The 72,089-nt window shown below is 38.1% G+C and overlaps 2 protein-coding genes across 4 annotated transcripts; one reads left to right on the top strand and one right to left on the bottom strand.

The window, feature by feature from the left end:
* Positions 1 to 15,545: 15,545 nt before the first annotated feature.
* On the bottom strand, positions 15,546 to 42,836 carry Plscr1 (phospholipid scramblase 1). Of its 3 annotated transcripts, none has more exons than XM_076867404.1 (9): positions 42,469 to 42,836; positions 37,097 to 37,122; positions 34,287 to 34,367; positions 30,850 to 31,082; positions 29,469 to 29,511; positions 26,094 to 26,314; positions 25,816 to 25,977; positions 19,846 to 20,007; positions 15,546 to 15,632 (listed from the first exon to the last, which is right to left on the bottom strand). In XM_076867404.1, exons 2-9 carry the CDS (start codon positions 37,107 to 37,109, stop codon positions 15,612 to 15,614), a joined length of 936 nt encoding a protein of 311 aa, XP_076723519.1. In that variant the 5' UTR covers positions 37,110 to 37,122; positions 42,469 to 42,836; the 3' UTR covers positions 15,546 to 15,611. The 3 variants fall into 3 exon arrangements, with proteins under 3 accessions (XP_076723519.1, XP_076723518.1, XP_076723520.1); XM_076867403.2 differs by lacking the exon at positions 15,546 to 15,632 and adding an exon at positions 16,669 to 16,968; XM_076867405.2 differs by lacking the exons at positions 15,546 to 15,632; positions 34,287 to 34,367; positions 37,097 to 37,122; positions 42,469 to 42,836 and adding exons at positions 16,669 to 16,968; positions 31,789 to 32,758.
* Positions 42,837 to 54,188: 11,352 nt separating this feature from the next.
* Positions 54,189 to 54,533, top strand: LOC143408898 (large ribosomal subunit protein P1-like). The gene is made up of 2 exons (XM_076868820.1): positions 54,189 to 54,254; positions 54,336 to 54,533. The coding sequence occupies exons 1-2, from the start codon at positions 54,189 to 54,191 to the stop codon at positions 54,531 to 54,533; spliced, it is 264 nt and encodes an 87-aa protein (XP_076724935.1).
* The last annotated feature ends 17,556 nt before the right edge of the window (positions 54,534 to 72,089 follow it).

Genomic DNA, 72,089 nt, shown 5'->3' with positions numbered 1-72,089 from the left:
ACACTAGCTATCACTTCAGAATCTGCTATTTCTAGATTTTTTCCATATTGGCTCACAAGTCCCTTCACCCAGATCTGCCTGTTTAACTTCCTTCTCTTTCAATCACTGAGAAGAATACACCACGTTTCCTGCTTTCCCAGAATCATGAAGTTATAATGAAATCTCAAAACCAGAATTGTTAGGAAATTATTGCAATACCATGATGTTTATCATTAATTAACTTAGTAACATTAAAGACTCAGTTTTCCAATCTAGAAATTAAATTTTTATTTCTCTAGCTATAAGATCATGTGGTTGTAGATACACTCTCAAATACTATTTTTGGACGCTAAAGGAAATGTCAGTCGTATTTTGATCTATAGATGTTAAGCTGAATTCAAACTATGACTTCACAACTCAGGGCAAAGCCTCAAGAAAATGAAAACCTGGCAAGCTAAATTGGAAAATAAAACAGTAATGTGTGCATCATGAAGTCAATAAGTAAATATATACACAAGCATATGATTACTATTATAATGTGCATGACATTTTAAAAATCTGAAATTAAATCATAAATATATACCAATAGTAAAGGATGGCACTAACTTCTCCAGTGAAAAATATGCTAGATTAGATCTAAAACCAAGAATGAATAAACTATTGTTCTTAAAAATAAACAAAACCCTTCAGTTAGCACATTATCTGCATCATCAGAAATTCATGAAAAAAAAATATTTCTAGTGTAATGTCATCTTGGTGGAGTTGAGAATCAGCAGTGCATTAATAATAAGAATAGAAATGGTGCTAGGCTTGATGGCACGTGCCTGTAATCCCAGCAGCTAGGGAGACTGAGACAAGAGGATCATGAGTCCAAAGCCAGCCTCAACAATTTAGGGAGGCCCTAAATAACTCAACGAGAACCTGTCTCTAAATAAAATATTTGAAGAAGGGCTGAAGATGTGGCTCTGTGATTAAACATCCTTGGGTTCAAGCTCTAATACCTCCCCCCCCCAAAAAAAAATAGAATAGTATAAAGGGATCACTTTATCCTAAAAAATACCCTACAGAGAGGGAATTGTTATCATATATTTTTTTGTTTGGTTGGTTTCTGTTTTATTACAGGGGATTGAACCCAGAGACTCTTTCCCACTGAGGTACATCTTCAGTCCTGATTTTTTATTTTAAGACAGGGTCTCACTAAGTTGAAAATTGCTGAGGCTGACCTCAAACTTGCGATCTTCCTGCCTCAGCCTCCTGAGACACTGGAATTACAGGCATGTACTACCATGCCTGATGGTTATCCTAATTTTAAAGGTAAGAAAACCAGAGTTTCAAAAGGCTTCAGTGAGGCTTTTGTTCATATTCACAATGAAATTACAATGTGCCAGCAATCAAATCCCATCCATATTTAGATTTCAGAAACAAAAATGATGTTTATCTGTTTTATTTGATATGATTGAACTTAGCTATTCAAAACTTACTTTTAATTCCCTATGGATGAATGAAATCAAACCATTAATGGAGAGTTTTTAGGCTAATAATCTGTTTAGAGGCATGAAGTTGCACTTGATATTTGTTTCTTTAGTCTTCAAAAGGTTGGATCAGTTATAGACTTCACGTGGGGAGGTATGTACCTAGGCAATGAACTGGGATAGTGCCCTAAATTAAGAAGGAACAAAAAATGGTCACCCTTAAGATAAACAGGGCTTAACAGCTCCATATTCCTTTGAACCTTGGGCCTTGTGGTTGTGAGTGGTGTCATCTGACCTGGGAAAACTGATCATTTGGGAAAAGTTTGGAAGATTTCTCCTTCAATTTGGCCACATAATATTTATGTTACTTAATGTTCAGGGATATTATGCACATGAACAAAGACTGATAAGAGTCAATTTTAAGGGTATGATTGCTTAAGTAATATACACCTATATCTTCAATAGATAAAAAAAAATGTAATAAAATCAGTACACGTTTGTTTAAATGTGATTTCATTTCTTGACACACCCAGATTTCCAAACTTCAGACATTCATAAAAGCAATGATAAACACTGATCACAAAAAGACCATGTATGGTAAAACTAGAGCATCAGTCCTTAGATAGGAGTACCCCCCTAACAGTTTTAAAACAGAGGCAAGGTCAGAAGCATCTCCTAGGATAACCCTGCATTTTACCTTATGTGCAGATTTATATAAGGAAAGCTCAATGACTATGTAGAAATTAATGGTGTTTTCTTTGCCCTTCAGCTGCCTCAAGTTGCCTACTGCTACTGTACCAACAATACTTCTAAAAATGTAATGCCTTTACAATTATATTTTCCTAAAGGGTATACCCCTCTTTAAAAGAAATCTCACCTACAGGAAAATCATGTATCAGGAAAGCTTACGGTATTTACTAACTTGTTAATTATTCATTTTTATTTTACCAGAGCCTTACCAAAGCACTGGGGTGGTGGGTAATGGGCTTAAATGTGCATATTCAGGGAGCATGCCTGCCCTGAATGAGCAGCACTTATATAGAGCCTTCAGAGAAGGACAAGCCTGTCAGTCAGTAGTTTTGAGAAATTAAAAAAAAAAAAAAATCGCATGTTTATAAGCAAAATATAGCAATTTAGATTGAAATGTGGTGTGAACGTTAAGCATCCTAAATAACTGTGTTATAGATTCTTGATTTAATAAGCCTTAACTTCTACTGTATAGTAAATGTTGTTAATTTTTATAATCTGTTTAATTATATGTTTATGTGGATATATGTATGAATATATATGGAAGAAATAAATTTACTATTTGCATTTTCAATCTACTTTCCCCAATGAACACTGCAGTACATTTTCTAAGACAGTGGTTTTGTAACCAGGTCCCCAGATCAGCAGCAGTGATATTGCATTGCAGAGTGTCAGGGTGCATGTTCAGAGGCAGCACCTTGATCTACTGAGTCAGAAACTGTGCTGAGGCCAGCACTCTGAATTCTACCACACCCTCCAGGTAATTCACATATAAGCTCAAGTTTGAGTATGACCACTGAGCTAGAAGATCCTCCACTGAGGGGCTAACTGCCACAGTCTGGCTGGGCACAAAATCACGAGCCACTCACAGCCTTGTAGATTCAAACAGCAATTCTTTATTCCCAATCTCACACTGGCACTCTACAGTCACATTCTGGGGAAATCCACGTTCTGGGGGAAAATCCCAAATACTCTCTGAATCCCGGGAGAACTCAACGGGAACTCCAGGAGCAGGCACGCCTGAGGCAGCAGGATACGCCCTATTCCCAGCAGGGTACACCTTAAACCTGAAACCGCCCTAAACCCAAGGAGAGCCCTAAACCCTGATCCGCCCTAAACCCGGATCCACCCTGGTCCTTGAGCAAGGTCACCTTACATACAGTGTCACTGCAAATGACCTGGGCAAGTCCATTTCCACGAGTCCTTCCTCTAAGCAACATGGGGTACGCTGGCAAGGAAATTGTCATACCTACTTGGCTAATGGCTCTCAGCAGCTAACCATAGTAGATATATTTCATCTAAAATTATACTAGAAATTAATAAGATTTTAAAAACATTTTAAAGAGAAAGTACTTAAATAATTTCAGAAAAATGGAACCGTGCAAGCATGATCTACTCAGATATTAAGTAAAAATAACCCTCACTTTTAGCAGGTATTATGCTCGAATTCGGGACCCCCAAAAGACCAACAGAGACCAAGATCTCTGTAAGCAGCAAAGAGGCTTTTATTGCGAGCTAGCTCCATCCTCTGCACGCACACAGCAACTGGTGAGGCTAAGAGGCCCGGAGCCCAGGGTTTAGAGCAGTTTTATACACTCTTTGGGGAAGGCAGGGACTTCACAGCATCTCTTAGCAAATCATCACACACCGCAGGAAAATCATAAAACATGATTAGCATATTCACTGGTGGGGACAAGTTGGGGAGGGGTGATTGGTTAGTACAAGAGAGGGATTCATTTGAACGGATTGGTTTAAGCCATGAGGGGAGTACTTGCTGAACTACGTGGTTTCCCAACATGTTATCAACCACCATAAACTACTAGGAGGGTCATCTGGCATCCCAGGTATTTTCCCTGTCTCATGCTGATTGGTGGTTGCTAGGGGGTTGCTATGGGTCCTTACCTAGCTTGACTGAGTCAGGGACACCTGGTGCAGCAGATATCTCCTGTTATTTGTAGATAAACAACTCAGCAGGGTGGGTATGTGCCTAGGAGTGCTCTGTGGGTCTTTCCAAGGACAAGGCTTTGCTCTGAGGTAGAGGCTGGTTTTTCACAGGAAAAGTCCCCAAATCCTAATTGGGTGCTCATACCATTGTGGTGCTCACTCAGCACACTAGCAACTTTGTCTTATTCGATATATCTCATTTAATTATCCTAATAACCCTCTGAGCTGTACTGAAACTAGAAGTGTGGTCACTGGCAGAGTAAGTATCCTCTATTGTCAAGCGTATTTTCAGATGGGGACAGTGAATTATAGAAAGGTCATGTGGCCTGCACAAAGCACAAGTTGCTAAGAGGAAACTGAAGCATGAGGCTACAATGTGGCATAACTAATTAGATAGCGCCATAGTGTCACCCAGGCGGAGCCAGTACCAGCTCGGGAAAGAGGCTGGGCTCCTGTGGTCCCTGCTCAGATACATTCAGAATCAAGTTGGAAAGAAAACAGATTTTATTCAAAGCCAGCTTTGAAGGAAGGGCGAAGAAACATTGTTTTAAAGGTTGTGCCTTCCAAATCTATAAAGGGGCTGGGGTTATGGCTCAATGGTAGAGTGTTTGCCTAGTATGTGTGAAGCACTGGGTTCGATTCTCAGCATCACATATAAATAAATAAATGAATAAAAATCCATCAATAACTAATAAAAATTTTTGAGAAAAAAATATCAGCAAAGCTTTGAAAGAAGACTAGATGCCAATTGAGACAGAAAGCAGACAATGTATGTGAGTGGATTCAGATAGCCTGGGGACAGGCTGGGCTCATCTCCTCAGCTTCCTTGGCACCTGTCAGGCCATGGGGTGGGGACAGCCCTTTAGCTTCCCTTCTTAGCTTGAAGAAGTTGTTCCTAATTTCAGACAAGGGCCTCACATTCAGTATGCTTCAGTGATCTCCATTTTAAGTCAGGAGGAGATGCTGAGGCTTCTAAGAAATTATTTTAAGCAAGCACAGTACTGAAGTTGTATTTATGAACCAAAGATGGGCACTTCATTAGTATATAGGTCTGACAACACTTGGTTGGGTGAGTGGAAATGGCAACCTTTGCACCCAATCAGGACAGAGGAGGATTTTGCCAGCCAAGCGATTTGCTTGTTTTAATGAGTGACGTGAGCATGAGCTGCCCTCTGGGCTCCCCACCTCCCCCATCCCCCAAGTCTTAAGCACATGCAGCACTCTTCTGCATTGACCTCACCTGCGTGGCCCAAGCGGGCAGCTGAGCAGGCTCAGAGTTAGCAGATCCAGTTCCCTAGGCAGTGTGAGGCCCAGAACAAAACCCTTAAGGCCCAACAAACTGTTACCGAAAGCTCCGTCCTTGTCCCCAATGCCAATTCATGCCAATTTAATAATGAGGACACGCTTTTAAGAAAAAGGGGGAAAAAGTTTATTGCTTTTAGTCCAGGGGGGGCTGTGATTCCACCCATCAGGGAAAACAGAGGGCTTTTAAAGTTTTAAAGTTGCAGTCCAGATGTGCTCTGGTAGGTGGTCCCAGGGTGCCCTAATGATGTGTTAGGATTCACTTGTTAATTTGATAGAAATTCGCTTCTTTGAGCCTTCCCGCAGACACCTCCTTTCGGTGGTGGGTGTGTTCTAGGACAATTAAGATAACACTGCCTCCCGGATCTTGTTAAGGAGGGGGAGAGGGGAAAAGAGGGAATGAAACAGTGCTTTAAAAAATAAGCCTCAGAGCAGTGAAGGCTGTATTCAAAAGCTGAAGTGGATCATTGTTACAAAGCCACAGATAAAGTGGCTCCTTCTGCTGGACTTGGGATCACTCTGCTGGGCTCTGGCTCCTTCTGCCCACATGAGGAGCTTCTCTTTGGAAACTTCATGTCTTTCCTCCAGGTAGGCAGAGTGTGATTTGGCATGAGGTGCCCTCAAACAAACAGGAGTCCGCAGGAGTGGCTTGAAAATCCAGGTCCCTAGGGTACATTCTTTCTTTTTGAGTCACTTACTGGCTGATGCAAATCTTGTGCAAGGTTTATTTTTATACTGATCTGATTTACATGAACTGAGGCTCCCTGTTCTCCACTTACCCAATCCACAGTAACCTCAAGCTTCTAGTAAATAGGAAGGATTTGAACAGCAATCTAATTAAAGGCTATTATGACTGCTCATATTGAAGGCCAATTAACACATGTCATTAGGAAATAAACTTGCACCAGTCCAGCGGAACAGGCAAGACCATGTGACTTACTAGCCACACCAATTCTGGTGGGTCAGTAGGACAAACAAGAGTCCAGAGAGACTTAGAAACTCTAGTGACTGTTACTATCTAGGGATGCTGGGTTCACTGTCTCCATTCAGCAACGAATTTAAGACCAGGACGCGGAGACAGCAAGCAAGAAGTAGGTTTATTGCAAAAGCGACAATGAGAGACTTCTCCAGAGGAGAGAAGAGGTCTCAGAGCTGGGAATCTGATGGGGGAGTTTGGGCCTGTTCTTTTTATGGTCTCTGGAATTTCCTCCTTTTCTTATCTCCTGCCCTGTCCATGAGCTCTTCACTATTATTGATTATTGATTGGTGGCCCCTCTGTCTATGTGTCTGTTTAGTTTTTCTATTGGATCTTTGGAACTGTCTGTCTGATTGGGTTCCCTGCTTGAATTCAGGAGCGCTTTCATCAAGCAGGAAGTTGACCTTATCAGAAGGCTAGCTCCAAGTTCCTTTGTTCTGGCCCTGTCCCCACCCTCCTCCCTTGCCATCTTGCCCGGTCTGCCTGTGGCCCTTCCACATCTTCCTCAGTGACCATGCCGGTGCAGTTACTTGACATAGCTCAGCTTTTTTGTTCTCTTTCCTTTCATTTTTGGCACAAATTTCACCTGAAACTTCCCCCAGTGGTAAGCCAAAGCCTCCACGTGTGGCCCTACATCTAAATACCCTTGACGTCAGTGCACAAGAAGTCTCCTTATTGTAATGCCAGCAGCATGTGGGGGTTGCCCCCTCTGCAGTGCCGGCAGGAGTGTAATGGTAACTACCCCAAGCCTGGATGCAAAGTCAACACCCTCCTGACTCTTAGTGCCTGGGAAAGGGAGAATTCTCCTCCCTTTCTAATCAGCTCATCTTCAGGGAACTTGATTAGCTCCCTTTTGGATTGTAAACAAGATCCCCTAGGATGTAACTACTTTCCTTTGAAGTATAAATGCCCTGTGCAGGCTCTGGTTTAAGGTTAGAGATTTATGGTAGGCCTAGTTGGAGGAGCCAGTTTTTCCCCTCTGCTTCTGTAAACAAGCTTTCTGCTTTGAAACCCCAAGCACAAGAAGAATAGAAAATTTGTGACACCAGATAGCCTATAAATGTTGTGAAAAACTGGAAATGGGCGCTCCGAATTTGGAGTCTGATCTCCTCTGAACCCACCAGTGTAAAACAAAGTTTGAGTTCTCTCTAATGGAAGAAATGGAATATAGACACAGACTCACAAATCCGAAAAGTTGACACCGGGGAAAAATTTCAACCAGCAGCCAAAATGAACATTCATATTAGTGAAATTAGCTATTATATAAATAATATAATATATAATAAAATTAAACACTTACTTGCATTGTATGTAAAGTAAATTCCAATGACCTACCTAGAAAAATAAACCTGCAAAATAAAAGCAGGCAAATGAGGAATACAAACTGTGAAAAAAAGGAATTGGAAAATGATGATCATTTAACGTTTCTTCACAAAAGAACATCACAAATGAAATAAAATAAAAGCCATATATTAGCAAATTTATATAATTAAAGTTTTGGTAACCTAAAAAAAACAAACAAAACAAAAATCCAATAACTTCTGCAAATCAGAAAAAAATTGCAAATCATTAGAAAAATAATTTATATAAAATGGCAATTTTTAATTAAGCACAAATGAACATTCAACTAAGAAATAAAAACATGTTCAACCACATTAGAAATCTCAAAAAAGGAAAGAAAAACAAGAACAAGATTTATTATTAAAATATCTGTTGACAGAAACTGAGACTAGCAAGATGTGAGGGAGAGGGAAAGCAGGAGGGTTGTTGAGGTGGAGTGTACATTTAACTTGCAAGAAGGACTGAGCAGTGGGGAAAACTGGGGCTCAGCATTGCTAGAATGTTTATTTCCCCCCACAAGTCTGTAGGCTGAATCCCTGACTTCCAATGTGATGGGCTTTAGGAGCAAATTCTTTGGGGTGAGAGGGGTAGTTAGCCTTATAATGATGGGGTCTTATGATGAAATGAATGCTCTCATAAGAAAAGAGTCCCAAAGTTGGTACAGTGGCACCTACCTATTTGTAATCCCAGCAGCTCAGAAGGCTGAGGCAGGAGGATCATGAGTTCAGACAGCCTCTGCAAAAAGCGAGGTGCTAAGCAACTCAGTGAGACCCTGTCTCTAAATAAAATACAAAAATAGGTCTGGGGATGTGGTTCAGTGGTCATGTACCCCTGGGTTAAAAAAAAAAAAAAAAACAAAGAAAGGAAGATTGAGACCCAAGTTGTTTTTCCCTGCAGTGTGAAGACACAGTGATAACATGGTCCTGTAGGAGACAGGACGAGAGCCCTTACACGGAATCAAATATGCTGTCATAGTTGTCTTGCGCTTCCCAGCCTCCCAAATGTGATAAAGGCATGTTGTAGCCAGCCTCCAGTATTCCACTATAGCAGCCCAAGCTGATTCTGAGATGACTATTTGACAAAATAGAATGTCAAGGACTCTGGTGGTCCTCAAAAAAAGTATGGAGCATGGTAAGAAAATAGGTATGATCTGAGAGAACATCCCCATTATTGTGAAGAGATTGACAGCAGAAACGTGGCGTTCAAGGCATTGCAGGTGAGGGCTCAGATGAATGGGAAGGACAGGACAAGCTATGGAAACTAGAGGGAAAGGGATCTCTGTCATGTAATGGCAGGTAACTCAGCTGAATTTTTTTTCCTGCAGGAACTGTAAAGTTACTATTTTACTCTCTCTAAATCAATATCTCAAAGGGCAATATGAACCTATTCTTAGTCTCAAATTTTTAACCATTTATTTTTGCAGTTATTAATGCTTCCTTCCTGAAAATCTATGATGATAATTAACTATGGGTGCTGTTCTAATTCCATCATTTCTTCTATAACTTTCACTGGGCTTCTTCTGAAAAAAAATAATTCTTCCTTCCTTCCTTTCTTCTTTTCAAAAAGTGTTTTATCAAAAGGTTTCTCATTATTTCTAGATTATGGATAGATTGTTCTCTTTATTAGAGAGAATAATCATTCACAGAAAGTCAAGATAGACTCTTACCTGATTTTCAGCTATCTGACTCACCAAGTTCACATTCCCTGTTCTCTCTGTAAAACCTATTCATAATGCCTCCCCAAAGGCTGAATATGTGTGACCACTACATTGAGAGGTTACCTACTGATTCCAGTTTCTAGGGTACATCAGCTCTCACAAGTTCTACATCAGCTAGTGATAAAGTTTATCCTTAATTTATTTTAAAATATATATATTTTAAAATATATATATTATATGGGTTGGGGATGTGGCTCAAGCAGTAGCGTGCTCGCCTGGCATGTGTGCAGCCAGGGTTCGATCCTCAGCACCACATACAAAAAAAGATGTTGTGTCCGCTAAAAACTAAAAAAAATAAATATTAAAAAATTCTCTCTCTCTCTCTCTCTCTCTCCCCCTCTCTCTCTTAAAAAAAAAAAAAAAAAAAAAAAAAGAGTCAAGGGGTGAGCTCCCTTACCATCAAATAATGTGCAGAGCCTCCATCCTGATATGGAAAACATCTGGCAGGTCCTATTTTCTTCCCCTTCTAAAACCCTTTCACTGTTGGACTTCTTCATGTGGTCAACAGGGCCATGTGAACTGACTCTCCTCTAATTGACCCACCATTTTCTGTCCTTCACCACAAATGTGCACAGGAACTCAGCACTGTGGCTCAGCCTGGTTTGTGACACCTGATGTGATTACCTGTGGCCTTTGCTCTGCCTGAAGCAATCTCCCCATATACCTTTTGCACAGCAAACTTCCTTAGTTTATAAGTAACTTCTCTTAAAAATGAAAAAAACAATTCTGATTCTATAAAACTGTTAATGTTTCAACTACTTACTTCCCATAGTAAATAGTATCTTCAACTATAAAATAAAACATTCTTCTTCATGTATGGTGGCCTTCAGCACTTTGTGGGAAAAAGAATTTTCATTTCTTATTGCAAATGACATACCATATATATACCAGGAACTACATCTGCCAGAACTTTGATCTTCTTCTAATTACATAATTATATATATAATTATGTAATTATTTTATATATATATAATATATAATTATGTAATTATTTTACATATATATATATATATATATATATATTTTATATATATAATTTTGAAAGAAGAGTCAAGGGGTGGGCTGGGGATGTGGCTCAAGCGGTAGCGCGCTCACCTGGCATGTGTGCGGCCTGGGTTCGATATATAAATCTGTGGCCTGATATAAAAGCTTTGTATATATTTATTAAATGGCTAAACGTGGTTGTGACCCCTTTAAGCAAATTAATTTTATCTTTTAATTTGTCTTTCCTTTGGTTCTAATGAATGGAATACCAGAAATACATTTATCTGAATCATTTTTTTTAACATTTTCTTTTTTCCCTTCTCTTTATTTTTTTTAAATTTTTTAATATTTATTTTTTAGTTCTCGGCAGACACAACATCTTTGTTTGTATGTGGTGCTAAGGATCGAACCCGGGCCTCACGCATGCCAGGTGAGCGCGCTACCACTTGAGCCACATCCCCAGCCCTATTTGAATTATTTGAGTGAATCTATTTTCTTTTTAAATCACAAAACTGGTTTGCAAAACAAAAAAAATTTTTGTAAGTAAGTCCTCTTCTGTTGGTGAATAGCAAAACTGGAAAATTCTAGCTGTTTTATTTAACAGAAATGTGTTTAGTAGGTACTATGGTTGGAACATCTGCATTCTACCAGATTTGTATGCTGGAATCTAACACATGATGTGAGATTTTTTAAAGAAGTGGTTCCTATAGGAGGTAATGAAGCCACAAGAGCCTGCCTTTAGGGATGGGACCCCATTGATCCTGCCATGTGAGGCCTGACGTTTTTTCCTTTGGCTCTTCTACCCTCCACCATGTGAGGGTGTGCTTTGCAGTGCCACCAGGGAAGCAGAAAGCTGATCCTCTGCACCTGCCAGAGTATTGGTCTTCCATCTTCCTCAAATTCCATAATTCTCTGTAACTATGAGTGACAAATGGATACTCTTTATAAATCACTTGATCAGTTGTATTTGGTTATAACTGCACAAGTCAAATGAAGACAGAGATGGATATGGAGAACTAGATGCTCTGCTGCTGTAACAAATATTTTAAAAATATGGAAAGAGCTTTGGCCGTCTGGTGAGGATGCAGAGGGAGAGGAGGCTGTAGGCAAAGATCAGATTTTCTTAAGAGATTATTTAAGTGGCTTGTGGTTACTGTTTTGTGGAAGTACAGATGGCAAACACGATTCTGATGAGATCTCAGACAAAAATGAAGAATTAGGCTATGAAAATGGTTACAAATGAAAAACAAAACAAAAGACAAAAATTGTCTGGTTACCTTGATACAAAGTGACAAAGAAATTGGTTGGATCCTGTTTGTGTCCTAACACATTGGGGCAGGCAGAATTTAAGATTGAAGAACTAGGATATGTAGTAGAAAAAAATACCTCAGCAAGGCACTGGGGGGTGCAGCTCGGCTCCTCTTGACTGCTTATAGTAAAACAACGTGTAGAAAGAAATCAAGATGGATTTTATCATGAAAAGGGAGGCAGAACTTAAAGGGTTAGGAGGATTCTTAGCTTAAAAGAATGCACATGTGTGTAACTGGATTGAACACCAAGGTACAACCTACAGACTGATAAGAACAGTGCTCTGGAAGGAAGCCACAGGTCCTTCACCAAAATGATGGGAGAGGGACCCTGAAGTCATTTCAGAGGTCTTGGAGGCTGCTGCTTCTATGCAGGCCCAGGGTGCCAGGTCTTTGAGGGCAGAACAATTTCAGGAATGGGTCCCATGGGAACTTGGGGCCTGCTGTTATGACCTCAAGTCTTGGTTCCCCAATCGTTGTGCTGTGCTCCTTTGGCCGTCCCATTGGTGGTTCAGACGTGCCCAAGGGTGGCTTGGGCGTCCAAGGCACAGACATAACTGGCTACATTCCTGTGGTGCTGACTCTTTGGGGGTGCACACTGCATAGCTCTCTGCATTTCGATTTCACACGATGCCTTGGAGATCCCCAGGGCCCAGGCAGACAGCAGAAACAGGGCAGGGCCACCAGAGAGAGCCCCCATTAGGCAACTTCTTGTGGAGTCATGGGGACAGGCCGCCCACCTGGGCAATGCCCTGTGGAGCTGTAGGGTTGAGACTACCATGGAGATGTGGAACCCTGAGAAATAAGCTTCGCCAAAGACCCCAGAAGGATGGAGCTCCCACTGGTGAGAGCCCTAGGCACAAAGACTGAAATCTGTGCTGGCTGCAGCATGGGATTCTTCCAGCAGATCTGTGAGGACAGTGTTGCCTTCGAGGCCCAGTCCCCTGCCCCAGGGTGTCCAGGGTAGCACATGAAGACAAAGAAGTTTATCTCAAGCCTCCATATTGAAAGCTTGCCTTGTTGGGTTTTGGACTTCCTGGGGAGCTGTTATTCCTCTCTTTTATTTTCTCTCCCTTTTAGAATGGGAATGTCTTCCTATGCTTGCTCCTGGATCATGTTTTTGAAGCATGTAACTTTTTTCACTTTACAGCCTCTCAGCTGGATTTTGTCCCAGCATGAGTCACACCTTCAGGCTTACCCATGTCTGATTCAGATGATAGTTAAAGTTTGCACTTAGATTTTTAAATTGATGCTGGAATGACTTAGGACTCTGGGGATAATAGGCATGGAATAAATATATTTTGTATGTGAGAAAGACATGAATTTTGGGAAGCCATGGACTCCTTGCAAATGTTTAAAGGAATATGCCCCCCTGCCCAGCAATTCCTGTGTTGAAGTCCTAAACCCATCACGATGGACATAGGAGGTAAATTTCAAGGTCTCCACTATCCTTAATGGGATTAGTGCACTCATACAAGTATTCTAGGGAACTAGTTAGGCCCCTTTTGCCCTTCCATCCACTCCACCTTTAGAGGACATAGCAACAGGTGCCATCCTGATGGCACTGAGACTGTTGGTGACTTGACCTTGGACTTCAGCTTTCAAAATCATAACAAATAAATTTCTGTTTTTACAAATTACCCAGTCAAAGGTGTTTTGTTAGAGGAATAGGAACCAAGAAATAAGGTACCTGGTTGACTAAGATCCTGCTTGGTCTATAAAGCTTATGCAACAAGGGATCTGGATTTCTTCTAGATGATTGCTTTATATGAGCAATGCTTGATTAAGGCTGAAATGTTTCCTAGCAACCTGTCCTCAGAAGAAGCTTCTATCATAGAGAGAAATGGGGCCGTTATTTGTCCTTATCCCTGGCAGACAGAATAACCTCATTATGTTGATGATAAAAAACCAGAACCCACAGGCAAAGACAAACTGCCATTAGGGGTCAGGCAGACTCTAAGCATCAGTTTTTCAAATCTAATCAGCTTCCATCTTGGATAAACTTCAAACTACCTTTTAGCACGAACAGTCTATTTTCAACCATATAACATTAAAAGTAGATTAAAGATTTACTTGAATGGGTCATGTGAGGGAGGCAAGTCAGGGCGCTCTGACCAGTTACCTCTGGATTACCACCCTGTGGGTCCCTACTTACAGATCCGGAGAATTGAGTTCAAGCTCCGTAGAGTCCATTTTTATTCAGTCTTGTCTCATGATTCAGATCTTTGATCCCCACCTTCCGTGGTTTGTCACATTTGAGGTTTTGAGGCTGAGAAAGGAAAGTCTATGTCATTCTGTCCAGAAGGCATTCCACCCTTTGGTGAGGCGAGACTCATCTCCCAGTGTGTCATCTTTAGGGAAGACATCCCCTCTTTGCAGAGCTGAGTACTCATTACTCATCTTTAAATCCACAGTGAATTTTAATCCCATTCAAGCACAATATAGGAATCCAACTTAGCCAAAATTATTATTTGCTTGAAACACTTCTCTGTGTTTTTAAAAAATATTAAGCATTATCACACACATTCTTTTAAATTTTTCTGTTATAGTTCAGCTGCAGAAAACTGGTCATATTTCTGGGCCTGCAATTAGGTCACTGAATAAACAACCTCTGGAGGTTGATGTTAGACTAGTGACATCAAGGTAATGAAGACACTGGAAGGACAGAGAAAAGAGGGTCAGGCGCAGAAACATTCTCCTATGAAAGCCAGAAGGCCACATCAGGGTGGGTAGGGACAGGGCAGGAGTTGGATAGGGTATGTAGAGAAGCATAGTTCCATACACTCTGGAACTTTGCAGCACCAAGAATACTTAAATTTGCCCTGAATTACAATGTTTCATTTATAATTTTTACCCAAACTCAGTTAAAGTCTTAATACCTGGGATGCAGAGAATAAGTTAACTAATAGAATGCCAGAAACCAGACAACGATTTTCTGCATGATTTACTTGCCTGTCCCTGGTGTATTTCTCCTTTCCAGCCTTTCCTTTCCTTGCAGAGGTGCTAAACCCAGGCAGGGGCACCCTTTGTTCTTCCCCTCTCCCTCCATCTCCACTCTTACTCCATACCCACTGACCTCCTGCAGAGTTCCCTTCTCAGGACTGAAAACACAGCTTCCATCCACAGCAGTCATAATTGCTCATCCCTCACTCTGGGCCACCTCACCTGTACTGCTCCCACCCCTCAGTAGAAACAAACCTGCAACAAGCCTCAAATCGCATTGAGATTTACAAGCTAAAGCATTTGTCTCAATTCTTGGTGTTTTTCCTTTATTGAATTGTTAATACTTCATGTTTGATGATTTTTCTCTGTGAACATTAAATGAGAATATATATGCCTAGAACATGAACTTAATGGGGTCTGATGATGGTGTGTGGGTTTGTGAAATCTTCCTTATAGAGACGAAGCAAGGGTTAACTGTGTTGTCAATCAGTTGTGGTTTTCCTCCGATTAATCAGAGATCCAGAATCCCACACAGAGAGAGGGGAAGAAATAAGATAGTTGACACCAAAATGTCGGTCCTTTAAGCTTCGTTGTAGGTTGATTTTGGCGCCAGACTGCTGCCTTGGGATGCCTCCCTTCTCCAACTGGCATGACCAATAACCCAGGGACCCCACTCTGCAGACAACCCCCTTCCTTCACTTGGCAGGCTGCCTTCCCAGCACAAGCTGGAATGAGTGTCATGGTGACAGCTCATCCCTGGAGCTTGGCCTCTGGTGAGCTGCAGAGGCTTTGGGAGCTCACCTGGACATTGCTTCTTCTGTACTGTCCCTGTCCTGCTGTTGTCCTCCTCATTTCCAGTGGAGCTACTGGGGTTGCTGGAGCGCTGCTGGAGCTCATGCTCAGGACGGAGGACAGTAGCTCTGCTGAGGACAAAAGGGGGTCTCCTGGAGTTCATTTCCTGAGCCCTTTGTCTTGTGCATGAGGCAAATCCTTCCCAAGGCAAGCTCCCCACCCAGCAGATGGCAGCCCTCTTTGCCTTTCTGCCAGGCAGAAGGCCCAGCTTGTGCCCTGGTACAAGTCCTACCAAAAGGCATCACATGCCCTGGCTCTTGAGAAGGGAGAGTTTGAAGAGGAAGTGGAGTGAGGGGGACTCGTCTACTGGGTTAGATGAGCTCAGAATGCCACCTGAGTCCAGGGACCACATTTTGTTTAAAAAAGTAAAATCATAACGCAAAAATACAACAATGAGTTTCTATGTCATATGTTTGATTGTTTTTAAAGACAATATGATTGACTATTGTTGCAGTCCATTAACCTGTGAACAAGAGTTTTTGTTCTGTTTAATTACCAGCTGATTAATCTCATTCTTACCACGTTTTGGAATTGTTAGAATATAGGAGCTAAACATTTCATGTATACATAATCACTTCTAAAATTATACCAATAGCAAAGTTTTAGAGTGGGTGAATAAAAAATTAATCTTTCTCTGGCACAGAATTATGTCCTAATTTTCTCATTGAAAACATTTAAAATTGGTAATTTATTGTCTTGTCAGTGTGAAAATTATTCTTTTAACAGAAGTAGGGTTAGCAGGAACATTTAAATATACTGCGATTCCCTAGAGAACAAAATCCTCATCTATGCTTCCTAAATAATATCCATATTGAGTTGTATTTGACTGTAGTGGCAAAGAAAGCAGAAACTTTTTTTAACTTAAAAAAAATTTATTGGTGCATTATAATTATACATAAAACAATTTGAATAGATAGTATTTGCAAAATAACATTAGGTGTTTTATGAAATAAATTGTGACTAAATGTAATAGAATAATCTATAATTTTATATTAAAGTTACTTTAAGGCTTTAATTTTGTTACAAAACAAAAAGCAAATGAGAGATTATAACTCAAAGCAGTTTTCAATATGAAGTTTCATTTCAAAATATAAAATATGCTATGTACTTTTTCTGAAATTCACAATGAATATTAAAAAATATATAAAAATATACATATGTAAGCCAATGATTCAGAAAACCATTTCTTTAAGAAGCAAAACCATACAACTGAACTTGTAGGCATCACAGTTTTATTCATACACATGTGAGCACTTTTAATAATGAAAAAAAAAAAAAAAACCACTGAGTTTTCCTTTTAGTAGTCTCAATCAATATGCAGTCCCCCAATTTTCTGAGGACACTTTCATTAGTACACCAAACTTCTCATTTTCATTCCTGATTTCTTTCAAAAAACATGAAGTCCTGTAAAGGAGCAAAATATGGAAATGAATTTTCAGCAATAAAGCTGAGATAAGTTTTCAGATACGAAAAGCTCAAGATGTGACCCCACACAGTAACACATCTGTCAAACAAGAAAAACTAAGTGTCATAAGTGAATCAGGGAAAAGTCTGCAACTGTGTAAGATCCACTTTCACCTTTCCATTCCCATAGCAATCAAACTACATTTATTTACTTGTTTGTTTGTTGCAGATAGAACACAATACCTTCATTTATTTATTTATTCATTCATTTATTTTTTATGTGGTGCTGAGAATCAAACCCAGTGCCTCACACATGCTAGGCAAGTGCTCTACCACTGAGCTACAGCCTCAGAGTCTTGTTTATTAATACCTATACGGACTTAACCTGCAAATTCTCTAATTTCTACTTCTGTCATCCCCTTTGAAATCTTTATCTTTTAATCTGTCTTCCTCAGATTTTCGTACTCCTTCTCTAGTAATATAACTTCCGTACAGACATGCAACCTGTCAGATTTGGGGGGCATAATGAGAACCACCTTAGAATGTACTAAAGATGGAAGTTGGTTTCCCAGGTTAATCAAACTTGTGTCCCCCAGCTTATTTCATTCCGAGAAACAAGGATTTCTAACTAAACCCTTTCTTCTTCAACTTCAAATTCTATGGATTTCATTTCTCAAGTACCTATTCTTTTCCTTTATCCTGGAAGAGGTGATTATTAACCATTCCTACAAATCATTGGCTTTATAATATTGCAATTTTACCTCCTTTCAATCCCTTTTCCATATGGGCACCAGCATTTATCTTTCTAAAGGTTGAATTTATAACTATTTTATTATGCCTCATTTTAAAACAAACATTAATTACATAATTTTCAATGAATCAATCTGTATCTATGAAAAGTTGCCCAATCTTTAAAAGTTCTTTATAAAAAAATTTAAATGGACACATAAAAACTACATTTATGGGTTCCACTTTTCAAGAGACCTATACATGGGGTCATGTCAGGTTAAACATAGCTACTTCCTCAAACAATGAGCATTTTTTTTTGTGTGTGTGTGTGTGGTAAAAACATTCTAAATCCCTTTTTCTAGCTTTCTTGAAATATGCTATGTATAGTCATTTTAGTGTTTAGTGATACACTAGGACTTATTCATTTTTAACTATATCTTAAGTTTCTTTAGAAATAGACCACAGAAATTTCCTAATAATCCTCTACCATACCACTTCCAGCCCCGTTTCCCATCAATTTAAACAGTCTCAAATTTATTTCTTGCCCTGAACACCATACCTTTCATATCCTCTGCTTGGGTTAAACAGTTTCCTTAAGGTTAAGGTTAAAAGTACATTTTAGGGAGAAAGAACACTTACTGAAGAACCCACAACTTTTTTTTCACTTATTGAACATACAATTTTCACCTAACCTTTATTATAAGAAGTAGTAAATACTTTAGAAATAATAACAAAAAGCCCCAGCAACTGCTAATCCAGCTTCAACAATGATTAATATGACCAATTTTACTTCGTCTATTACTCTGTCCTCTAAATTCTTTTGTCCTCACACCTGTTATTTCAAAACAAATTCATGATATCAAACATTTCATGATGGAACACTTCATTATTCCTCTCTAAAATATATGAATCTGCTTTTATATATTATCATCATCATATCTAAAACACCTTGATAATTCCTTCCTATCATCAAGTAGCCAGCCAATGTTCAAATTTCCATGATGTCTTACCAATGCCTTTTTGTATAGGCTTGTTTGGATTGATAGCTAAACATGCTCTATAAACTATACTAGGTTGGTGGCTCTTAAGCCATCTGCTTTATTTTATCTTTTTTACTTACTTCAATGCCTATTTATCGAAGGAATTGAGGTCCTTTGTTTTGCTGTTGTTTGGGAATAGGAGTTGAACCCAAGGGCACTGAACTACCGAAACACATTCCCAGCCACTTCGGTATTTTATTTAGAGACGGGGTCTTACTAAGTTGCTTAGGACCTGGATAAATTGCTGAGGCTGGCCATCTTCCTGCCTCAGCCATCCAAGACACTACGATTATAGGTGTGCACCACCATGCAAGGCTTGGAAATGGGTCCCTTTTGCTGTACATTTTCTTACTTTTTCTGAAAGATTTCATCCCCAGGTCAATGTTTAAGATAAGCATATAGTGTTTCAAACTTTGGCCACAAAGTAATCATCTCAGAGCTGTAAATAGATTAAAGAGATTTCAGTTCAAATGGGTTTAGGAGGAATATGAACATGGGGAGTTTGAAAGATACCTAGGTATTTCTAGTGTACAGCTGAGGTGAAGAATAAAATTCCTCTGTCTCCATAATCCTTAACTTGGGTCATTTTGAAATCATCTACACACATTTTTGATTCCGCACATTTGACTTGGTTAAATTGAGGTATGGCCTAGTACTTGGATTTCAAAAGGTTTAGAAGCACTGCTCTATTCCATGTATTTCTAATAAACTGGTAGTTGGATCCAGAAGCTACATTGTAGTGTTTACTCTTGTTGCTGTTTATACTCCTATTTTATGATTTAATTTACAAATGACTCAAGATAAAGTTTCCCTGTTCAACATAGATTTTTCCCCCCTTAAATGTTAACATCTTCCCCAAAGCACTAATTGTGTTTTGAAACAAAAAACTCCAAATCAAAGACCTCAGCACGATACATAAAAGTCTTTTCTTGGCTTCTGAAAATGCACAGACCCTTCAGACAGAAACAAGTCCCCTGTGTAGAATTTTGAACCTTGGGTGAAATGGGAATCTTTGTAGAAGGTCATTTTGGAATACATAGTTTACTGAACCTTTCAAAATGGTACTAGAGAGACCCTCTGTAACCAGGATCAGTAGGAAGACACTCACAATGAGGAAACAGGCTCCAAGCATCACAGCCTTCATTTTCACATCGAGGTCTAGAGGGAACTGAATCCCAAAATTATCAGCGTCAGTAAATGCCTCTCTCAAAAACCCAGTCCAGTGCTTAGAAATCTTGCCAACTAGAGATTCTTCATCAAGAGATTTAATCTGCATTGAAAAAAAAAATAAAGTCTTAGTGATTTTTAGAAAATTTACAGAAAAGCTATAAAATGACACAAGTAGTGTATTAAAATTCTGCCCATATGTAACTATGAATGTGCAGCCCTCATTAGATACATGCAGGCTCCTGTGTCTATTTATGGATATGTGAAAAAAAATGTTTTACTGCACAGAAAAAAATTAATAAATGTAGTTTACTGAAATATCTAACATTCCTATTTTGCATTAATACAGATCATAAAAAGTTATTTGAGTTGATCCAAAACAAAATTTAAGCAGAAAGGTATTAAAAATGTGATAAAATTTCTATAAGCCATGAAGAAGATAATTTAAAAGAAAAAAAACCCCTCTTATTAGATTTCTGCTTTAATAAATATGACAGATGACTCATTACCAAGCATGGTGAGTAGAGAAACAGGACATGCCTAAAAAAGACTGGCTGTTTGAGTGAAGGAACTGACCAATGTGCAACTTTTTATGGGCTGTCCCAGGGTGGGATAAAGGGACGACTTGGGGGATGTAAACAGTAACGTCTAAAGCATCTGCTTTTGCAGCTCCATCAGAGGACAGCCCAGGGCAATCACAGAGTTGAGCAGACTGTGCCCGGATTAATGCCACTCAGGTCGACAGGTGGGGACTGAATACCAAAGACACTTGTCTGGCCATGTACACCTAGGATTCTGTTAAACAAAGAGGAGGCGAGTCCTTCTCAAATGTGCACAAGGTACCACAAGTGCTAGCAACATACCCTGAGGCCCCTGTTGCAGGCTGGGACCTACTAAACAAATCTGGGGAGAATACAAAGTGTTGGCCCATTTCATTTGGGTGGAGGTAGATGGCATCTTAAAAAATTTGGAGTACACTTCTGATATGAAATTGCAATAGCCTGGATTATTTTTCCTTGAATATTCATTTCATTTTACTTCCTGTGTAGGCCCAGGATTCTTCCTGTGCATGACTGATCAGGAGTGGGTGGCTATGTGACTGCTTGACCAAAGTGTGTTTGCAGGTGACATGAATAGTGTTCTTCAACATGGCTACCTGGTCTGACCTGGCTCTTGCTCTGTAGTGGAAACCTATTAGAAAACCTCATCCCACTTGCTGCTGTGGTTACAGCCCTACAACACACAAATATGAACAGAATCTAGACCAATTTGCAAATTAAGTCTGAACTGTCCATCTGAACCTAGCTATATCTATTGAAGTACACCTGACCTCCAGACATAGGTATAAGAAAAAATGCTTCTAGTTTTAAGCCACTGAATTTTAGTAGTTATATGAGATGAGACAATGTCATGATAAACAAAGCCAATACAAATCCTGGCTTATACCTGTTAGTATTTTATTTGCAATACTGCCATTTAAGCATTTGAAAACTTTATTCTATCTTTCAATTTTGAAATATTTTTTAAAATGAAAAATGAAGATGATAACTTGGCAGTCATCATAATCTCAACGTTACATTCATAAAGAAATTACCACTTACCATTTTTGATTACTATAGCAAAAATTACAAATTAAACAGAATTTATGTCAGAAGTAGAAAATGTCCATTTTGGTTTGGCATGGATTGGAAATGTGAATAACAATCTCTAACTAAAGAGTTTTCAGGACTTGGGGGACGGGGTTATAGCTCAGTTGGTAGAGTGCTTGCCCTGAATGCACAAGGCCCTGGGTTCAATCCCCAGCACCACCAAAAAAAAAGAGTTTTCAGAACTAGAAAAAATTTGTAGCAAATTTTAGATAACATATAATAAAATTTTAACCTCTGGAAATAAATTAATACTATGTTATTATAAAAATTTTAAATGCATAAATTGAATACAAATAATTGGTGAATAATATTATAAAAGGGAAACCTTAGACTTACCTCAAATATAATTAATAAAATCTGAATTGTAATATAGCATAGAGTATCTGAGTATGTATCAAGGGTGTAAAATGTAATAAATTATGACATATAACTGTATAAATGATTGCTGATAAGATTTACAAATGAAGAATTTATATAACTTCTGGGATATCCTTGATATGAAGACATAACAATTATTAAGCAATTTCACCCTCATTAACAACAATATTATGAATTCAGACTTCAAACAAACAAGACTGGAGTGGGATGCGTTTCATGTGAGCATATTTTTCCCCTACCAAGAATCTTGGAAGGAGTAACACTCTCATCTACATGGACAGATGGTCCACTTGGCTCTCCTAACTCACCCTTGGGATAATAGTCTCTCAGACTCAACTACCATCTGCATGGTGAAAACTCCCAACTCTTTCCCTCTACATAACCAAGATCCAACATGACCTAAATATAAAAGATTAGCTTCCAACAAATCAACTGTCTACCCCCAACTACATGATTTTTAACTTGGTCAATGGTATCATTATTCATTAGACTTCTCAAACATCTGACATCAGAATGATAACATCAGAATCATCTCTAAATTTTCTTTCACCCTTCATGGACATCAAAGGCATGAAATTAGCCACCCTCAGTGCACCTGGGAAATTTATCTTGAATCAGTCTTTAAAGTGACTCTTACTCCTGCTGTTGATCAGGCTATTCATAACCTCTTTCACTCAAAGGGGCTGGGTTGTGGTTCAGTGATAGAGCACTTGCTAGTATGTGAGGCACTGATTCGATTCTCAGCATAAATAAATAAATTCTCATCTACATAAATAAAATAAAGGTCCACTGACAACTCAATAAAGGTCCATTGACGACTAAAAAATACATTAAAAAAAAAAGTTTCCATGACTATTCCTCATACGTATAATTCCTGGTTTAAAATATCAACCTTCACATTATAAACCCTCTAGACAATGAATCAAGTGAATGCTTCTCAATTCTGCCAGAAATGGTACCTAGATATTATTCTAGATGCGTAGGGAAGAAGTCAATTCATTACAAATAATGGTTGCTATCTCTAGCAGTTAGAGAAATGCAAATCAAAACCACCCTAAGATACCATCTCACTCCAGTAAGATTGGCAGCCATTAGGAAGTCAAACAACAACAAGTGCTGGCGAGGATGTGGGGAAAAGGGTACTCTTGTACATTGCTGGTGGGACTGCAAATTGGTTCGGCCAATATGGAAAGCAGTATGGAGATTCCTGGGAAAGCTGGGAATGGAACCACCATTTGACCCAGCTATTGCCCTTCTCGGACTATTCCCTGAAGACCTTAAAAGAGCGTACTACAGGGATACTGCCACATCGATGTTCATAACAGCACAATTCACAATAGCTAGACTGTGGAACCAACCCCGATGCCCCTCAATAGATGAATGGATAAAAAAAATGTGGCATTTATACAAAATGGAGTACTACGCAGCACTAAGAAATGACAAAATCATGGAATTTGCAGGGAAATGGATGGCATTAGAGCAGATTATGCTAAGTGAAGCTAGCCAATCCCTAAAAAACAAATGCCAAATGTCTTCTTTGATATAATGAGAGCAACTAAGAACAGAGCAGGGTGGAAGAGCAGGAGGAAAAGATTAACATTTAACAGAGTCATGAGGTGGGAGGGAAAGGGAGAGAAAAGGGAAATTGCATGGTAATGGAAGGAGACCCTCATTGTTATACAAAATTACATATAAGAGATTGTGAGGGGAATGGGAGAAAAATAAGGAGAGAAATGAATTACAGTAGATGGGGTAGAGAGAGAAGATGGGAGGGGAGGGGAGGGGGGATAGTAGAGGATAGGAAAGGTAGCAGAATACAACAGTTACTAATATGGTATTATGTAAAAATGTGGATGTGTAACCGATGTAATTCTGCAATATTTGTAATGTTTTGAATAACCAATAATAAATAAATTAATTAATTAATTTAAAAAAAAACAAAAACAAATAATGGTTGCTTTAAGAAATCCCCAGAAAATGGATGCTGGATGTAGTCTCAATTCCTTAGCATTCAATATAAGAATTTAAAAATGCTTCTCCAGTGTTTACACTTATATCCCAAAATAAAATATATGCCAACTAAATTTGTTCATATCACTCCTTAAGGAGCAATTATCGTTTTTCTTCTCTCACTCTGTGATAGACATGTCATCTCCTGCATGCAGAATGATGACTGTCCATACACAAACACACACACTACACACTATACAAATTCCTTTACAACTTCCTTTTAAAAGTTTCTACATCACATGTATTTTCTTAAGAGTTCACCATCTGCGTTGTTAGACTGTAAAGTCTATGAGAGAACGGATTTACCACATATAACCAGATTCTAACAGAGGAATTGAAATCCATATGGATAGAGAAGGAAAACAGATAACAGAATAAAGCTGGATGGTGAGAAACCTTAGGAAGATGTGGGGAGAATACCAGATTTCCCACATGACATTGTGAGTAGCTCTATTCAGCTTTAGGATAGTTTAGCCCATTCTCTGGAAAGGTAGGATCCAGTTTATCATACTTTCTGATTTTCTAGAAGAAACAAGAAATCGAGGATAAATTATAAAATGTCCCCATATTTAAGCATTTTGCAACCAAAAGAACTATAATATGTTGAGGTCATCTACTGGAGAACTGTCGTAAGGAAATTCTCCCATGTAGTAAATACTTGAACATATTATAGTTCCAAAGCCCTAGTTTATACAGGGATAAATCAGAGATCCCAGAACAGCACAATTTGGGCAGTATGTATTATACAGTAATCCCTCCTGGTCTGTGAGTCTTCTTGCATGCCAGGACCCCCAACAGAGCCTGAAACCACAGAGAGTAATGCATGCTATGTATACTATGTTTTTTCTTATAAAATGCCATACCTATGATAAACTTTAATTTGTAAATTGGGCACAGTTAAGAGATTAGTAACAATTACTAATAATAAAATAGAAAAAATATAGCTATATGGTATAATGAAAATTATGTGAATATGATTTCCCTCTTTCTCACTCAAAATATCATATTATCCTGTTCTGATCTGTCTTGTAGTGACACAAGATGAGACAATGTCTGTGTGACCAGATGAAGTTCCCTAAGTGACGGAGGCACCATGACATACAATTAGTGTACTATGCAAGGGTTACGTGAACTCAAGCTGTGGGAGTAGATGCCCTAGTAACCAACTAATGGGTCAGGTACTAGTGGCACTCTTATCCAGTGAGAGTGCCCTGGAAGAGGGTGTCTCATGTCCAGCTGGATGGAGGATTGTGGCTTGAGATTTCATCACACTACTCCAAATGGCACGCAAGTAAAAATTTAGAAACTGCATATTTCTGGAAAGTTTAATTTAATATTGTCAGGCCACAATTCACTGTGGAAAACTGAAACTACAGAAATTGAAACTAGAAAAAAGGAATCATTGGTAGCAACTTTATTAAAACTATCTCTATGTAACTCTTTCTAAGAACTCAAAGACATCAACATGGCCTTGTCAACATGACCTAGACATTCATGGCCTATAACACAGACGTGGAGGGCTCTGGGATGTCAGGCAATCAGACCTAGATGATAAGGCTTAGCATTCTGTTTAAAGCAGATAACACACGGCGTCATTATTCAGAAACTATCATGTTTAAGTGCTACACATTTTGCTTGTTTTTATTTGAATACACATCTCTGCTGCTGCTTCTTTTTTTTTTTTTGCCCTATAGAGTATGATCGATACTGACCTCTAGAGTAGTGACCATCACTTTGACTGAAGTTAGATACGTGAGCACATTACCTCTCTTTTGAGGTATCAGAGCACAATACTTATTCCATGTGGTTATGATAATAAAATTATCTTCTTATGTTAGGAAAGCAAGTCTTACAAACATTATGACTATTCTTACCTCAAAATCAACATCTGAACAACAACTGCACACAACACAGGGACCGGCAATTTTTAGTACATCTTCTCTCTTCTCGTTTTGAATTGTAAACTTGGGCAGACACGGGTGCCAGTTCTGAATAACGTAACCTATGGGTATCCCAGGAGGAGCTTGTACTTCTATCTACAAAAGCAAAAGAATATATAAAATGTGATAACCATCTTAATGTCCAGGTTGAATGAAAGGGTGAAAATGCTTGCTGAACTCTTCACAGACTGCCCTGGCTATGGCACACGGACCTCCTGAAGGCAGCAGGGGCAACAGCAGTTGCTACATGCCAGTGGTCTGTGCAGGGTTATGACTTCTTGGCCCAAATTGTCAAGAACCTTCAAGGTGAAAGGTCTAGCAGGTCCAAAGCAATTTCGGGTACAGCAGTCATTTTCTTCTACTGCAAAGTACACCCTCTGTCCAAGACTGTTCTTGATTTCATACTTGTTATTAGTTTCAAAGCCTGTTAAGACTGAAAACACAAAGGAGGAAATCATAATCATCATTATGTTAAGAATGTGGACTCTACCTAAGATGTTATCATATCTAACAGAGCAGTTTGGTAAGATATCCCAGGTAGTTCAGGAAAGAGGGAAAAGATGTTTAGCAATGAACCAGATCAATAAAAGAAAACAAGGCAAAAGAAGGAAGAGGGAAGTATCTTAAATAAGAAAAAACAAATCTTTAGGAGAGATGGGGTAAAGGAAAGAAGTGGTATTATCAAATGCCATAGGTTCTGTCCTAATGGGAGGCTCTGCTGCTCAGGGTGGGTGCAGTGCTGGAGGTGGGCACAGGGGGGCTCAGTGTCAAGATAAGATGCCTGCTTATCTGGCACAGTACTCAAGTATTATGGAGAGGTTATAGGATGTTTGCTGTGTTTGTATTCTATGAACTACTTTATTGGGTTAAGATTTTGTGTTGTAAATGATACTTATGTCTTAGCTTTTACACTTTGAGCAAAAGGAATGAGAGGGGTGATCTTGACACAATCATGTACAAAAGAACAGAGTGGGAATGGCATGTGAATCAGAACATCACACGGGACCAGTGCACCTTGGTTAGCTCAGCAGTTGGTATTCAGCACGTAAAGCTGGGTATTGACAAGCGGGGAGGGACCTGGTAACCAGGGCTCAAACTCATAGACTCTCTAAACCGTGGGCATCCAAAGTGAGCTCTACACCTTTCTTCATGAGGAAAACAGAGGGATATAGCATCTCACCAATGCCCCCCTCATATTGATCCACACACTGGAAACCTCTGTTTTTACAGAGCCGAGAAGGAACAGTTAATGTTCCCTTATCCACAGCCCTAGAATAGTTGGGTCACAGTATGTCAGAAGACAGACCCAAACCAAAAGTGATTAAAAGAAATACATGGAGACCTAAATAACTCTCTCAGGTCTGCGTGGAAGGACTTCATGAGGATAGAGAGACATCAGTCAAAAGTCCTATCAACACGAACTTCCTCAAGTGTCTTTGGTGGGATTCAGAGTCCTGCACTCATTATTTATTAGACCCCATCTGCCGCAGCCAAATATTTAGAGAGGAAAAAGTTAAAGTGGCTTTGAGAGGATGTTTATTTTTCACTAATTGCTTCATTAATATACCTTAATCTCAGAAATCTTCAACTTCTTTATTTGTTGAATAGCATGGGTTTATGTAATCTATGATTTTCCTTGAAAATATGAAAATAAAACAAAATAATTTCATGTTTTTGTGTTTCCTTTCTGATAAGTTTTAAATTGAGGAAAAATGTGAGTGCCTAATATACTGACAGAAACTGAGAAATCATGTTATTCACACAATTCATAATATGAAAAAAATATTATTGACTTTACACATTGGGCAAAAAAAAAAAAAGAGAAAAAAATTAAGGACTACCTTTTTAAAAATTTTTTTTGGGGGGACTGAGGATTGAACCCAGGGGTGCTTAACCACTAGCCAGCTCTTTTTATTTTATTTTTTGAGATCATTTTGCTAAGTTGCTTTGTCCCTGCTAGTGCTGACACTGGCCTAAACTGAAGAATTAAAAACTAGTAAATTTAAAAATTACATTTCAAGATGAAACTACATAACATATTCTCAAATATTTAAAATGCTTATAAATCTAAAAAGAGATAAGTTTATATGCTATGGAATATATAGTGTCTGGCTATGAGGATTTTATAACTTAAATGACATATACCACAGAATAAAATATTTTCAAAATTTAAAACAATAAAGGACTCCCTTTTAGGGGCCTGGCATGGTGGCACATGCCTGTAATCCCAGTGGCTCAGGAGGCTGAGGCAGGAGGATTGTAAGTTCCAAGCCAGTCTCAGCAAAAACTGAGGTACTAAGCAACTCAGTGAGATCTTATCTCTAAATAAAATACAAAATAGGCCTAGGATATGGCTTTGTGGTTAAGTGCCACTGAGTTCAATCCCTGGTGCAAGAGAGAAAAAAAAGAACTCCCTTTTAGAGTAATGTTAAAAGAAACTAATCAAAATGATGAATAATACAAACATCTAATAATTGACATTATTAATACCTTAAATGTCATAGGTGACAATTGTGTAATTTCATAAAATCCATTACCCTGCTTACACAGTTTATATTCACCCTTGGAAAGGAACTTTGCAAAAGATGGGGTATAACAGATGTATTCTATAAACATGCCGAGTTTCTATTATTCTCTGGTATCTGGAATAATGGTTCCTATATCTCCCTGAGTGTCATTCCCTAGTAGCTTCCCTGAAGGATCTAGTGACTTCCCAAGTTTATTACTGCATCTGGAAGCCCTGGACCTTTGGAAGCATCTGGAGGCCCACTCTGGAGCAGCAATACTCTTGCAGAAGAGGCCTCCAGACCAGCAGTGCCCCAGTGGCCCTGCACCCCAGGAGATTACACGCAGCTCATGGAATGCACATTCCACAGGGTTCGTCTGATTTCCCAAGAGAAACCGTGGGCATGAATGATAATTTTCTAAAACATCCCCATCTTGCTGAGTGTGGTGGCACATACTTGTAATCTCAGCAATTTGGGAGACTGAGGCAGGAGGATCTCAAATTTGAGGCCAACTTCAACAACTTAGTGAGAATCTCAGCAATTTGGTGAGACCCTGTCTCAAAATAAAGAAAAAAAAAATCCGTAGCAGGGAGAATGGAGATATAGTTCAGAGGTAAAATGCACCTTAATATGCAGTAGCAAAATCATCCGCCTCTGAATCCAGAGATCACTTGCTTTGGAGATATACTAAGGCAGCTGAATGTGACTCTGTCCCTTCTCAAGGTGATCTCAAGTTGGGAGAAAAGTGCTCAAGTGGTAAAAGTCCAGTAAAATGCTAAAAAACTTTTAGTGATTTGAAAAGAGAGAGGAGTAAAAGAAAGTCTTGATAGTTTCCTTGCAATATTCGTATCTAACATCTAAATCATAAGGATATATACCCACTATACTCATATTTACCATTTGACTAATTTTCAGAAATGAATTACTGATAACGTACATGATGAATTATGATAAAACTTCAAACAGACATTTAAAAATAACCTGTTTAACTGTTTCACGTGAGAGTATTACCTTTGCAGTGACTGATAATGTTTTTATCTGCATAAATCTAGAAATATGATGGATACAATGAATACACACCTTCCAGAAGCTCAACTTGCTGATGAACCAGAATCTGATCTATCTGTTATAGGAAAAAAAAAAAAAAAATTCACATAGTCAATTGTCAAAATTTAATGTTATCAATGTTTAATAGTTTGTTTACATTACTGGTTAGTATAAAACTAAAGTTAATATTTTTTATTGGTGAAAATATTGGTTGAAAATTTTCACCATTAATCTGGGAAACTTTAGACCAAATAAAACTATCTTACACTGAAATTAAAAACAACAACAAAAAAATATACATAGTTTTTTGAGGAAAAGGCTCAAGAGAGGTATGGATAACTTTTTAATCATTTAAAAGGGTTCTTTATCTGCCAAGTTTCAAAAATTGTAAGTGTAATATCATCAGTTGTAGTCACTAATAATTTCATCTATTTATTTTATGAGATCCTGATTTTTAAAATATGTGTTTCAGAATTTTTTGAAAAAATATGACAATGACCAAACAATTCCTATGGTATGTGCTGCTTGAAAACATTATGAAAAATTAAATTATTAGTGTGAGTCTGAGGGACCCCTGACTTCCTGAGCAGTGGCTAGACATGGTAAGAATACTGGTTCTCAAGAGTACAGACACTGAACACTCAGCCCTTCATGTTCCTATTTCACCCAGCTGATGTCTCACATTAAACTATGTTCAACTTCATATTGCTGAAATTCATATCATGTAGGACAGTAAAATCCTGGCCTTTTTTTTTTTTTTTTCCTCTTCCTTATTGGTGGCATTTATAAAACTGGACCTTCCAAAGAACAAAAGCAGCATCATAAATATGTAGTTTTATTGGATATAAAAAGATGAGTCATATACAAAATTTTAACTCTTTGTTTGGTGCCATTTATTGAAACTTGGCAATATATTTTAAGTTTTTCTTTTCTTCTCTTTTAATTCCAAAGAAACTATGTAGTGTTGAAAGAAAAGCACTGTGTTCAGTTCCAAAGTCCAGGTTAAACAGCCAATCTCACAGCCATGGGGGTTTGACCTTTGGCAACCTTGTGTGACTCTTATCTCACTCTCCTCTCCTGAAAAAAATGCTGTTTAATTATATAATGTTATAGATTCTCTATAAAGAGTAAGATAACACATGTATTATGCTTAGGATGAATACTAGAAAATAGTGCTTAAAAATATTTGCTATTGGCTCATATCACAGGTTTAATTCAAGGTCACAAAAAACACAATTACCCAGACCTTTGTGCTTTGATTAAAAAGTGAACTTCAATGAGAGGAATCAGTCATCTGTCAGCAGAAAATGTTTTACCATTTTCGAATCTGGCGAAATATTCATTTGTTGCCCTAGTTATGTAAGTTGGAAGCACAGGTTTTTCTTTCACAAGTATTTTATGTATCTGAAATTACCTGAGTTAAATATTCCAATCCAGGTGGGCAGTCTAGTGGAGGGGGCGGTGCAGGCATCCATGGTGTCCCTACAGGTCCACCGGGTTGGTTTTGGACAGGGAAGCCGACTGGGCCAGCACCTGTATAGTTGGGTGGTGGGATTGGGTAGCCAGCCTGGGGACCTAGATAGGCACCCTGGGGTGGTCCTGGGTAACCAGGCTGCATTCCTGGGTAGCCACTGTGTCCCGGAGGTCCTGAAACAAGAGTCATCAAAATAATATGTATCTGCACAGGAAACTGGAACCATCAACCCACTTACAATTACCCCAGCTATCTATGATCTGACCTCTAAATTCAGAAATCTAGTATCAATGAGGTTTAAATTTTTCTTTTAATTTTTCAGGTTTTTCATTGTAATATCTGTGGTTTCAGATCTACTCTCTTTTGAGGGTAGTGAAGCGGCTGCCCTGCTTTCAGCATTCAAAACTTAGATGGAAAGAAAAAAAACTTGAACACGTGAGAAAGTGAAAGAAAATAAACTATGACCTAGAGCCAACGACACAAACATCCTGGCAGGCCTTCAAGGACAGGAGAAAAGGCATTGCAGAAGATCTAAACTAAAGTCTTGGGCATTTCAAGCACCAAAGCACCTACAGAACAAATCAACTCTGGAATTCTAACAAAGGATAACTCCTGTGACTACAGACCTGGAGTGTAATTTTTTTTCTCTCTCTCTCTTTCTCTTTCCCTGAGGGATGTTTGGGAAGATTTGGAGATTTTTTTTTTTTTTTTTTTGTCACAAGCATGATACTGGTGACCGGTGGGTAGAAGGCAGGGCTGCTGCTCAATATCCTAAAGTACCCAGAACAGTCTCCTGGAAACCAAGAATTTTCCAGCCCAAAATATTTCCAGGTATAGAGGTAAAGGTATGCATCCTTCTAGCACATTCCAGATACTTACCTGGATTAACAGTGTGCTTAGAGTTTTAGTCCACACTGTATTCATCAATAAAGTCTCCATTCATTTAAAAAAAAAAATCAATAAACCCCATTATGATATTTAGTTTAGAAATTTAAATTTCACATTATAACAACCAATGTGCTCTCTGGAAATAAGGAAGGCAAACATTGTGAGAGGCAAAATTCTTTGGAGTAGTAAATAAACAGTAGAAAAAGACATTTAGTAGGCATATACTCTATATTCTCTGAATGTGTGATTACCATGAAGCTTTATAAGCTTATTTACAGAGCAGGAATTTCAAAGATTACGATATACTTTCTAAAGACTATATTCCACTATGTTTTATCATTAAAAGTCCTATAAAATTGAATACTCAGAACAGGCCATTATTCTGACAAAATTTACATACCAAAAAATTAAGGCTAATGGGCTGGGGGTGTGGATCAGTGGTAGAGCACTTGTCTAGCAGGCACGAGGCCCTGGGTTCAGTTCTAACACCAGAAAAATAAATGAATAAATAAAATTACTGAATCAACTTAAAAATGGAAGCTAACAACTGACTGAACTTCATAATAGTGTTTTTAAATTAAGATTTTATAAACTATTCCTTCTACAGTGAAGAGATACTCAAAGGTAATAAATTTGTCACAAACTCTGTTATAGAATTGAGGGATTTGGCTACCCATGGGGGAACCATCTCTTTTGGGGGTCAACTTCTGGGAGATTAAAAAAACAAAAAGATTTCCTATTGGTGTCATGGAGAAAATATGGGGGAGATGGCAGCAGAGGAAGCTACTTTAGATAGATCTAATTTATTTTGGAATCTAAAGAGAACAAGGGAAAAGTTTTATATTAAGATCTGGTAAGAAATCACCCAAGAGGAAGGAAAAGCAAAGATAAACCCAGACTTTGGGAATGAATATGTCATGCTTGTGAACAGAAGGCCCTTAGAGAGGATGAACAGCAATGGCCCTCAGTGGAACAATAGGAAACAGTTCATCTGCAGACAAGGTGGGGAGGCGTGGTCAGGAGCTGCTATTTTCTTCCCCCTGTGATCAGCAGGCATTGGAGGATTCTGAGGAGAAAAGTGAGTTCCATGATGTCATTTGTATCTTACAACATTTTTCAAAAGTGTTGAGCCCTAGGATTCACAATGGGAAACACAGAGGCAATCCTTGTGCCCCTTGCCTAATGGGAGATAAAATTTTATATGTACCCTATTCTAGAGTGCTCTAGTACCAGTAGGACTTTCTAGCTGGAATTGGAAACAAATGCTTTGAAGTAAGGGGCCAGGGTTTAGGACTCTATATGCAGAAGGTAGTTATTGAGATGGGAAATGGAAGGTGTAGGTGGAGTGTCCCTGAGGGATCCCCTTTCAGCTAAGATCTGAAAGATTCACAGCAGTTGAATAGGTCAAAGGCACAGAACATTCCAGAGTATAGTCCCTGCATAGTAACACACATAGGCCTTTAAAAATCTGAAAGATGTCCAGTCTAGCTGACCAGTAGAGAGCCCGCTTAAGAAGCATTCAAAGTGAAAGAGGGTAAAGGCTCCTATGACCCACTCTGGGCGCTTATCCTAAGAGTAATGAGAATTCAGTGAAGGAGAGCTGAACACACATCTGTGATAGAAAGAGATTAATGTTTTTAAAGATCACAGGCCTCAGGGCAAAGTCCTCAGGAGAGAAGTCAACAGGGATGTGGAGGTTTGAGCTAATTGGATATATTATTGACATGATTATAATCTTCTGGTTGATTATTCCTCAAATCAAAGGATTAAGCATAGAGGATTACCTAAAATATGGATAACTGTCTCATTTACATAAATCCAAATTGATTTGACATAATATTAATGCATAAACGACCAACACTTATCATTTATTATTTGCATTGTGCTCATAGTTTTCTTTGTACTTGCATTTAACCTCCAAAGCAACCTGAATTAGAGAAAACATTATCCCCAATTATAGATAATAAAAGTGAGGCTTTGAGGTATGGCAGCTTGTTCAGGACCATCACACAACTGTTAATCCAGAATGTAGAACTTGAAACCTGATATTGTCCAATATTGTCTGTGGCCTCAGATTTTCCATATGCATTAAGGGGGATAATCAATAGTACAGTGGTCCTTCATTCAGTATCCAGGGGGATTGGTCCTAGGATCCCCCTGGGATATCAAAGCCAAAGATGCTCAAGTCTTTTATATATAACATGGTACAGTATTTGCATATAACCTATGAAAATCCCTGCATACATTTTAAGTCATCTCTAGACTATTTATAATGCCTCACACAATATAAATCCTACATAAGTAGTTGTTACACTATATTGTAACGATGAGGAAGAAGTCAGTAAAAAAGCAATTACTTTAGTGTAATTTCAAGAAAAAAAAAAAAAAAAACAACTAAAATAAAGAAACTTTCCCCCTCACTCCACTTCTGTCCCTAGGGTATATCAACTGTTTAATGTTACTCTTTCTTTTTTAATCAAATATTTTACCTTGGAATGCTGTTGGTGGATATGGAGGGGAATATCCAGCATCAAAACTCGTTCCTGGTTGGGGAGCATCAACTGGCATGTCTGCAATTCAAACAGAGGTAAATGTATGTTTGTTTAAATAAAATATATATTAGAAAGCAAAAATCATTGTCCTTAGATAATATTCACTATGTGGTTTTAAGCTATATTGAAACAAAATAAATTCATTTACCCTAAGTTGTGTCTGTTATGAGAGCTAATTTTTTTCAAATATGTTAATGTATGCTCAGTTCTAGGTTTTGATTTTGTGATAAAAAGATAATTTTAAAACCACCTGCAATTCATGAAGAAAGCAGTAAATAAAACTAATTGGATGTGGCAATGGTCACAGGATTGTGAATGATTTTTAAAGTATCTGTAATCACTGCTACCCAGGGGGGTATCACAATTAGCTTTAAAAAAAATTGTAAATAAAACTTGTACTTCGGTGTCTATTTTATGCTTATTCTGAAACTACACTGATAAGGTTGAAACATAAAATTTCCAAAATAAAACTCATTCTGACCTACAAAATCCATGTTTAATTATAATATACTAACATTTAACTGTTATCTGCCAATTATCTGCTTGAATAGTCCAACTTCCTAGTTCTTCATATTCTTTTCTCCCTAGTGATTCATTTATCTACCCAACCCATCAATAAATATTTACTCAATAGCTCCTGTGTCTCCCATGGGTTGGGCTTTAGGGCTGCAGTGGCCCTGCCTTCACAGAAATGATGGTCTAGTGGACACTAAACTTATATTATTTTCACCTCCACTTCCTTATGGGTTACTGACAGAAAATTCAGAATTGTTTGTTTTGGGATCATGAAGACATGACACAGATATAGAAGGAAATATTAATTGGACTTTGAATCTCATATTTTCTGTATGTATCTGTATTATGAACTTCCAAAGGCCATTCAACTCCTGTAATTTTACTGGCTTATCAGGAAGCAGACTGCACCTCCCTCCCTTTCAATCAGTGTGGTAATACCTTCAGCAGAATGTAGTCACCGAAACTGCAAATTCAAGCAATGAAAAATCCTCTACTTGAATTAGGATTTTCCTTGGACAGACACCACAATGTCTCAAATTACCACAGTTCTCTGATATAGCACAGGTCATTTCATCCCAACCATCCTCTTCTGTTTCTCAGCTAGAAGAGCAGCCCAGCTCCCTAGTTCTCCAGCTTTTAGGATCTTGCCTGCAGCCCCACTTCCAATGTGAGTTACAAAACAATAGGATCAGACTAACAAATACAATTGTTTGAATTATGTACCACACACACATCCTCAAGAAGAGACAGACTCAGAAAACTGGAGCTCATTATCTCTGGGTTTGGGTACCAGTGCAATGATCCTAATTCAGGATTACCAGGAGGAATTCACACACACACACAGACACTCACACACACACACACACACAAATAAGTGAATGGGCAGATGTTCATGTAGATAAAAAAGAATACAAAGAAAATAGGAATTAAGGTCTATTTCTGTATTTCTAAAATGCAACATAGAACTATTACATTGACTTGAAGATATTATATTTTTATGTCTCCATATGTGTATTCGTATATGTATGTGCATATTTACTCATGTACATATACATATTTTATTTTTATACTCGTGTGTGTGTGTGTGTGTGTGTGTGTGTGTGTGTGTGTGTATGAAACTGAAAAGATAAAAGGTGGGCATGACCATGGACAAATTAACTTTTTTGAATTGAAGTATCTCAGAGCTTCTAGTATATGAAGCATTACATCTATATAAATTTACTTTTGTGGGGTGGGGGGGTGGGCACTGGGGATTGAATCCAGGGGTTCTTTACCACTGAACTATACCCCCAATCTTTTTTGGGAGGGACAGGGGGGATGACAGGGTCTTGCTAAGTGGCTAAGACTGCCCTCAAACTTGTAATCTTCTCAAAATAAACCGAATTTTTAAAAGTTTAAGTTTTACAAATAAAATTAAGTCAATATAGCAGTCATTAAGATTACAGCTGGGCAAGTGGAGCCTGTCATCCCAGCGGCTCAGGAGGCAGAGGCAAGATGGTCACCAGTTCAAGGCCAGTTTCAGCAAAAGCGAGGTGCTAAGCAACGTGGTGAGACCCTGTCTCTAAATAAAATAGAAAATAAGGCTGGGGATGTGGCTCAGTGGTCAAATGCCCCTGAGTTCAATCCTGGTACCAAAAAAAAAAAAGATTATCTAAGACATTGATCAGGGCTTGAATTATGGTGAGAGATATATATGTTTTTAGCTATCTCCATAAAAATAAAAAGGAGAACACACATCATTTCAGAAAAACAGGATTTGGTTTCTGGTATTTATCCTAACATGTAGATAACATTAAGATTGATATTTATTTAAGCCTATACACATGTGTATATTCTGAAAAATGTATGTGTATATATATCTGAGATTTTCATTACCGTCATCTGACATAGTGAATTTATTATGTTAATAAGTAGGACTTGAATAAACCTAAAATGCACAGAGAATAGAAAAATTGTTCTTGATGAAATACAGTATACTTATCTATTTCCCAACAAGTCCAATATGTTGCTCTCACTAAGACTTTCCTATTATTAATGAAAAAAGATTGTTGGTGGTGAATATTGTGTACACCTTTATAGTAGAAATACAGAACTAGACATTGGATTCTGGAGCACAAACAACACAAAGCAAACTAAATAAATTCAAGAATTGAATAGAACGTTGTAACAAATAGCAAGTAAATAGATTGAACATTATAGGAAAGAAAAGTAAATACTTATGAATTACTTACTGTGTTTCTCCATGATTTAAATAGTTCTGAAAAAAAAAAAAAAGATCTGATATTAGTGCACTGTCTATGAGTTTATAGGTCAAATATGATGGTGGAAAGACAGTCCACTAGAACTACAGAGTCACACTCAAGGGACAGTCCTCTTCATTAGCTGACTCTAGCCTCATCCAGGTGTTGGGAGTTTCTGGGCTTGATCTGACTCCCTAGGCTGGGTTTACATATAGGACTTTGGAGGTTATCAGTCAGTCTATGACGTAGGAGTCAGCAAAAGAGGAGCCACCAACAGTGGGTGGGCCTGGGAAGAGGAAGGGCAGCTTGTCTGAGCATGTGGGTTGGAGATAAAACAGTTGCATAACCGAATTTTTGCCCCATGTTTTCACTGTAATCAGCACACATAAAATGGGGTTGGAATTTACAGTAGGTAGGGAGGAGACTGAATAGAGGTGGAAAAGCCTGAGATAGGATCAAAGTACTGCAGGACAGAAGTACTGAGTAGAAAGATCCATCAGAGGTCAACACCATATTGGTGTTGATACATTAAAAGGAATACCTATTTGCATAAAATAGACTAAGTATCTTCACAGATACATACAAATTAAATGACTGATAAATTCTAGTACAGAAATAGGCAGTATCCCTTAGTTAATATGCTGAACTACATATCTCAAGTTTTTATCTGTCACCTGCATCTTTTAAGACATCAATCTTCAATTCGCTTAGTTAAATGCCTTTTAATTAATTTTAACAGTAATTTTCTTTTCTTTTTCTGTGGTGCTGGGGATTGAACCAGGGCCTTATGCATGTGAGGCAAGCACTCTACCAACTGAGCTATATCCCCAACCCTTTAACAGTAATTTTAAGGGACCTTGTTTTTTTTTTTTTTTTTTTCCCAGTCTTTTTCAACTTGCCTACCAATATCAGAAAGGCACCAAACAGTATATTGGACAAATCCTAAATAACATCCAAAAGGAAAAACACAGGCAGAATTTTATTCTTTATATTTTTTGAACTGAATTTTAAAAAGAAAGATCCTTTCGCTTCTGGATTGCAAACCTATACATCAGAGATGGAAAATATTTTTGTTTGTGTTTAAAAAGTATTTCTTCTTAGAACTTAGTTGTTTGGGGCTAGGAAGTCCAGCAAGCCACAAATACTTGTAAACTAGAAAGATGAGAAATTTCATAAGCTAATTTTGTACATCATGTCAGGTGGATCTTAAGCACGTAGTACTGGCAGGTTCCAGATCCCTTCCTAATGAGTACCAACTAAGAGAAAACACAGTATTTTCCTAGGGTTACAGATCATTCCCTCCTGATCCAGAAATCCTAGGAAGGGAAACTAAACAGAGTACAAAACAGGACTCAATTGTTCCTACTTGCTCTTTCTCCTCCTAGTTGGTTGCATTATTTTGAGTCTTAAAATATAAGTGAAATTGAGTACCTATTGGCAAAAATGCTGTAGAATAAAATCTGGATCCTCATTTTACTGTTATATATATAACACATACATACATACACACATACACACACATACACACACCAGGAATTGAACCCAGGGGCTCTGAACTGAGCCACATCCCAGCCCTTTTGTATTTTATTTTGAAATAGAGACTTTCTAAGTTGCTTTGGACCTTGCTAAATTGTTGAGGCTGGCTTTGAACTCATAATCCTCCTGCCTCAACATCCGGAGCCCTGGGATAACAGGTGTGTGTTACAGAGCCCAGCTTTACTATAGGTTTTAAATGTAGCAATTACACAATATCTTAAGCATTAAAACTGGTATGTCATAAGCAATGTCCAAATGTTAATTGGTTCTTTTATCTTTACAGGTGCCAATTAATTTTAACAGTAGTTTTCTATTATAATAAAGTGCTATTTACTTGATAAATATAGTCATCTACCATGTGGGTGCCTTCTCTTCCTGACCTCTTATTGGCTGTTAGGAGCATCTTTCCGTTTTCTCAACTTTAATGGATCTATTTCAAGACATATCATTCATTTTGGAAATAATTAGGTGTGCCCTGATTGAATTAGTAAATTTAACATAATAGCTTTTAAATAATGGTTCCTGCTAATCATATATAAATATAAATAAATATATATTTTTTCCAGGAAGAGGAAATCATATTTATGATGCACCCAGAGTAAAAAGTCTATAATAAACTCATAAAATATATTGTATGATTGGAATCATAATTACACCTGAACAAACAGAACTCCAAAATATAATCTGATGGTTGCATACTTCTTCCTACATTGAATGAGAACTTTGGTGGTGATTTTAGCATCATATGCTACAGAAATATATATACATATAAAGTTGTTCTGTCAAATGTCATAAGTCCCTATTGCTGCTCTGGGCTATTTGATCATTGTAAAATACTCCCACTAGGGAGAGGGAGAAAAGGATAGAGATTTTCAGCTGTGACTTCATAACTCATACTACAGTAACAACCTCTGACCGAACACTTAGGATCCTAAAATTTCTATTGCTTTAAAAAAGTATTTTTAGAAGATCATAAAATTACTATGTCTATACAATGTACATAAAATAGATTTTGTTTATTTACCTGGATTTACTTGTTAATTATCTAACCACAAATTTCCCCCACCTCCATCTCCTGCAAACCAAAAACACAATATAAACAAGTTTAATCCCAAGATGGTGATGCATGATCTGAAAAGGAAAAGGAGGGTCACTGGCGTAGGCCAGAAAAAGGCAAAATTTTTTGAGGATAGTCAAAAATTAAGTGATTTTAATGTCCTTCTCATTATGTTTGTGGGTAAACTGTGTGCATTTAAAAATGTTTCATGAATAGCTAATGAGAAAAATATTGCATCTGTTTAATTGTGGTTATGTTAATAGATAAGCAGAGCAAAACAAGGGCATTTACAGGAATGGGGTGGGGGAAGGGGAAAGGGAAGTAATTTGATACAGCAGGACATAGACTTGCAAAATAGGTGTCTGATGCAGGATGGAGGCAGATTTTAAGTGCAAAGTAGCTTGTAACAGGAAGTCTTCCATAAAATCCACTTCTGTAGTTTGGGCTCAAGAAAACAAAACAAATGTGCTTAGAACCATTTTGGAAAGAAAGGATAGTGGAATGAAACAGACATTATTATTGCTGTGTGTATATACATGACTGCATGACCAATGTGATTCTGCAACCTGTACACTCAGAAAAATGAGAAATTATATCCCATCTGATTCAAATGTATGATATGTCAAGGTCATTGGACTGTCATGTGTAATTAATTAAAACAAATAAAAAAATTTTAAAAAAAGATACAAACCTAAAAAAAAAAAAAAAAACATTTGGGGATAGAATCTTATAGTATTTTACTGTAAACCTTGAATAAGAATGTAGATCATACATCTACTCAGACAAACTTAGTAGTGTCCAGGGTTTTACAAAACTAACAATAAACCAAAGAGGTGAAAGAAACAAAAACTCATCTTCCAAGTCGGCTCCCAACTTTCAATGACATTTGTTAGAGACCGCCTTTAAAGTAATGCCTTTCATATGTAAGACAGAAAAGCCTGGTTGCTCTTGTGGCCATGTACATTTTTTTTTACTAGGCCAGGTAAGGATTTTCTAAGCATTTATCAAACAAAATTTGGAAAGCAAACATTTGTTAGTATTTATTAACGGGGGGGGGGGGTATTGGGCACTATGCAATATTGTGTTATAGTGTGTGTGTGTGTGTGTGTGTGTATGAACACATACATTCATGGTACACACATCCTCCTGTATGCTTACATAAACATTTCCCATCTCAGTATTCACCAAGTGGAAAACGTGATTCTCAAGAGTACTAATTTTAGATATAGAACAAGCAAGTCTCTATCCAGGCATTTGAGTACTATACAAAGGCACTTGGGGATTTAAACAATTAAGATAATTAAATTACTACAGGTCCTATGAGTGAAGATAATAATGCCATAGGATTTAGATGACATATCTAAATCCTTATTTAGATGATAGCTGTGGTGGTATTGTCAGGAAAGCTAAAAAATATCTATAAGCATCCATGTCATGAAGTTATGCGTGTGGGGTGTATGCCAGGGACACCGAATGGGGGCGGGGGGTGGGAGGGACGGGGACACCACATCTCAGAAGTGTAGACTCCCAGAAGTGTACTGACTCACCCAGGAATGAGAGGTCGGTGGAGATGTTCCTCAGAGGTGAGGATGGAGGGTGCACAAGGGCCGTTCACTAAATGTCCCTCCGCCTGTATGCTAAGCCCCTTTACAGATCTTGGTCTATCATCCACCTTGTTTACACGCTGCTTTTCTAGCCAAATGTTGAAACTCATTTTTTTTTTAAATTTCCGTGTGTGTTCATTGTTCAAAGCTCTACTTAAGAGAAAGTTCTGCTGTGAGGCAGGATCAGGAAGGGGAAGGAGCCCTGATCTGCCTAAGACCTCTCACCAAGATGCTGCTCTCTAACATGTCTCCAGTTGCCAAACTTGCAGAAGTGACTCTGGTTCCTGGAACTGGGAAGTGGTCCTGCCCAGACGTCCAGGAATCCCAGGCATCAATAAAACACCCCCCCCCCCAGGGTGGGGGGGGGTCAGCAAGTCAGCTAGGAGCAGCAGGCACTTTGTCAAATACTTGAAATAATGGAAGTTAGCTTTGCCTGGGGACCTTCTACAGTGCCAGGTGAGACTCTCACACCTTATATTAATGCACGTAATGCTCTTTCTTAACTTGGTGGTTCCTGTAATAGTTACACAACTTCAGAGATTTCAGAGATGAGCCAGCTAAAGGAACATGAGTGAAGACACTGGTCCAGAGCCCATGGACGTGAGGCAGGATGGACGCGGGCATTCTGAGCTGAAGGGCTCACCCACCATGCTGTCTACCCGCCTGTCTTTCCTATTCGTCTGGTATTCCGGATTGCTAAGCAGAGTTTGAGCTGCAGCCATAATCCTATTAATGTTTGCTGTTCAATGGCAGCTAGCAGTTTTACTAATCCTGCCTTCTAATGCCCCACCAAGTTGGCCGAAGCTCTGCGCTCCCCTTCTGGCCATGATTTAGGACTGCTCTCTGAATTGTTAAGTGGTGCCACTAACTGCAAGTAGAGCCCTTGGGGATCCTCCACACCCCCAACAGGACACACCTTTGTTATTATAAAGGTTCTGGGACGGGCCAAGAATACCACCGGCACAGCTTGGGTCCTTGCTGGATCTCTGCTCCATTCCCGAGCTCATTCCAGGTCCCTCAGAATTCTCTCCCCGACTTCCACCCACAGAGCAAACAGGACACAAAGACCCTTGTGCCTCTGGGCATAGGCAGCTCGCTTCACCTAGGTCGCTCCCAGAAACGTGCGCAGATCCCGCGCCCTCGCGGCGGAGAAAGCCCTGGCTCACCTGTGGCTCAGGCTGTTGGGAACCCGGGTGCCAGGTGGAGGCTGCGTTCCTTTCGACCTTTTTGCTGATGGCACAGGTGTTACACAACCTCCCCTGAAGCTAGCGAGGAAACGCCTTGGAGTGGAAGCTAGCGAGGAAACTTCGGCGCGGACACCAGGGGCTCTGGGTTTCGTTTCCTGGATCCTGCGTATTCAAGAAGAATTTTCCTCCCCTGCCCTGCGCAGATGCGCTGGGTCCTCGCGGCGCGGTCCCGAGTCGGCCAAGCTGGAGGCGGAGCCGCAGCCTGAAGCCCGCGGAACGGCTGCCCCGCTGCTTTCCAGCTCTAAGAGAGGCCCCAAGACTTGTCCCGGGGTTAAGGCAGAGATGAACTGGCGCCTACACCACCTTGAACTGGAAAGTCACTGGGTGGGAGTGGCCTCTTTGGGGAAACTTCCTTTTCTGTGGCTTTGACCTCCATCCCTCGGATTCCTGTGGTTTAAGAGTTAGTTTTTCTTGATGCCTATTCATTTTACAGGATTGCGGGTTTCGTTGTGGCACGGTCGTACATAGTTAAAAAAAAAAAAAATTAACAATTTTCCTCTCCAATACTTCCCTTCCTTTGATCTCCTCGCAACCCTTCTGCCCTTCCTCCACCCTGATGGTCTCCCTTCTACTTTCAAGGAGTTTCTTTTTTGTCCTGTTTTTCCCCGCCCCACTTTCTAGCATCCACCTGCAAGAAATCATACCAAGACACCAAGAAAAAAAAAAAAAAAAGAGGGGGGAGTGGGGGGAGCATGGAAAGAAACACAATCTTCAATTTATCGCAACACGAGATTGTTTTCTTCTATGGTTCCTTTTGTTTCTTGTTGTCTTGCCCCCTCCCCCACCCCATGAAATGATTTATTTAAAAAAAAAACAAAAAACGTAGTTTAGAAATCAAGTGGAACAGATTTTTAAAGAATGTTTAATTTTCCAGCCCATGCGCAGGCATTCATAAAACAAATACTTATTGAATTTGTTTCACCATTTATATTGACAAAATAACAGGATATCTTCCAAATGAGACTTCCACAGCAACCTAAGCTGAAAAGAAATGAAACCTTACTCTCCGCTCTTCCTATTTTTTTTTTTTTTCCCCTCATTGTCTTGCTCACCATGGTTAACAAACATTTGAAGGTTTACTGGAAGAGGTGGCAGGAAAGGGGGAGGTGGAGAGAACAATTGCGAAAATTAGATGGAAAAAAAAAAAAGAAAGAGGAAAATTAAATCACAGGCCAGGTGATTTGATTTTCCTCTTTCTTTTTTCCATCTAACTTTCCATCTAATTTGATGGTGAGTGTCCTCAACTCACCATCGCTGTGAGCTTTGCAAGTAACCTGACAATCTCTGTTTTTTAATCTGTAAATGAGGGTGGTAAAAGTATCTTCTTCACAGTGTTTAATGATGCTTGAGGAAGTTAAAACACACACTGAGTTTAGAAAGGTCCCCTGTCTACAGTAAACTTTTGCTTCAGGTTTAGCTTCCTGTTTTCTGACTGGCTACTGCAGAAAAAGGCTAGAGAAGATATGAAAATTTGGTTAGCTCTCATTTTTAATTTTTCATCTCTTCTTCTAGGATGAATATTATATTTTCTAATCCAAACAATTCTGTGTTCATTTCTACACCCAAGACACTTGCCACCTCTTGCTTAGGCTGCTGCTGCATTGTCTCCATGGAGGTAGCAACAGGGTAAGTGAACAGGCTTCTGAGCAGAGACCTTCACGTAGTCAATAGTTTAATTTTGATTTTCAACTTTATGCTCTCCTTCATTTCATACAACTAAGTCCTCAGTCTTACTGGGGTTCTGTGGAGGTAAATTGAATTTTCTTAACCTAACGCCCTCTTTACATACTTCCTATATCTTGCAAATTTTTTTTTTTTTTTTTTTTTTTTTTTTACCACATCTGCTTCCTCTTTGAATGTTTCTGAATCCTTGTCCCTTTTATAACTTTTGGATTCTTTCTTCCTTCCTTCCTTCCTTCCTTCCTTCCTTTCTTTCTTTCTTTTTTGTTTTGTTATTTTAACCATTTCATTTTTGTCTTATTATGGTCTGTGAAGAAAAGTTTAGAGTTCAGAAAGGTGCCTTTAATTAGAAAATATCTAGATAATGGTATAAATTATTGGTTGTCTATTCTCTACTCAAGTTCTACTTTGATGCAGTAAATAAGTGATTCTCAAATTTTAGCATGCATAAGAATCATTAGAAAACCAGTTAATACTAAATTTTCAGAGTCCCACCTTCAATGTTTCTAATTTAGTATTTCTAGGATAGAGCTTTTCTAACAAATTTCCATAATAGAGATGATATTTTTTTACCTGGAACACCTTTTCAGAATCACCTGCTAAAAGAACTCCATTTTTTCAGGTACTGTGTATATGGAAGGAGGTTCACAACACAAAAGATGAATTTTGGTTGGTAGTCCATTCAAGTGAGTCCATCCTCCTTTCCCTGTGGTTGGTGGCCTGGTGAGCATATTGTCCATACTGGGCGGGGGAACATCTTCTTGAGGGCTTTTAGGAAAGGGCTTACTGCTCACATGTATATGAGTATTTATGCGCACATGTGTGCAACACACACACACACACACACACACACACACACACGTGCATGCGCTTACTTATATACCTCTCTCCTTCTCTCCTGTGTAAGGATGAACTGGCCAACTCAAGACCATTAGAGCAAGATTGAAAATGGTGGAGTTGAAATGTGGAAAGAGTCCAAGAATGTGATGTGCTGATGAGTCACTGCCTGACCCTGGACTTATCTCCAGTTGATTTGTTACATGAAAGACATGTCTATTGGGGAGGTGGAGGATTGGGAAGGAGGGTGGTTATGAACTTGGAGGGTATTCATCACAGTTTTTTGCCTGACTTCACACTCAACACAAGCAGCTTATTGCTGTTCTCTTGTGCATAGTAGGTCATTTCTTCTTAATTTTATACTATTGTTGTACTTATTTGTGATTCTGGCTTTTTGTTGTATCACTGAGGATATTCAATGCACACCTCTAAAATTCTCATTATTGCTGTTATCTTTGTTTTCTTACCTAGGTTAATGCTGGACCAAATAACTCTTAAGACTTCCACAGCCTCGAAGGGAAAGGGATGTAACAAGGATTGATGGAAAGCAGCACCAGAAGCCTGATTTCACTTTGCATCAGCAACTCCATGAAAAGGGAATTTAATTTTCTGATTAAATTACCAATATAAATTCCTTTTAAATCAACATTGTAGTCCTATTAATTTGAGTAATGCTAGGGTCTTACCAACTCTACACTTAATAACAGTATAAGAAAATAAGTAAAACTATAAAACCACTGCATGGAGGTGGTGCATATGCGGAAGGGATGCTGCTTTGTAGCATCATTCCCTTGGATTCCCATTAGCCTGGATATCTACACTGTGTGGCTTCTGAGGTGCTTCTGGGTTTTGACAGAGTAGACAGGTGGGGAGAGAAGCGTTGCATATGGGAGTTTTAACAGCAAGGCCTAGAACTGAAACTTGTCACTTCTGTTCACATTTCTTTGATCTGAACTTTGTGGGTTGCCATGTCTGGGAATAAACAGTCTGGTATCTTTCCAGAAAAAAAGGAAGTGAGTTTGTTACTAATTAAGGAAGGCATGGATGGGCAATTTGGTGTCTTTCCAGAATAAGAGGATGTTTGTTATTAATTAACAAGAAATCTTTATGCTGTCTTCTAGGGATTTCCAATGAAGTTTTTTTTTTTTTTTTTAAAGCCCATCTTTAACAAAGTATAAATAGCCAAATGTGTAACTGACACAGGAAATCAGGGAGCTGAAACACCAAACCTCAGTTCTTGTGTTCTGATGAAAGAAAATTTAAAGTCAGACACTTAAAACCATGCAAAAGAACTTTATTATAAGGGAAAGTAAAGAGAAAGTGTGGTGAAAATAAAGTAAAAGCAAAGTGAGGCTCAAGCAGAGACCACTCAAGAGAGAGTATGGGCCATCTCTGAGCAGAGAACAACAAAGGAGACTGAGCTGTCTCCAAATTTATTACTGTTTGATGTTTACCAGGAGAACTGGGGGCCACCTTCTGTACCCTGCCAACTCCCCCTCATGTCAGGTAGAGGAGTTATTGACCTTAATTGGTCCTCTCTGGAATTGTCATGGTGGCCACCTATTTAGAGGGGCTTCATCTAATCTAACAAGTCAATCCCATGTTAATGCCAGCACTGGGGTCAACAGCTGGTCTGAAGTTTCCTTAGTGCGCCTGCCCAGCTAAAGGAATCTTCCTTCCCAGACAGATGGAGACACTTATAGCTATAATTCCTAACTTCACATCAACCTCAGTGGACCCTGTCAAGATTCAGTCCCATTAATCTTTTTCTTTTGACGTACTTTCCCATTAGCTCTTTTGCTTCTGTTTATTTTCTATAAATTAACTACCACCCTTTACTTTCTTGTCTACTTTGGAAGTAATTTATAGAAGACCCTAAAATAATTTAAAGAATACTTGTGACATGCATTTCACTACCGCCTAACATAATCACCATTATTTTTAAAATCTTAAATCCTCTTACTTTAACAACAATATTCCTGGAAGTTTGTGCATTACAAACTTTATTTCTAAACCATTCTGGGTGAGTCACATTTTAAATACACATATTTTTCAAGTCTCAGTGCAAAAGAGAAAAAGAGATTTAAAGCAATAATCCACAGAATTGACCTCATCAAGCTTTTCCAAGCATTTATCACAACAGGATAATATAGAAGACATCGAGATGATATATATCTCGAAAGGAGAATACAGTGACAACTTTTCTGCATATAAAGCTTGCTTAGCTATGTTTTGAAAGAAGAGTAGAATACACCTAGAAGCTGAAGTCAGCCATATATGCAAAGGGTTATAGTGGTGCATTTCAAAAATACAAATAGGTGTGGATTCAGTGTAACAGGGAGTGTTATGGTTTAAATATAAGGTGTCTAAGTCATAGTTTCATGCAACTATGACCAAAAAAATCTGACAAGAGCACTTAGAAAAAGAAAAGTTTATTTGGTGCTCAGGGATTCAGTGGTCTCAGTCCATAGACTGCCAACTCCATTGCTCTGTGCCTGATATGAGGCAGAACATGGTGGCAGAAGGGTGTGGCAGAGGAAAGCAGCTCAGGAAATGACAATCAGGAAGAGAGTTTAATTCACCAGGGACAAAGTACAAATCCCAAAGACAGGCTCCTCATGACCTACCTCCTCCAGCCACACTCTACCTCCCTACAGCCATCACCCAGTTAATCCATTCAAGCAATCAATGCACTGATTAGATTAAGGCTTTCATAACCTTGATCGTTTTAATTCTAAACTTTCTTACATTGTCACATCCATGAACTTTTGGGGAACACAATTGGCTATAACTTGAGGTATCCCCCAAAATCTTATGTGTAAGAAAATGCAAAAATGTTCAGAGGTGAAATGATTAGATTATGAGAGTTATAACCTAATGAGCAAATTAATCCACTGATCCAGATCAGTGTAGGCAAGTAGGATGTGGCTGGAAGAAGTAGGTCACTGGGAAGCTGCCTTTGGGTTTATATTTTGTCCTTGGTGAGTAGAACTTGCTCTCTACTTCTGGTTGCCATGTGTTGAGCTGATTTTATCTTCCACACCCTTCCACCATGATGTTCTGTCTTAAGTCCATCCCAGAGCTTTGGAATGAACTTCTGAAACCCTGAGCCAAAATAAACTTTTCTTCCTCTACGTTTTTCTTATCAGGTCTTTTGGTCACAGTGATTAAAAGCTGACTAAAATTGGGAGAAAGGTGTGAAATTGACAGAGATTTCTCACTTTGAGACAGATAATTCACTGTTGGCCAAATTTTGTGTTTCTCCACACTTGGAATAGATATTGCTGAAAAGTGGCTTCTAGAGTAGAATTTCATTTCCTTGCCTCTATAGGTGAGGCCATTTGACTGAACTATAGCCAATGGATTATGAGAAGAAAAAAATGTTACTTATAACCAAGTGTTTAAAAAATAGGTGAGCCTCCACCATGCTGTTTGACTCTCCTTGACTTGATGTGGAAGATAATGAGAACTTAAGGGTTGACGGAGATAAAAGTAGAAGGGTCTCTTCACCCTGCAGTACCACATGGACAGAAGCTGCCCAACATCAGAAACCCCCACTCCATAACCACATAAACTTCCATGAAAAAGATATTGTAGCAGCTAACATCATTCAAAGTCATCAACGTTGGAGAGGTTGAAAGGCCACAGACTGTGTAGAAGACACTGGATTTTTTTTCATGAAGGATAGGAAAAGTATGGGATCATTTTAAGTTGAGGAAGACCCTATTAAGCTCTTGATATAGCAAGACTAAATTAGTGATGGTGAGAGAAATGAAACATTGGAAAAACAGGCAGCTAGGATATCATTCAAGACCAAAATAACACAATTCTGAGCTAATAGATAGGATGCTTAGTAAAATTAGAAAGGAGGGTTGTCTTCTTGGGTTTGAAAAAAAAAAAAAAAAGAATAGGCAATGCATGGTAACTAAATAGATTCTGGGGAGGGAAAAGAAAGAGAATGGCCTTAAGGACATTTCTGTCTTGGGCCATTGATAGTGCACACATTTAGAAAGAAGCACAAGAAGGAGATTTGGGGGTACAGCTACATTAATTAAGTTTAACCTTCTATGGGACATCAAAGTGGGAACAACTGATGAGATTGTTAAGATATGCCTGCCCACCTCTTAAAAGTGAACCAGTGATTGGCTCAGAAACAGAGTCCCTGGCAACAGATCTAATCTTAAAATGCTACAGCATAAGGACTGGTCAAGTATGATCATTTGGGACACACCCATATTTAAAGAGCCTGGGTTCTTTATCCTTTGCTTAAAGAAGACTGAAAGAGAGAACAGAGAGAGAGATGTGTAAAACCCAAGTGTGGTTTTTGTGAAATGACAGTGAAAGACTTTTAATGAGGAAGTGATTGATGACATCATAAACTGCAAGGAGGCCAAAGGAGTTGGGGCTGTGGTAGTCAAGTAGTGCTGCTTGGGTCACAGAAGTAGTCTCTATCCTACCTTCTTATTAAACAAAGCGCATAATCTACTCTGCCCCCACCTCCTCAGTTACAAAAGGGAGAAGAGATCATTCACAAGAAGACCTGCTCCACAACCTGAAGCCTCATGGGTGGGTGATATTAAGGTGGAAGGAAAGTAGAATCTTGCTGTGTACTTTCAGGTCTCACCGATGAGGTTCTCATTTTTGTCTTCAGGCAGAAAAGAGAGTTGAGTGTCAGTCTCAACCAGCAGGGTTGGTGAAGGTACTTTGTTGCATCTGGCTGCCCTGGCAGGAGGCACAGGGCTAAATCTTTCTGACACTAACCACTTATGGTGGTTTTCATCAGGAACCACCTGGTGAGCTTGACGGTTTTATTTCTTCATTTTGCAGAAGTCAAACAATTATTACTTATTCAAAATCCAAACCAAGGAAACCAAGCAAAACAAATAGATTTGGGGCCTAAAAGTTTCTACTTGTTTACAGAATTGTCAAGTGATTACCTAAAGAAATAATTATCACCAGGTTTAAAAGAAAAAGCCAGGGGCTGGAGTTATGGCTCAGCCGTATAGCTCTTACCTAGCATGTGCAAGGTGCTGGGTTTAATCCTCAGCACCCCATAAAAAAAGAAAATAAATAAAGGTATTGTGTCCAACTACAACTAAAATAATAATAATAATAATAATAATAATAATAATAATAATAGAAAAAAGAAAAGAAAAAGCCAAAAAAATGTAAGTGCAAAAAAAGATATTTTATGGATTTCTTTGACATTCTTTAAAGATTTAAGAGTTTCCATGGGCTGTAAATGTCAAAAGGCCTTTACTAATCTTAGAAGGGCAAGTTTTATCTGAATGTGGTGGTGGCATCTATATTTCAGTGGTTTTCAGAGTAAAAGGTAAGGAAATGAAATGCGGGCAGGGAATTCAGGACAAAGCAACCACAATGATGGCTAAAAAAAATTACTTAAAAATGTTTATGAGCAAACGTTAAGATCACTAACCATGAACATATACCCCAAACCCCAAAAGAGGTATCACTTCACCATAAATACACAGAACTAAACATTAGTTAATTGAAAATATAGGGGGTTGGAGATATAGCTCAGTTGGTAGAGTGCTTGCCTTGCATGCACAAGGCCCTGGGTTCAATCCCCAGCACCACAAAAAAAAAAAAAAAAAAAAAAAAAGTAAATATAAATTTTCCTGAAAATAACATAGCCAAAACAAGAGAGAAGATACTTGAATAAAATTCTAATGACAATTTGAAACCCTGTTAATTGAAGAGTACAGTATTTAAATTAGGTATGTGTGTCAGGGTTCTCATGAGAATCATAATCAACAAGATGTGTATGGATTCCTAGAAAGAATTCACTATAAGGAATTTTCTGCTGTAACTATGGAGGATGAGAAGCCCCATAATTTGTTGTCTGCAACTTGGAGGCCCCTCAAGTACTAGTTCTAATTCAAGCCTGAAGACCAGAGAACCCAGGGGTTCCAGTACTCTGGGCCCCAACAGGAGACTAAGGCCTGAGAACCACAAAAACTGACGTTTGAGGACAGGAGAAGAAACATGCCACATCTCCAGAAAAAAAAAAAAAAACTAAATTCACTATTCTCTCCTTTTTGTTATATTCAGGCCTTCAGAGGATGGAATGATACCTACCTCTTTGGTGATCTTTTCTCATTCTACTGATTAATATATTTCTTTTGGAAATACCCTCGTGGTCTGTAGGAAGAAAGACAAAGTGTTTTTTCTACTTCTCTTAAACCAATCATGATTCACATCAGAAGTGTGGTGTGTGTGGGTGTGTGAATTAGGTTTTCTCTGCTATGACAAAAAAAGCCAAAGAGAACAACTTAAGGGAGGAAAAAATTATTTTAGCTCACAATTTCAGAAGTTCAGTCCATGGTCAACCAACTCCATTACTTTGGGTTCAGAGTAAGGCATCACATCATGGTAGAAGATCATAGTGGAGGAAAGATGCTCATATCAATGTGTCTGAGAGGCACAGAGAGAGGGGAAGGAGACCTAGGAGAGATGAATTCCCCTAGTAGTTATTCCTTCCATCCACACTGGCCTATAGTAGAGGCCTTGCTCACCATGCTGCTGTGCCCATCCAATTGCAAATTAAGTCACCAGATGAATTATTGAAGCCAGGCTTTGGATGGCAATGCCACATCTTGCTGCCAGCTCCTGAATCCATAGACAAAGAGCAGAAATCCACCTGGACATGGCCTTGGATAGAAATAGCATCACACATGCAGAGGGTTACATTGATAGCTCCTTGAGAATGAAATTGAAAGTCAACTTGCATGTGACTCCACTGGTAACAGAGCAACCCACCCCCACCCTGCTTCAAAGTCAGATATCCCATGTTTCCTTCTGGTGATGTTATATTTAGAGGTACTTTTATCATGTCTCTCTGGCCAATTATGAGATCCGCATTGCTCAAACATATTGAGTTCAAGAAAAACATGGAAGCACCTCTGACCGTGTGGTCCAGTGGCCAGGTTGGCCATTGCTGCCTGCAACAGAATTTTTCATAGACTCAAAATTGACCTGTGTTTTACTGGAAGGATGGGATTTGCCTTTGTTGGTCAACTGGGCACACATACATACCACTCTTGTCAAATCAATCAGCATGTTGGGTGTGCACTGAAAGCTGCTGAGTTTTGTTGACAGCCTGCCATGGTGAAGCGATCCAGCAACAGCCTCTAACTGAACTTGGTCACAAACATGTGACGTGAGGTTGACCCTCAACAGAACTAGATAAAAAGCTGTATTTGGGGAGATGTACAATAGCAGGTGAATTGCTTACAACCCATCATAGATTATTCATTGTAGGTGCCATAGGTTGGCTCCCTGCTGAAGCTGTAGGACTTAAGCAGAAGATACCCCAACGTATTGGGAACAAGGCGGCAGGAGTACCTATGAAGTAAACCCCATGAGTCTTGTGTACTGTAAAGTTAATAATTCTAGTGTTTGAGAGCCACAAAATGATAGTCTTATCTACCCCATCCCCACAGGTTATTTATAGGTATGTGGATAACATGGGTGGTCATACTGACCTACCAATGGCTGGTGAATGTGGGGAGGGCCATACCTCTGAGTGGCCATCCAAAGGGGACACTTTCAAAAAAGTGACTCATGTGAAATGTACTCCATGGTGGTATTACCCCTTAGCTTTGTTCTCACTACAAGAGGCCACCATTGTCAGTGAGATCGAGATGACCGCACTGACACTGCCCATGGTCAAAGCCCTCAATGCCACCTGTGAATCATTTGCCCTCTTAAATGAAGAAATATACCAAATAAGGAAGATAGTATTATAAAATCGGATGGACCTTGATATACTGACTGCCTCCCAATATGGAAGTCCCAGAATAACGTTCCCTCCGAGGCACCAAGTGTTGTGTTTACATAGCAGATAAGCACCATCATGTAAGCCAGGCACCACAAACCTTGGCCCTTGAAACTCAGCAAATAGAATGTAACAAGAAAGGTGGCCTACCCTGACTGCCCCATGGAGATGAGTCCTGCTTATCTTGCTGGGGATAGGTTGTGTGTTAGTAATTTGCTGTTGTGCTTTATATTGTTGTGGATTACAGGCACAGGGCTGTGCCTCCTGGCCAAAGAATCTTCACGGAAAACATCTGTCATGTACATTGTACAGTGAGGAACACTAAAGGGGTGGAATGTAAGGAAATTGGTGTTGGTCAGGCTCACTCATCCGGATGTCCAGGAAGGAATAACTGAGATATTTTCTGCAGGTCAGGAACAATAGCACATGTGTACTTTTATGTAACCAATGGTATCATGCTTGGCACCCTGCTGGCTTTATTGCAGTTTCTCGTATAAACTGATAAGGACTTTATGCTGCTCAGGTGGCCCACCCATCAAATAAAGATCTCCCTATGAGCCCCTGTATTTTCTTCAGGCTGCCAGAATCTCGGGTCAACTGTCTGGGATAGAGCAGGTGCAGAACTGACAGTAGGTTACAGCTCTAATAATTAAATCATTTCATCTCTGAATATTCCTGCATTAGCTCAGGAGCTTTTGAGGGACACCTCCTAACCAAATGATAATAGTGTAATAGTGGATTTTCTTACTCTTTTCTTTCTTCCCCCCCCCCCCCCAACTCCTCTCTCTTTTATGCATACTACAAGTGATTCTCCACTGGACACCAACTGAAAGTTCTGGAATTCAATTCAATTCTGATACTATCTGCCTAAAGTTGGTGTCAGCTCCTGTAAGAGCTCAGTCCCAGAATAATGTTCCCATTTTGGATGCCAGTTGCACAAAGTAGATTGTTGCTTTTAAATCCACTGCTTCTAAATCCACTGATTTAACAAACTACAGAGGAAACATGTGGGAAAGAAAACTTCACCTGTACTAAACATGAGTAGATATGATTTGGTAGGAGTCTAGAGGTTCTATTTTAATCATATGTAATGAAATTAAGGATATTATAAATTTTACACTATTGAGAACAAAAAATGTATGGACTCAATCTGTAGGAAATCTCTAATGAAATCAAAATGTTCTCTTTTGAAAACTTAGGAAACTGAAAAAGAGTCTTTCCTCAGGTGCCACCAAGGTACTCAGTCCTTCCGAGAAGCAAAGGTCGCACTGGGGTGAGGCCCTCACTTCATTTGGCGACGAGCACAGTGCCAGCCGTCAGCACCATGGCCTCTGTTTCTGAGCTGGCCTGGATCTACTGTGCCCTCATCCTGCAGGATGACCAGGTGACCGTCATGGAGGATAAAATTAATGCCCTCATTAAAGCAGCTGGTGTAAATGTTGAACCTTTTTGGCCTGGTTTGTTTGCAAAGGGCCTGGCCAATGTCAACTTTGGGAGCCTCATTTGCAAGGTAGGGGCTGGTGGACCTGCTTCAGCAGCTGGTGCAGCAACAGCAGGACGTCCTACACCCTCCACAGCAGCTGCCCCAGCTGAGGGGAAGAAAGTGAAAGCAAAGAAAGAAGAATCCAAGGAGTCTGATGATGACATGGGTTTTGGTCTTTTTGACTAAATTCTTGTAATATGTTCAATTAAAAAAAAAAAACTGAACTTTGCTGGAAAAAAAAAGAAAAGAAAACTGAAAAAGGGTGAATTTGTGAGTTGATTTATAGTAAGAACATACTTCAGTGTATCAGAGTTGTTTTTTAAATTGAACTCTAACATATGAAAAACTTTATCAAGTCTATTCAAGATGAATGCTGAGTTACTTGAATAATTTTTGAGATGAATTAGAGTATAGCTCACTCTTTGTTCTTGTAAGTTAAATAACAGAATAGCATAGAAAATAAAAGTTTTTATACAAGTCTCAAATTTTTAAAAATTCCCCAACTATCCTTTTGGGAATATTTCTGAACTTTGCCTCATCATTATATAAAATCAAGTATTATAAAGACTTTGAACTACTTTGTAATAATTCTGGGAAGGAAATGTTTAAGCAGAAAGCCTGCAACCTCTCTTCTGTAACATGCCATCTTGGCCCTCAGGGAAGAAAGCCATCTAGTCAGGTCTCTTTGGAAACATACAAAGGCACAGCTCCTGCCAAACTGATGGTACTTGCTGGTTAAAAAAAAAAAAAAAAGTCATTATCCACGTAATGCTTACAGTATGATGGAGCAGGCTGAGATCTGTAGAGTAAACAAATCTAGGATCCGTGGATTCTCTGTGGCATAGCTCACCGAAAAAATGTCAAAAACCCTCTGCAACAACCTGCGTACACAGTGGAGATGAGCAAAACAGCTCCATCCTATTAGGTCACATAGCTGCATCCATTACTTAGCAATATGAGCCAGAATGTGTCTCAAAGTGGCAAGAAAAGGTCTAGGGGTCATGTGAATGTTCCTGAATCTCTCTCTGGATTGAGTCTGTGCTACTTGTCTCTTGAAAAGAAGAGATAAAGCTTGATAGTTGGTAAGATCTCTTGTTTTTGTGAGTCTGGTTCACACTTAGATTCTTCATGTTATTTCTTTTGAATACATTAGTAACCACAGTCAGCCCTTTATCCAGAGGTTCTACATCTGAGGATTCAGCCAATGTTGGATCTGTGGGTCAAAAATATTTAAAAACTAAAACTTTACTGAATATGTGTAAAATTTTTCTTATCAATATTCCCTAAACAATATATCAACAACTGTATAACATTTGCACTTAATTAAATATTATAATTCAGAGATGATTTAAAGTATGTGAGAGGATCAGGTTTTTGTTTTTTTGTTTTTTTCCTTATCCCCTGGAAATATAGTCAAAATAGTGACTGGGTAACATTTAGTCTTCTCACATGTCAATCAGTGACTTATTCATCCACTCTGTAGAAACAAAGTTGTGCAGTTAAAATAAATCTTATGGTATTTTAAGTTACAGATTAACTTTCCATTTTAATATTACCCGAACCTATTTTACGGTATCCAATTTACATGCTATTTGTGTTTAGAGATTTTTATACTGAAGTAAAAATCTCTTTGTCAAAAAAAATAATATTGGGCTGGGGATATAGCTCATTTGGTAGAGTTCTTGCCTTGCATGCATAAGGCCCTGGGTTCAATCCCCAGCACCACAAAAATAAATAAATAAATAAATAAATAACATGTTATTTGAATGTTGAAAATCCCTAGTTCTTAATGTTTTTTAAGCCAAGTAAGGAAAATAATTGTTATTGGAAAGTCTTTAAAATATTAGAAATTAACACTGCTTTCTAAAATGAAAGGTAAACCTATTTAATATTTTATTTTTCCTCAAGGTGTCCAAAATATAACTCCAGGTGGGCCAACATTACTACATCATTATTAACAGATGTTCTGTCTGATAAGTTCTCAGTTGTATTGAGATGAATATCAACTTCTTTGGAGCCTGGCTTAGATGACAAGAGACTGAATGGAGAGGTTTTCTTTCTCTCTGGATAACAGGAAGGGCTGAGGCTGCTCAGTCCAGGTATAAAAGGGTCACTGAGACAGCACGGATTGGGGATTACTCTTAACTTGGCCATGACTGCAACAAGTAAAGCTGGGAACTAGGCAGGAAGAAAGACATGAGATGAAGTGTGTTTATATTACTTAGGAATGTCTGTTTAATTCCAAACATTTTTGTAAGTTATTGTTAATGTATTCTGGTTTTGTTTTGTTTTGTTTGGCATTGTTTTTAGTACAAAATCAGTTTTTGTAGTATTTATCAGATATCTGAGGCAGTTTTCTTAAGAAGTTCCTTGACCTAAATGTTTATGCCAATCATTCAGTTCCCTGTGTTTTGGGTTAAAGTTTAATCCCCAATTTAGAGATGATAGATATTTTACTGAGGGTGGAATGTGACCACAGCTGATAGAATGGCAGTTGGCTGTCTACTTCCAGAGCCTCCAAGATGAAGCATTATGATATTTGGCTTCTTGGCTCTGTTCTTGTAAATACCTCCCTTTATGGAGAGTAGCTGTAATTCTGATATATAGAATTCCTGATTTGAGTTTCTCATTCTGCACCAAAATGTAAAAAGGATCATCTGTCATGATGCCAGATGGGGAGAAGAGTTTCTGTAGGAGATAAATTTAGTCCGTCTTCTGCTTCGCTGCTTGGCCTTTGGGTTAGGCAAGTGGGGAATGCCACAGAAGGAAGGAGGGATGAGGGCAGACAGTCAGGGGATGTTAATCATTGATACAGACCACAATAACTGGGAAGCCTTGTTGATGCTTCTCCACTGTCGTTCTCAAACTGAAAAGCATTTAACTTTGCATATACATGAGTAGAAGAGCATGCACATACGAGAATATGCACACACCCATCTTTCTCCATATATTTATGTATTTAGAGCTCCATAAAGTGTCAAAGTCATGGCTTACAGTATTTGTTCACATAAACCTAAATATGATGCATGAGCCTGAATTGGCTCAGTGTTGACTAAATTGAAGATGATAACGCATATAAGCAGGCATATAAGCATGGCCCCTCACTCTCAGTTTCCTCATCTATTGTCTCATCTCTTAGGTGTAGCTAGGAATATTATAAAGATATTAGAATAACATTAGAGTGCTGGTTAATAATATAATATTTAGAGCCCGCACGGTGGCGCATGCCTGTAATCCCATTGGCTCGGGAGGCTGAGACAGGAGATCAGGAGTTCAAAACCAGCCTCAGCAATGGTGAGGCACTAAGCATACTCAGTGAGAATCTATCTCTAAATAAAATACAAAATAGGGCTGGGGATGTGGCACAGTTGTTGAGCACTCCTGAGTTCAATTGCCAGTACCAAAAATAAATAAATAAATATATATATATATATATATATATATATATATATATATATTTTTTTTTTTTTTTAACATGGCCATCTGATAGGGAACTGCTTCTGGTAAGTCCTGCCTGGGCCTTCTGGTTTTCCTTGCAGTTATATTGTTTTATTAAATCTGGCAATTTTAAAAGAAGAATGTGAACACATTTCTGTTTTATTTGTTTATTTTGTTACTCATGTTATAGTTTGCTAGCAATTTAGAAATCATTTGTTCAGAGACACACTAACATTAATTAAGCCAGGCTAACAGCCTAGAATATTTCCAAATTACCTTTTTCTGTCCTTTAAAGTCCTTCAGAATTAACTTTACTCACACATACAAAACTAAATCCATACTTAACTTGAAATAGTGCACCTATATTAAATATTAAATCATAATATCAGAATTTATTCATTAGTGTTCTGAATCACACAGGAATTTAAAAATATATTGTTCACTATTTAGTCATTCAGATAAATCTGTGGGTGAGATTTCATTTATATTTGTGGGAATAAATATAAAGAGAAAAATGGCCTATAAATTCTGAGAAAGAAGTTAAGATTGAATTTTGCTAAGCAAATATTTATCTGGTCAGTGCTAGTTGTTGGAGGATAAAAATCTAAAAAGTCTCTGCAAATGCTTGTCTTGGGAATTCTAGGCTGAAAGAGACTTTGCCAGACAGTACCACAAAGCCAGGGGTAGGGACTTACATGATGTACATCTACACTGCAAGGACATGTACTTTCATTGCAGACCCTCAATAACTTGGAAAAAACTGTGGGGATGTTAGGGTTTTGCTTCTTATTTATTTTTAAATATGACAGTTTTAGCCATCTAAAATAATTATGTTTAGAGTTTGAAATTGTATAAAGTCGTTGAGTTTTAAATGTTGCTTAAAACTTTTAAGCTTTTGAAGAAACGTTTCTGAAAAAATCAATTTGGATCTTTAAATAACTATGTAAACATTTTCACTGCAAAAACTTGCTGAAATGAAACAATCTTTTTTAATACTTCTGCTTGAAATCATTAGTGTGAATGATTTCTTTGAAAAGCTAAAACCCTCAATCTTTATGATGCTGATGCTACTGAGATGGGGTGTCTATTTATACACATGTTGATTATTGTTAATTTACTTTGCTCAATTGAATTATTTCATGGATTCCTGGACATATGAAAGTGCTCATTGACATTAATGTTTCTTTGAGACTTCTTACTTTTATTTTAGAACTTTTCCTCTCTAAAATATAAAGACTCTAAATATTTAGATGATTAAGACTCCAAATATTTAGATGATTAAAATGTGGTCAGTATTTTCCTATGTTTTTCATTAGGCTACTTGTATATTTGTGCCCTCATATAATTTTTTTTTCTAATTTTGCATGTTTTTGGGTAATTTTTCATTTTGTATAATACTTATGTTTTATTTTTAATCATTATGTATGACAGCAGAATGCATTACAATTCATATTACACACATTACAATTTTTCATATCTCTGGTTGTATGCAAAGTATAGTCACACCATTCCTGTCTTCATACGTGTACTTAGTGAAAAACCAGCCTCTACCTCAGAGCAAAGCCAGTCCAAGGAAGGGGGCGTGACCCTTGTCCTTGGAAAGACCCACAGAGCACTCCTAGGCACATACCTACCCTGCTGAGTTGTTCTACAAATAACAAGAGAGATCTGCAGCACCAGGTGTCCCTGACTCAGTGAGACTAGGTGAGGACACATAGCAACCCCCTAGCAGCCACCAATTAGCATGAGACAGGGAAAATAACCTGGGATTCCAGATGACCCTCCCAGTAGTTTATGGTGGCTGATAACATATTGGGAAACCATGTAGTTCAGCATGAACACCCCTCGTGGCTTAAACCAATCAGTTCAAATGAATCCCCCTCTTGTACTAACCAATCACCCTTACCCAACTTGTTCCCGCTAGTGAATGTGCTGATCATGTTTTAGAGTTGTTTAATGATTTTCCTGAGGTGTGTGATGATTTGCTAAGAGATGCTATGATGTATGTGAAGTCCCTCCTTCCCCAAAAAGTGTATAAAACTGCTGCAAACCCTGGGCTCTGGGTCTCTCAGTGTCACCAGTTGCTGTGTGTGCTCAGAGGACCAAGCTAGCTCGCAATAAACACCTCTTTGCTGCTTACATTGATCTTGGTCTCTGGTGGTCTTTTGGGGGTCCCAAATTCGAGCAAAACATTAGGATAATGATATCCATCTAATACTTAATTTTTATATTATACACAAGGACTTTTTTTCTTTGTTTTTTTCAAATATTGTCAAATTATCCTAATTCTAATTAAAGTGATAAATTATTCTCCAGTGGTATGTCAATTTTATGATCTGTGCAATTACTATACATACACACACGTATGAATCATCTCCTTTCTCTCTTTTTTACATTTTACCTCAAGCACTGTGTATAATACTACTCCTATTTAATTATTAAATTTTATAATATACAGTATTGGATATTTGCTAGAGTAGTTCCCTCTCAGTCTTCTTTCAAAAGTTTTAATACATATGCATCTGGAAAAATGTGAGATTCACCATATCAAGTTCAAAAATATATTGAAACATCTCTTTTAGTTTGCTTCCTCTTCTCCATGACCAAAATACTCAGAAATAACTTAGAGGAGGAAGAGATATTTGAGGCTCCTGGTTTCAGAGGTCTCAGTCCATAGATGGCAGACTCCAGTGTTCTGGGCATAAAGTGGGGTCAGGCAGCAGGGAGAAAAAATGTGGGGAATGGGCTGCAGGACAATTTCATTCTTCCAGGGCACATCCCCAGTGACCCACCTCCTCCAGCCACATCCCACCTGCCTACAATTACCACTAGTCAGTCCATTCAAATTAGAATGGACTGATGAAATCATAGCTCTCACAATCCAATTGTTTTACCTCTGAATATTCCTGCATTAACTAGAACTTTGGGGATGCACCTCATATCCAAACTTAACAATCTTTCCATTTATCCATATCTTCTTTAATGACTTCCTTAATGTTTAAAGTTTCTCTCTTGCACATATAGTTTTTAGCTTAATCTTTCTTTTTATAGGAATCATGGTAAATTTTAAATATGATCTTTTGTCATCTGCCTTTTAAATTATTTATTGCTAGTTAATAAGATAGCAATTGATATTTGTTATAATTCATTTTACACTTTACTGATTTTCAGTTGATTGTTTAGCATATTAAAAACAAAATAACATGATGTTGTTACAAATTTGTCTCTTTTCTACAATCTTCGCAAATTTATACATTATTAATGCCTTGTTTATTGGTTAGAACTTGGAAAACATTTATGAATAGTATCAGCATTTTCAAGGACCTCCATATTTTATGCTTAATGTTCAGAGGTACATGTAAGTCCAGTATTTCAAAACTGTATATGATACTTTCCTATAGATTCCACCGCGTGACCAGCACGCTGGTTTCATTAAAGAGGTTCATAGCATAGAAGTTAACTAGTGAGATCGAAATAAACACACAGACTCAATTACCTTTTTCTATGACCAGGTCCGAGATGGCTCTCCCCTCTGGCTCTCACCTTGAACCACCTGGCGGGGCAGAAAGACTTACTCAGGACTAGAGAGAGAGAGAGAGAGAGAGAGAGAGAGAGAGAGAAAGAGAGGGCATGCCAGGGAGTGGACTTTTATTTGGGAACAAGAAATTCAGGGGAAAATTCACACCCAATCAGGAAGGTGCCCAATCACGTGCGAGAATGGCTTCCCACAATAGATTTTTATGAAATTCTTAAATACTCCATGAAAATATTATCTAATTCTCTGAACTGATTGTTATGTGTGTTAATAGTGAAAAATTCAAGTTAGTGCCAATTGTTAGACTCCTTATTTTTTCCTGTAAAATAAAATTTGGTTTTAGCAAGCAGTATTTTATGCTAAAGAAATTGGGTTGTAAACAATAGGACTTTGCTTATTCTTACAGAATTTTTGACATTTAGTTTGAAAGATAAACTTTCTTTTAGAATTTTTGGCACCTAGTTTGAAACATGAACTGTTTACATCCTTCTAATAGATATTCTTTTTCTCCATTCATATAACTACATTGAATTGCATGTAAACCCAAACATATCCATTTAGCAGTTCTTTCTAATGTTATTTGAGAAAGAATCTTCAGTTTCTCTTGATAGAATGCATTTACAATTAGTTTCAGGAAAAAAAAAAAAAACTGGTAAATGAGACTTACAGTTTCCAGTGAAAGAATATAGAAACATAGAATTTTAATTTTACCCTCAAAGTTATTTATCTTTTGCCTTATTTGTCTTTTGGTGGTTGATAACATGTTATTAGATAACTAGAGTAAAAAGAAGGACATATTACCCGACCTCCTTGACTTTGGTGTTGTATGAAGGGTGTAGGATCAGCCCTGAGTCTCCTCTTTGCTATGTCATTCATAGTATGAGGCATTTACTGAGCTTGGTCCTGAAGTTCTCAGCTCCACATCCTGTAAGCAGGCATTCTTGTATTGATCACAGTCAGTCTCTCAGTTGCAATGACAGCAACAGTTCTACAGGCTCTATAACTTGGACCATTTTAACTCCAATAAAACTGTAATCACCACCCAAACAGATGTACCCTGTGTCCCATCCATCAACTCTGGATGGAATTAAGACTCAGGGTCTGCAGGTCCTGTCATGGGTTTAGCTGCCACTGCCTTGTTGCAGCTGTGCACTTGCATTACATTTTGCTTTCACAGTTTTATGTTCACATTTTATTTCTGACTTAATTATCCCCAGAGGCACCACCTGAAATCACCTGTAATCGTTGAGCATATAAATGAAAAATATGGATGGAGAAAAGATATCTAAGACATGTGTTTTTCTCCTATTGATATTTTAATCTCCTTTCTAACAAATTATGCTTTTCATGAATTCCCCATTTCTTCTTTCACACCCTTTTCCTTATGTTCAGTTTCACACATATTCTGCATTCTGGAGAGTTTCTGCGAGGGGCTGGGCATCGTATCTGACTTCGTGGACCCCTTTCATACCTTAGACTTTTTGTCTGTTCCCAAATGTGAAAACTACCTGAAACGCTTCAGTACATTTCATTTATCCTTCAACAATCCATACTGGGTTTTGTTTTTTTGTAATCTAGAGTTCTGTTGCACAATTCAACCTGTAGACGATGTTATTTAATTCAGTGAATATGAACAGGTATTACGTGTTGAGACAACTAGTTTAAAAAGTTATGGTGTCTGTCAAGGTCGAATGAAAGAAAACTGGTTTGACATATTTTTTTTTCATATGCAAATAACTGATTTCTTTGGGACAGTAGACTTCACTGTAACACAAGTGGGGTTAAAGACTATAGCTTAGCTACTGAACCTGTGAGATGGAATAGTTCCTTTATGAAGAATTGCTTGGCCCCAATTTGTTAGCAATCTGTAGAATCATGGTTGTGTTAGTCAGCTTCCCCTCACTGTGACCACAAGCACTGACAAGAACATTGTAGAGGAGGAAAAGTTTATTTGGGCTCATGGTTTCAGAGGTTGAGTCCATGATGAGTCCATGGTCAGCCAAGTCTATAGCTCTGGGGTGCAAGGTGCAGCAGAACATCATGGTGGAAGGTAGTGGCAGAGGAAAGCAGCTCAGGACACGACAACCAGGAGTGGGTAGGGGGATTGCGGGGCTGGGGGGGTGGGGTGGGGTGGTGGGGAGAGAAAGTGCTCTGTTTATTAGGGACAAAATACAAATCCCAAGGGCACTCCCTCAGTTACCTACTTCCTTCAGCCACACCCATCCTGCCTACAGTTACCACCCAGTTAGTTTATATATGTAGTTAATTTACTGATTATGAGAGGAACTTCATGGAACTTTCTTATTCTGAGAGGTAGACTTTTCATAATCTAATTATTTCACCTCTGAATGTTCTTGCATTGTCTCACATATAAGCTTTGTGGGACACCACATATCCTGACCGCAACACTGATATATTATATTCCTTTTAAGGTAGAATAAGGATTTTATTGTGAAAAATAAACATATTCTTGGCACTGTTTTTCTTATGAAGCCAAATATATACACATTAAAAATGAAGTATAAGAGTCCATATTCAATTCCTCTCAGGAAAAAAAAAAATCTTTTTCAGTAGTTATTTGAAATTTCCAAATAATTCCTGTTTTTCTTTCACATTCAATGTTGACACATTATTCTGAAATTTTAAAGATAGTTTATACCCAAAGAACTTAAAATCAGCATACTACAGTGATGCAGCCACATTAATGTTTATAGCAGCTCAATTCACAATAGCTAAGCTATGGAACCAACCTAGGTTTCCTTCAACAGATGAATGGATAAAGAAAATTTGTTATATATACACAATGGAGTATTAATCAGACTTAAAGAAGAATGAAATGATTGTATTTGCCAGTAAATGGATGAAGCTGAAGAATATCATGCTAAGCAAAATAAGCCAATCCCCCCAAAACAAAGGCAGGATGTTTTCTCTGACATGCAGGATACTAATTCACAATAATAAGGAGGGGTGGCTAGGGAAGAACAGAGTTGCTTTACATTAGGTAGAAGGGAGTAAAAGGAGGGGAAGGGTGTGGATGAAGGAAGGAAAGTAGAATGAATCAGGCATTATTACTCTACTACACATATAATTACTATAGGTGTGATTCAACATCATGTACAACCAGAAGAATGAAAAATTACACTCTATGTATGAGGTGTCAAAGTGCATTCTACTGCCATATATAATGAATCAGAACAACAAAAAAGATGACTTATAGTAAAGTTTGAGATTATATAAGTATTTGCTTAAAATGTCATTATTTCACAACAATAAATACCTATTGAAATTAAATATATGCAAGGCATGGTGCTCTTGGCACCTTTTGGGAGATAAATGCAAAAACAGTTCAGAGTGTCAAGTCTTCCTGGACTCACAGTCTAGCAAAAAAGATGAGTCATAAGTAGAAGGTAAACAACTATAATATACAGTAGCCTATGGGATTTTCCACAACAAGCTTACCATTATCTTTTAATGACATAAGAGAAAGAAGGTAATGCAGTCTGAATGGAAACTAGAGAAGAATTTTGAGGCAGAAACAATCTTGTCATTGAAAGATGAAGAATGTTAAAATATCATACCTGCTCTAAATAAAAGTCACACGGCATATGTGCTAGATAAGACAAAATTTTACTGAAAGAGACAATAATAATAATAATAAAACATACAAAAAGAAAGAAAGATGAAGAGTGTTCAGCATAAAGGATTGGAGAGATCCCTATGTGATAATACCAAGTGATTTCAAAACACCTTTTTCACCAATAAATTAGGTAGGTCATCGAAACATAAAATCAGCAAGACACTTCAGTCCTAAAGCACACTATAAGTCAAATGAATTTAATAGCCCTTATAGAATATTCTATCCAACAATAGGTGAATACATTTTCTTCTCTGCTGCTCATGGAACATTTTTCAAAACAGATGAAGCACTTATTCAATATAAAGACCTGAAAGAAGTTAGGGATAAAAAGAAATTTCCTCAACATCATAAAAGTGATATATGATAAACCCAAAGCCATTAACACATTGAATGGAAATAATTTTCCCTAAAATCAGGCCAAGTCAAGGATGTCAACTCTCACTACTCCTATTCAATATAGTACTTGAAATTTTAGATAGAACATTAAGGAAAAAAAAGGAAACAAAAGGAATACAAATAGGAAAGAAAGAAGTTAAATTATCACTGTATGAAGATGATATTCTATACTTAGAAGATCCCACAAACTCTACCAGAGATTTCAATAGCTAATAAACAAAATCAGCAACATCTTAATTTTACAAAATCAACATAAAAAAATCAATACACCAATAACAAATTAAGAAAGGAGTCAACAAAACAATACCATTTACAGTGGCCTCAAAAAAAAGTAGGAATAACTCTTACTAAAGAGGTCTACAATGAAAATTACAGAAAGGTGAAATGAGAAATAAGAGGAAACATTAGAAGATAGAAAGTCCTCATTTGGTGAACAGGCAGAATTAATATTATTATAAATGCCTATATTACCAAAAATGATCTTCAGATTTAATGCAATCTCTGTTAGACTTCCAATGACCTTCTTCACAGATCTAGAAACAAAACAGTCCTAAAATTTAAATTAAAAAAAGAAACAATTCTGAGTAAAAAGAGCAAGTGCTGGTGGCATCATAATACCCAATTTCAAATTACACAACAAAATTATGGTAACTAAAACAGTATGGTACTGGCATAATAACAAGTATATAGACCAGTGGAATAGAACAGAAGACACAGAGACAAACCCACAAGGTCATCTGATTCTTGACAAAAGTGCCAATGCAGTCTTTGGAGAAAAGACAGCTTTTTAAATAAACAATGCTGGGGAAAACTGAATATCTGTATGTAGAAGAATGAAATTAGATATCTGTCATTCTACACAAAGGTTAACTTTAAGTAGATCAAAGACCTAGGAATTAGACCAGAAATCCTGCAATTGCTAAAGGAAAACACACAGGCAACAGTCTAACATACAGGCATGTGCAACAACTTCCTTAATAAGATTCACAAAGTTTAGGAAATAAAACCAAGAATTAATAAAAGGGATGCCATCCAATTAAATCATTTCTTCATAGCAAAGGAAATAATCAGGAGAGCGAGCACAGAACCTACAGAATGGGAGAAATCTTTGCCTGCCACTCCTCTGACAGAGGAATAGTGTTCAGAATACATAAAGAATTAAAAATCATAACACCAAAAGTACAAATGATCCAATGAATAGATGGGCAAATGAACTAAACAGGCATTTCTCAAAAGAACAAATACAGTTCCATCAATTGTCCTTCAAATGACAATTTCCTTCTTCTTTATCACTAAATTAATCTCCATTGTATGTGTACATTTTCTTTATTCATTCATCTGTGGACAGGCACCTGGGTTGGTTGCATATCTTGCCTAGGGGATAGCTGGGTCATAAGGTGGTTCCAAATTCCTATTCTTTAGACATAGGAAAAATAAAAAAATAAGAAAGACATCTCCATAAAAAGATTTAGAAATCTCCGTACTGATTTCCGTAGGGGTTATGATAATTTACAGTTTTACCAAGTGGAGGAAAATTGATGGAACTGGAGAACATGAAATTCAAAAGTTTTTGGACAGGTGGCAAAATATGACATGTGCTGAGCGGGAAGGAGGAGCCTACATAAGTGCAAGGAATCAGTGCCTCAGTTCAGGACAACTCAACTAGGCTGTGATTGTTTAAAAATGCAGATGTTCTTTTTGCTTCCGAATTAAATTTAGAAAAGTAATCCAGATCCTTCGTCTTTTTACATTGAGGTTCCACTGTCTACCTCTGTTATCACACTGATAGATGTGCAGTTTTTTTTTTCTTTCTTTTGTAATTGCACACAAATGTATGAAGGGCAAGAATGAAGTATGCATCCCGTGTGTGGAGATTCTTGGTAATTCCTCACTATCACAGCAGTCCCATTTGCTGTTTGAATAATTGAAATATTCCATACAACAAGGAAATTTACATTTTCACCTTCTCTAGAAGCTACAACCAATCATAGAACAGAGAGTGATGAACCTATGAAAATATTTTTTTTTTTTTTGCATTCATAAATCCATTTAGTGGGCCATATTTTCTTGGAAAAAAGCAATAGAATTATGAAGTGCATGTCAAGAACAGAAATATGCTTTACTTCTCCAATAAAATTTCACAAGTGTTTTGAGCATATAGTTTACTTTGAAGGGCTATCTACATATATCTTATTGCAGTTATTGAACACATAGTTTTGTATCCATTCTCCTTCATTCTTGGTATTCATTTTTGTAAAATATATGTTAAATATTATACAAAGCAAGATAATGTTTTTACATATTTGACTCATGCAGTAGTTTTGTACTTCATTCATAATGGTTATTGAATCTTCTATAGAAGTAGGAGAGAATATTAATTTCTTATAGACTAAATATTTTCCTTTTGGGGAAAAAAGGCATCATTTATTTCAAGGTACAACACAAAGTTGCATTTTTTAAAAATATACAATCTATTTTGTATCTTAAGACTTGGCAATGTTCATTTCAGTTCAACTCTAAAATGAATTCAGGTATACAAATATTGTGTGCCTTAGGTACAAACAACACAGAAAATCCATGTGGTCGTAACCAGATGTTTCTATATGCATGAACTGTTTTTCAGATGGTTTAAAGTTTAAAACAGTACCTCTTATTTTAAAAATACTCTGTATTTTCAGCACAAAGTCTTCATACATTTTTAAAATTACATCTTGACACTTCATAGAATTTCCACATGCCAGGACTTTTGAATTAACTCAAATTACTTTCTTCCCTGAAGTGTTAAATTTGTGTTATACAGAGAAAGAAAACACGGAAGAAGCTGAGGTGATGGAAATGTGAAATAGTTAAGGTTTCCAAATTCATAGGTCTGTTTAGAGTTTGTGGCTGAGACATGACTTTTCTCTAAAGCACAATAGCAAATGTCATAATGTCATGAATGCAAGGAAGAGCTGAAAGAAGGGAGTGGTACAAGACTGCTCTTCTTGGGTCTGTTCTTCAAAGATGGCACCTAGAGGGAAGATACATCTTCAGGAAGTGTTTCAACACCTGGCTCAATAGGATCTAGAGGAGGCACCTGAGAGTAGCCTAGGGTTATGAAGTCAGGGCTGCTTGGGCTGCTGATTGGACTCCACAAACGGAGCCATCCCTGTCTTACAGATAGGTGTTTGTGAAGTGAGAAAACCCACTTTCCTTTGAAGAAATGTTCCTTTGCAAATCCATTCCTGCCTGGGCTCTTGTCCTAGCCCGCCCCTGCTGTACCCAAATGTGTGGTTGCCTTTATACCTCTTAGGGAGCAAGACTGCTTTTGTGAATTTGTGTTTGCTTCCTCTTGACTGCTTTGCTTTGGGATCGCTGCAAGAGCAACTATTCACAGTGTTGATGTAGCTACCCAGGACCCTGCAAAGGGGCCCAGAGGGGAGATGAAGGGTAAGGACATGTCAATGAGGCTGTGTTGTTTTTCAAGAAGATGCCTACATTGAGAGTTTGTAGAAAAAGTTTAAAAAGGCCTTTGTAGAGTCACTGGGTTTGTGAAGTATTAAAATAAATTTTTTAAGAAAAAGGTCTGGGAATGCAGCTCAGCGGTAGCTAATGCACCCCTAAGTTGAATTCCCAATGCCAATAATTAATTAACAAACAAACAAACAAATAAATAAATAAATTGAAATAAAGACAGGAGGTTATGTAGAAAGGATCCTTAAGCATGATTATCTGAAAATAACTGTCACAAAAAAACTACCAGAATCACAACCTTGAACAGAGGCTACCACATCCTTTTATACAAAAAGTACTGTAAGGATGCATGCCCCAAAACTTTCTGTTCAACTTCTGACTGATGTCCTTGTTGTTATGAATCCTTTAATATCTGAAAATATCTATACTGCAATCCTTCTCATTATTGTCTTTAAAATTTTCCCTTTGCCTCAATTTCTCTGAGTATGCCCACAGTTTGCTACAGCATGCTTATTTCCTTTATTGCAAGTATTTGCCATTCCCATTGCAACGCTATTCCAAAATAAATATTGGTATTATTTGGAGAGATAATCTCTCTTTAATTTTTTCTAAGCCTGACAAAACACTTTATTTACATGTTTTCCAGGTGTGACTTGTTTTCCCTCACCTGCTTTAGTATCCTCTTTGAAGAGTGGTTTTCTATTAAGCAGGAGGTCTCTGTTGGAGGTGGTGGTCTTGTTATGGGTAGCCAGTATCCTCCTGGGGTTTTCTGTTCCTTTCTTCATTTCCTCTTGCTTCTTAGGTGGTATAGCTTGCATTGAAGAGGGTTTTTGTCTTTTTGTTGTTGTTGTTATTGTTGTTCTCTCTTCTGAAGGTTCTTGGCCAGTGCCAGCTTCTACAGCCCTGGAGAAGATCTTGTGACAGATGCCACCCCAGTGGCCAAAGTGAGAGACTCACATGGTGAGACAGGAAGCCAGAGGGCTACGCTGAAATTTTCTTCTGTTGTATTTATTGGTTAGAAATTGTTTCAGAAATAGTAAAATTAATATATAAGAAAAGAACTAGTGGTTTGCCAGCGTTTACAACAATTTGGGGATCACTTATGTTGACTACACGTGTAAAATTTTCTTTTTATATGGAAAGCAATAGAAAAAAGTACAGTCTCTGATTTTTCTTCTTCTAATACATACCCTTTCCTCCTAATTCTTGGCCAAAGTGCACAGTGATTGCTACACTTATTAAGCACACGTAAGCAACACAGTAAACAAGTGGTTATGTAACTTACATCTAATATATTTGCTTTACTCACATTTTTTTTTTTTTTTGGTTAGTGATATCCTTATTGTTGATATTTACTTTTACCTGAGAACTGAAATTTTTAATGTTTAATTGAAAAACTATGCTACTTATTATTAAAATATCTCCCAGCAAGAGAGCTAACCTGAGTTCAAATAGAAAATTCAGATTGTTTGGAGATTATGTTATTAGATCACTATGGTCTCACATGTGTGGTAATACATTTGGTTACATAAGTTCTTCCTTTTCTTTCCTTTTCATAACTTGCTGGTCTTCCTTAATGGATGTGTTAATTTTCTAATTTTCTCCATACAGTGTGAAGAATATGGAAAATGACAACTCTCTGAGACAGTGTGAGCCAGGAGGAGGGAGGGAGGAAGAAGACAAAACATTGATACATCCCCAATAAATGCTTTCCCAAGACAATCCCTGGGAAGGCATCAATTATAAATGGCAGTCCCTAGAAAGAAGACAAACACTGATTTTTTCCCCAGTAAATTCTTTCCCAGCGACAATGAAGCCACACATTAATCCTGTCCCAGTGACAATATTATGATCCTCAGAGGACAAAATAAACACTGGGCCTCAATCTGGATCCTTCTGAAAAACCAGCCTCTATCTCAGAGCAAAGCCTGTCCAAGGAAGGGACATCACCTTTGTCCTTGAAAAAACCCACAGAGCACTCCTAAGCACATTCCCACCCTGCTAAGTTGTTTATCTACAAATAACAGGAGAGATCTGCTGAGCCAGGTGTCCCTATGTTCGAGCATAACAAGATAAAGGGAAGAGAGCAGGAGAACAAAGGAAGCCTAGAACATATAAAAAGGCAAAACACCCTCGCTTCTTGGAATATTAGGATAATAGCTATGGTCCCCTTCTCCCTCTGGGGAGAAGTCTATGTTATCCCTTTTTTAATAAGCCCTGCTTTATATGCTTGCCTTGGCGTGCTTCTCTAATGTTATGCTTCAACACATGAGGAAGCAGAAGAAATCACCAGTAACCAGTGGGGAGGTAGGAAGCAGACCTCAGAGTCTTAGAGGTTGAAAGTGGCATGGGCTAAAGTATGGGAGGGTAGTTTCTGGGATGCCTTGAATTGGGGTTAGCTGACCTATTAGGGTGGGGCTCAGGTGCTTGTCAGGTTCCAGTTCCTTTGGAGTTCTCTGGGGGTTTCCCCTCCTGCCTTCTTTCTTGCTGAGGCCTGGACTTTTAAATGACAAAAGCTTTAATTTTACCCCAGAGAAGGCAGGTGGGCTAACAGTAGCAGATTGGGGAAATGTCCTTGGATTTATTTTCCATATTCCTCCATAATAGTGGGTAATTCAGACTTAAGAATCTTCTCCATTCTCATTCATTTCTTTAGAGATAACATGTGTGGGTTTTATTTTTTTTTCTGGCCACTAATACTTCCTTTAGTAAAAATTTTGGTTCATGCATTTTCCTACTATCCTTTAAAATATTTGTCCCAATTATTTGTAGAATCGTATTATGGCTAAGCCCTGTGTTTTCATTCATGTTGCAATTTTTTTTTCACTTCTTTTAATTCATTTCATGTTTTGCATAAGAAAAAATATTCATCTTTTGGAACTTTATGCTTTTGTTTTTATATCCAGAGTTATGTTTTCATGTGGCCTGAAATCCTATTTAAATTTTGCTAAGTGGTTGCATTATATAATGATATTTTCAGCTTCAGGTTGTAGTGGCACCTCCTCCTCCACAAAAAAAAATCTTAACTGGGCTTCTCTAGAAATTTTCCTCACCAAGGCTGATTTTAGAACTGTCAGCAAAAGAATCTCTACAAAAGAGTTCAACGTAGATAAACTTCCCATTTTCGTGTTGCCCTAATGAAGCCAGATTTAAAGATAGGTAGTTAATGTAGTTAGGTAAATCGGGTCTAAAAAAGAAAATGGAGTCCATATAAAAAATGTAATCTATACAGAAAATGGAGTCCAATCTGAGTCCAGGAAACCAGAACTACACCTGGGGAATT

The sequence above is a fragment of the Callospermophilus lateralis genome, chromosome 10, assembly GCF_048772815.1.
Source record: "Callospermophilus lateralis isolate mCalLat2 chromosome 10, mCalLat2.hap1, whole genome shotgun sequence".
Classification (NCBI taxonomy): domain Eukaryota; kingdom Metazoa; phylum Chordata; class Mammalia; order Rodentia; family Sciuridae; genus Callospermophilus; species Callospermophilus lateralis.
The sequence above is the reverse complement of the archived record's forward strand: the minus strand, read 5'-3'. Positions and strand labels throughout refer to the sequence as shown.

Coding starts and splice junctions, on each gene's coding strand:
- Plscr1 (XM_076867403.2), bottom strand. Junction 20,008..25,815: donor GTTCAGATGTTGATTTTGAG/GTAAGAATAGTC, acceptor TTTTCAATGCAG/ATTAAATCTCTTGATGAAGA. Junction 16,969..19,845: donor TTGGAGCCTGTTTCCTCATT/GTGAGTGTCTTC, acceptor GCTCCTTTACAG/GACTTCATGTTTTTTGAAAG.
- LOC143408898 (XM_076868820.1), top strand. CDS start 54,189: ATGGCCTCTGTTTCTGAGCTGGCCTGGATCTACTGTGCCCTCATCCTG. Junction 54,255..54,335: donor TGCAGGATGACCAGGTGACC/GTCATGGAGGAT, acceptor TTGTTTGCAAAG/GGCCTGGCCAATGTCAACTT.